This window comes from Schistocerca cancellata, chromosome 12, assembly GCF_023864275.1.
Source record: "Schistocerca cancellata isolate TAMUIC-IGC-003103 chromosome 12, iqSchCanc2.1, whole genome shotgun sequence".
In the NCBI taxonomy this organism is placed as follows: domain Eukaryota; kingdom Metazoa; phylum Arthropoda; class Insecta; order Orthoptera; family Acrididae; genus Schistocerca; species Schistocerca cancellata.
Window position 1 is genome coordinate 150,793,144 of NC_064637.1, and position 70,841 is coordinate 150,863,984.

At 41.4% G+C, this 70,841-nt stretch overlaps 1 long non-coding RNA gene across 1 annotated transcript; it reads right to left on the reverse strand.

The window, feature by feature from the left end:
• Positions 1 to 28,401: 28,401 nt before the first annotated feature.
• LOC126109665 (uncharacterized) lies at positions 28,402 to 59,387 on the reverse strand. Its single transcript, XR_007523709.1, has 5 exons — positions 58,302 to 59,387; positions 53,141 to 53,261; positions 47,824 to 47,948; positions 34,407 to 34,634; positions 28,402 to 29,713 (listed from the first exon to the last, which is right to left on the reverse strand). It is a non-coding gene; the product is annotated as an uncharacterized LOC126109665 (long non-coding RNA).
• Between the last annotated feature and the right edge of the window lie 11,454 nt (positions 59,388 to 70,841).

Genomic DNA, 70,841 nt, shown 5'->3' on the forward strand with positions numbered 1-70,841 from the left:
ACCGTGCTTACGAATGTAAACTTTGGGTTTTGGTGGCTGTCTGATAACCAATACAACAGATTGACTAAAAATAGCAAATTTATGTGGGCAGATACTGAAACATGGTATATTTTAAAGATAGATTTAGCGCACCCTATAAGTCTGTCTGAAAAGCACAGTGATTTACAACTGTGTCCAGAGCACATAGTTCTGGAAAATGGTTCCCACCTCAAACTGACAATGCCGGAGGGAAAAACAAGGTACATAATACATTATTGTAACCTCCATCAATGGTTCAAGTTGGGGTTGAAACAGTATAAAGTAATCTGCAGTATTTCCTTCAAGCAGCATCCCTGGTTGAAGGAATGCACCCATTTAAACACTCATGTCATGTACGTTGGAGGACGATTTATATATATATAAACTTATGAACAATGCAATTTTCAGCAAAATTATGCAAAATATCAAAGAACATTGTGGAAGAGAAACAGCACCAAAAATGGAACAGAAACATATGTAGAAAACCATTTACGCAACTTGTAAGTAGAATTTAAAATTTTACTACATCATAACAAAAACCAACCACCAGGCCTGTTTATAACCTATTGGTACACTGCCCCAAAATGTAAACTAAACAGTAAAATATGTACATATTTCAGACCACTGAAGATTCCTTGTAGAGAATAAAGGCAAAATGCATATGGCATGAAAATTGTGTTTCATTCAGTTGTAGTCAGGCGGTCAAAAAAGTAAAAATTATCAATATATTACAATAAAACATTGTGGAATTCATTTAGTTGCCAACTGGAAGGAGTATTATATGGAGCAGGTTATATCACCAGGTAGGATTTTAATTGGGCCACAATCTTCAACAACGATTTCGTTGCTCTGGTTATGGCTAAGGTTTCGGCAGAGTTCATGAAACCTGTTTATGTACATATTTGTGTACTGGACCTATCCAAACGCCACATGTACCAGTCCCGTTAAGAGTTTTCTCAAACTCATTTCGCAAATCCAAAATCACTTTATACAGAAACCGATGCCTTCATCTACTGGGTGAAGGGCTGTGAGGCATACGATAACGTGCCACCCTGACACATTCATTCAATGACTCAGCAGGCAGCCAACAATCCTTACGGCATAATACTTGGCAACCAAAAAGTTGTTGGTCTCATGAAAGACAATATGAATGAGATGCCTGTTGTGGAGTTTGTAAGTCTAAGCTCAAAAATGATGCATGCCATACAGATACAAATGCCAACTTTAACTGGCAGAGCTCCTTGTGTGTCTTCAACATTGTCAGCATGCCGCAACAGTGTGTACGTGAACCATTTGTGCAAATGACGGAGTTTGAGCAAGGGTGTATAGTGGGCCTGCGAGAAGCCAGATGAACATACCGCAAAACTGCGCAACACGTGCGGTGAGAGGTCTCCGCAGTGCATTGATATTGTCGCCAGTGGCCAGCAGAAGGTGCACATGACCATCGACACGGATCCGGACAGCGGCGACGCACACATGCACGCCAAGACTGTCACATCTTGCGAAGTGGCGTATAGGACTGCACCGTCACTTCACAACAAATTAGGGACACTGTTGCTCCAGGGGTATCATCGAGAATTATTCACAACCATCTATGTGAAGCAGGGCTACGATCCCGCGTGCCATTGGGCATCTTCCGCTCACGCACCAACATCGCTCAGCCCGCCTGGAGTGGTGTCACGACAGGCGTTTATAGAATGACGAATGGAGATGTGTTGTCTTCAGTGATGACAGTCGCTCCTGCCTTGTTGCCAATGATGGTCAAATGTGTGTGTGTGGCACAGTGCAGGGGAGCACCAAAATCCAGAGTGTGTACGGCAGAGGCACACAGGACCAACACCCAGAATCATGGTGTGGGGAGCCATATCCTCCACTGGTGATAGTAGAGGGAACACTGAACAGTGAACGGTACACTGAAACCATTAGTCAACTGGTCTTGCTACCGTTCATGCACCAACAAGGCGACATGCTTTTCCAGCAGAACAATGCACGTCCACGTCTTCCGTGGCAGCCAATGTGCTCTTCAAGGTGTACGCCAACTACCCTGGCCAGCACGATTCCCAGATCTGTTCCCCACTGAGCATGTTTGGGACCGGATGAAACGTCGTCTTGCGCCATCTGCACAACCGGCACAGAATCTGGCTCAGCTGAGGCACCAGGTGGACACTGCACGGCAAGCCGTTCCTCAAGGCTACATTCGGCACCTCTACGATAGTCTTCATGGGAGAATTGCAGCCTGCATTGCTGCAAAAGGAGGGTATACACATTGCGCACGCTCTGTTGACTTTACTCATGTGGGAATGGCTCCGTCTTTGTGATTGTGTGTTGTATACATCCCCAAGAGTGTGTCAATAAAATTTTCCTCTGCTGGGTTGGCAAATTCATGGTGATCTTTTCTCATTTTCCAGGAGTGTATTAACCGAAAGGACTTTCGCAGTATCAACATGCAGTCGACATGTGATTACACTGAAATGTTTACTAATGTTTATGCTTCATGGCCTGGGTCTTTACACGATCACAGGACACGAAGAAACTCTGATGTATGTCCGATACAAATAGAGAACTGGTGTAATACTTTAATTTTTTGAGACGAAGGGTATGGTATTGCACCATGTTTAACGACACCATTCCAGAATCCAGAAACACTTGAGAGGGCCCGCAACAGGCTTCAGCATGGCAGAGTGAATCTGTTTTGAACAATTCTGTGGAGGAGATGATTATTTCATTAAATAACTACAATGACAGTGAAACTTCAAGCATCTGTCATAGTGATGAGTGATGTCAGTGGTGTTTTTCCATTACCACCATAGAAATGAAGCACAGGCGGATTCCACTGAAAGTTTGTAGTGTGTAGTTTACCACTTAAGTAGCACTGTAACAAAATTATACCATCATAAGATTTGAAATTTTAATTAGGCCTTATCAGTTAAGTAATTCCAAATGAAGTTCCTCTGAAGAATTCAGTCCGTATCATACAAAAGAAATATTGTTGCAATACTGGGGTACAACTTTTTATCACCTTTGGTTCTTTCTCCGTACACTGTCTGGCCTATTTAAGATATGTTTTCTCACAGCATAAATCTTATTTTTCAGTAAGTTTGACGTTAATAGTCAGATCAGAAAAATTAATAACTGGTTAATTACAAACCTAGTGCTCTGTTTCTCGCGGCAGGAGACAGACGTGTTTATATCGGTAAGTGTGCAGGGCCAATGATCCCATACAATCAGCCAAAGCCAACAAGGCACTCAAGTTACACCACAGATAAGCTGAGAGTACCTTTTCTACATTGAAAAATGACATACTACCCAGCACATTAAGTTGCAGCCAACACTGCACTGTTGTTATGGATTTAGCAAATATTTTCTCTTCGCCTAAATTGACACAGTAATATGTATTACCTGCATAAGCTCTCTTACTATAGCTACAACATTCACATTATCAACACGAATGATGGCATAATGTGCGTGTGGCACAAGGGGGCACGGAGGCAGGGGAGGGAATGAGATGGCATCTCTAATCTCGCAGGCTCTAAAGTCAAGTTTACTTGTGAGCAGAAAAATGAATCTTGCTGTATGGAGTGACAATTGTTCAGACCAAATAAAAAGTTGAATGTTAATATTTTTGTTCATGTACGTATACTGAGGTGACAAAAGATATAGATGGCAATATGCACATATACAGATGATGGTGTTATTGCGTACACAAGATATGAAATGCGGTGCATTGGTGGAACTGTCATTTGTACTCGTGTGATTCATGTGAAACGGTTTCCAACGTGCTTACGGCTGTGCGACGGGAATTAACAGATTTTGAATACAGAATGGTAGATGGGGCTAGAAACACGGGACATTCCATTACAGAAATCGTTAGGGAATTCAAAATTCTTTGAGTCACTGCGTCAAAAGTGTGCCGATTTTAACTTGTAATAATATTGAGACAAACATCACTAGGTAACTGAAACAGGGCTAGATGTGATCGGCATGGTCTAGAGTTTCAGAAAAATCCGCTAGATGTCGCTACGAGCACTGACCTGGAGCGTGCAGCCAGTCTCGCGCAATATGGCGTCTGCGCAACAGAAGACATATTGTGTTATTGAATTTAGTCGTACTCAATCAGTGATCACAGTTCAGCGGGCATTTCATATTCGATTTTGTGCTAAACCAACATCACCAAAGAACATTCAACGGTGGTATAAACAGATTGAAGAAACAGGGTGTCTCTGTAAAGGCAAAAGCCATGGCTGGCCATGGTTCCTGAATAAACAGTGGAACAAATGCAACGAGCATTTGAGTGGAGCCCCTGCAAGTATATGCTTAGTGCTAGCCGAGAACTCGCGTTACCGCGTATGACAGTGTTACGTGCGTTACAGCATCATTTAGCCCTCAAACCATACCAATTACAACTGGTAGAAGCTCTTCGAGATACTGACAAAGTGAGGGGAGTGGACTTTAGGAATGCTATTCTTGAGGACCTGGAAGATGACACTTTTATGTCACGGTTGATATTCAGCGATGAGGCAACTTTCCATATTAGTGATAAGGTTCACCGTCATAATGGGCATATATGGGGGCTCGAAAATCCTCATGAAACAATTGAACACAAACGTGATTCACCAAAAGTGAATGTTTTTTGTGCTGTTTTGCAAAGCAAGGTTCATGGACTCTACTTTCTTGAGGAAGAAGCCGTAACAGGACACTCGTATCTTGCAATGGTACGGACTGGTTATTCCCACAACTTGACTCTGACAATTTCATCTATCAGCAAGATGGAGCACCACTGCACTGGCACAACAACATGTGCAGTTTCCTCAATGCCAACATACCTCAACATTGGATAGGGTGTACAGGACCGCAAGACCAGGCTTTATGCTCTTGGCCTCCTATGTCCCCTGACTTAACACCATGCGATTTCTTCCTGTGGGAATATGTTAAACAATGTGTTTACGTTCCTCCCTTACCTCGTGACACTGATGAACTAAAAACCAGAATATCAGCTACTGTAGCTTCAGTGACAGAAGACACCTTACACTCAGTTTGGGATGAATTCGGCTAACGGCTAGATGTCATCCGTGCATCCAATGGAGGACATATTGAACATTTATAATGGATTTTTATAAACTTGTCTTTTCTGAGTAATTTAGTATGCAATTTGTCAGTGTCAAGACCTTCATCCTAATGAATAATTCTATTTAAAATCAGGTCATTCTTTTTGGGACACCCTGTATATCTTCACACCAACTTTGGCACGCAGCACTTTACTCGTGCCAACGAGGGCACACGGTGAATCATAGGTTGTGAACTTTGTTCGAAATGGCACGGAGAGTACTATCTGATTGGGAAATAAGTGACTTACTCACGATGGAAGAGGTTTTAGATGATACAGAGTGTGCAGAAGAGGATGAGGAAGAGAATGGCATTTTTGAAGGTACACGAATTATTACTTATACATTACATGGTGTTACTATTTACGCAAAAAAACTTACACTGTGTTATGCATTTTGTTAGGCTTTGCTGCAACCACACCGTCACGAGCTTTATTATCCTTTTCAGTTGACGATCTGAACGAAAGTAGCTCGTCAGAAGGAGCTGGAAGCGATGATGAATTACAGTACGCATCGCTTGATGTTTCTGTTGCTGAAACTGACGTCTGGATTTTTTACCGTCTTTGCCTATCAACACAATGCTGAGGAAAATACTTTCAGACATCTATTCTACAAGTTCGGTATTCGACTGCGCTAAAGTATTTCTAACAGACGAAGATATCAAAGACCTGAAGGAACAAACAAATCTATATGCAGCACAAACGATTATAAAGACAAACAGTAAAAATGAACTGGAACCTCATTCATTATTGAGCTCGTGGAAGCCAGTTACGTTGGATGAAATAAGGTGTTTCTTGTGCATCGTTTTCCATATGTGCATTTCCAGACGGTCAAGAATGGCAGATCACTGGTGCTCTAATCCAGTTGTAAGCTACAATTTATGTCCACATATAATGAGTTGTTGGTGGTATAATCAGATACTGTCTTGCTTACATCTCACAGATAATCATAAGCAAAAAAAAAAAAAAAGCCAGGAGAAGAAGATTTTATCCACTCTTCAAAATCCTTCCTTACTCCATCAGAAAAACTTACAATAGATGAAGGTATATGCCCATTTCAAGGTTGTATAAGTTTTTGAGTGTACATGCAGACCTCACAAATACGGCTTGACTCTCTACACTGTTGCAGAGGTAAGCATTGGTTATGTCCTCAATTTTGAAGTGTATGCTGGGAAGCAGGCGCTCAACAACGCGTCATTAGCAGTTGGTTTGAGGCTCCTGTCTGAAGACAATCTGTTGCATAAAGGCCACACTGTGTACTTAAACAGATTTTACTAGGGTCCAGATCTGTTTCAGCAGTTGACTCAAGCAGGAACTGGTGCTGTAGGCACTGTGAGCAAGTCAAGGAGATCGATGCACCAAGATTTAGTAGCAACTAAACTACAGAAAAGAGAAATGACATACAGTCGTAGAGGTAATGTGTTGGCAATGAAATGGAAGAACAAGAGGGATGTGTATTCATTATCAACTAGACATACGGCATCATTTGGTACACACACAAAAAGGAATGGTACATTTGTACTGAAGTCACTTCAAGTTCTAGATTACAATTACAACAAGGCTGGGGTCGACCTTGCAGACTGACACTTACAGTACAATGTTTTTCGACACAGGACAGTAAAATGGTGGAGGAAATTGTATTTTCAACTGCTGCTTATGGGAGTGTCAAATTCATTCTTGTACAATTCGGTGCACCAGAAGAAAACGACAATCACTGACTTTTTTTTATAACACTTACAGCTGAGTTCACTCAGGAGGAAGCGCAACAAGTCACTGGTACACGTGCACAAAGTGGAATTTTGGGCAGATTATCACAAAGGCATTTTCTGCAGCACATACCATCAACATCCAAGAAGTATGCTGCACATGTGTGCCATGTTTGCAACTCCAGGAGCAAGAAAGGAATTGGAAAAGCTTTTCACAAAGAAATGCGGTACCAATGTGAGCAGCGTGGTGTTGCACTGTGTATGGAACCATGTTTCAAAATATACCACACAAAGAAACATTATGATTCCGTGTGAGAATTGAGTTGAGGAATATAAAGAGTGGATATAAACAAAACATTTTCCCTTTATAAAATTTTTGCTGTATTTTATTTGAGGGTTGGGTTGGGTCGTTTGGGGGAAGAGATCAAACTGTGAGGTCATCGGTCTCATGGGATTAGAGAAGGACGTCGGCCGTGCTCTTTCAAAGGAACCGTCCCGGCATTTGCCTGGAGCGATTTAGGGAAATCACGGAAAACCTAAATAAGGATGGCTGGACGCAGGATTGAACCGTCGTCCTCCCAAATGCGAGTCCAGTGTGCTAACCACTGCACCACCTCTCTCGGTATTTTATTTGAATTTATAAAAACATGGCAGTTAATTATGTGTTTACCTTCAAACTCTATTGAATACAACATAAACATCTTGCCATAATTTAAAAGTAGAAAGAAGTAGAATTTAAATGGTGGGATATTTGTCAAAATAATTTACAAATGCCACCACAGCAGGTCTCTAAATATTGATAAAATTGTCTGGTCTCTGGAGCCGGGTACACAGAACAGGGCTGACACAGAGTGTTAAGGCAAGATGTGGTCTAAGTTCATGAACCTCCTGTCGACCACTGTTCATTAGTTTGGGTATTCTAACATTGGCCTCTCAATATACAGTGGCGGTCGAAATAATAGAGCCACCTCTATTGACGAGATTAAGAACTAGGATATCTATTAGTTCGCGAAATCGCCACGAGTGCCGTGTTGTCAGTCCCTTGTAGACAACATCATCAGGGAAGACGTTGCTGCTATCTTTAGTCGTCCGAAAGGAAGCGTTTGAGCTAGACGTGTGAAAAGAGGCATAAAGGTAAGAATCTTATGGGTCAAAATAATAGAGCCGCTTTACACATGTGCCTTTAAATTGATTTTTATGCAGTTGTTTTGTATGTAAATTGACGTGTGGTTTTGTTTACATTCGTCTAGATGGGCAGAGCAAAGCATACCAGTGAAGATGAGCGTATAGTAATGTTCCGGATGTTCAAAAGTGGGATGTCCATGAATAAAATAGCCAATGTCTTGCACGTTTCGCGAAAACGAGTCCAGAACGCCATGAGACGGTCAAAACAAACAAAGCCGCAGGTGGAGAACAGGGGGCGACCTCGTGTAACTACTCCTTGCGTAGACAGACTCATCACTAGGGAAGTGAAGAAAGACCCATTTTTGTCAACACCACGACTGAAAGCCATTTTGTTTAGCGACGAACATGATGTTCAACCATCAACCTCAACGATTCAAAGACGACTGAGATCTGCAAAATTGAATGGGCGCATTGCAAGAAAGAAGCCACATGTTTCACAAGCTAATGTTCGGAAAAGGTTAGCCTTTGCCCGGAGAAATGAACAAAAACCTAATACTTGGTGGAGGAACATCCTTTGGTCCGATGAATCCAAGTTTAATAGGTTTGCCTCAGACGGAAAAGTCTATGTGCGCCGCCCACCAAACCAGGAATTTAATCCCAAGTACACTTTAAAAACTGTGAAATACGGTGGCGGAAGTGTTATGGTATGGGGATGTTTTTCGTGGTACGGCATTGGTCCAATACACCGTATCAACGGCATAATGAACGCAGAAATGTACAAAGACATCTTGGCAAATGTGATGCTGCCTTATGCTGAAGAGGAAATGCCGCTGAAATGGAAATTTCAGCACGATAACGATCCAAAGCATAATGCAAGGATCATAAGGCAGTTTGTTCAAGAGCACAATATCGAAGTATTAGAGTGGCCACCTCAGTCCCCTGACGCATCACCCATTGAGAACTTATGGGAGATCTTAGACAAGAGAATTGACCGCTCAAAAGCTACATCTTCAGAAAAACTGTGGGAAGAAATCCAGAGAGCCTGGTATGCGATCAGTAGTGACGAATGCAGGCGTTTAGTAGACTCTATGGGTAAGAGGTGCAGGGCAATCCTCAAAAATAAGGGTTACCCCACGAAGTACTAATGCAGTCCTATGCAAAAAAGACTGTTCCTGTACGTTTCATAAGACTGAGATCAAGTACAATATATTTGTTTCAATTGGCTCTATTTTTTTGACCCTGTGGTCTGGTATTCTTTTGAATATTATTGATTATTACTGATTATTTTGTGTTGTGTTATCGATATAACTGACTATAGTACAATGTGACTCGGTTGTAATGGTTTCCATCATAGTTCAAACATGTCTAGTAATAAATGTGCACTTTATTCCAAACCTTTGCCAGGTGGCTCTATTATTTTGACCGCCACTGTATATTCTTTAATGTCGTTTCTTGTTAACAATATCAGCTCATTCCTGAGAAATTGCACCTTTCACTCAGTTAATACTAAGCATAAATCCAATATGCATTTGGATCGCACCTCCTTGACTCTTGTGCAGAGAAGCGTGCAGTATACTGCTGCATTCATTTTCAATAATCCATCACAAAAATTCAAAAACCTTAGCAGTAATCCACATGCTTTCAAATCTAAACTGCAGGGTTTTCTCATGGGTCACTCCTATTATGCTGAGATGTTCCTTGAAAAATTAAGCTGATTCCTGTGTTACATTGTTGATTGTGTTTACATAAACCTATGGCTTGTTTTTTCGGATTCATAAACATTTTATTTTATCTGTTATTACTTTTATGTTGTAATTTCATGTACTGACACATTCCACGACCTTTCAGATTTGCTCCTCAGTTTGGTCCTATGAAGACGTTAAAATAAAATTTAAAAAATCAGTACCCCAGTCTGCCACCAAGAACACCAGCACAGTGCACAATTAAGATTACTACTTTCAGTGGTGTGAAGTGTGATTGCTGTGTCTTTTGGTTTCAGGAAATGAACTCTGGAACAACTGTTTGGCGTTAATTTCGCACTGAATATGTTACGAACCTCCTAGTAGGCCTAAAATTTACTCTTGGGTAAGGACTTTAATGAGACTGGTTGTTCACTGCAACATGATAGATCTCCAAATTGCACATATGTTGTTGATTATGTAGAACAGGTTAGGAAGAGTTTTGCCTGCAGTTTACTAAACTCCACACGACATGGATCCCGCAAGACTGTCACTCCACAAAAGACTGTTTGATGAGTACTGCGAAGATATTTACAGTTGAAACCATACAGATTCACAACGACACAGCACATTAGTGATGCAGATAAGGTTGCTCGTGGGGACTTCTGTGCGGAAATGATGCATCGGATAGAGGACGATGAGGCATTCCAGAACACAATAATCTTCAGCGATGAGTCAACATTTCTTATCAGTGGCATGGCAAACACCTACAACTGCAGAATATGGAGCAGCAAAAATCCACATGCAACCCTGGAATACATTCATGACAGCTCCAGAGTTAATGTGTTTTGGGCCCTTAGCGAGTTGAAAGTGTACAGACCTGTCTTCTTCAAGGAGAAAGTTGCCACTGGTATTGTGTATCTGGATGCTCTTTTTAATTATACAGATGGATGAAGATGACCGAGATAGCATGGTTTACTACTGGCAAGATGGTGCACCACCCATTTCCTCGATAATCGCTTCCCAGTTTGGTGGAGTGGCCACGAAGGGCCAATCAATGAGCACCTACCTCGCTTCCCAGAATTGACACCACTAGATTTCTTTCTCTGAGGGTTTCATTGAAGACCATGTGGATGTTCTTCCCCTACCAAATAGTTTAGCCAATCTGAAAAATCAAATCTATGCTGCCACTGTACAAGTTATGCCCAATTTGTTGCAACAAGTGTAGAAAGAAATTGATTACAGAACAGATTTTTGTGGCATCACAAACGGTAGTCACATTGAACCAAAATGACACTTGGCACTTTTAATGCGAAACTCGAGTTTGTTTTTTACAAAATGATACATCAACTGATTCTGTAAATTATCTCAATAAATTTCTATACCATTCCAAAATTGTACAGTTCTTTTTGACACGCCCTGTATTTTTGGAACCCTGAAGAAAGACATTCATAGCTGTCAATTTGTTTTGGGTGAAGAAGTGCACACCTGGGTACAATCATGCTTTCACAGGCAACCACAAACCTTTTTCCATGGAGTCATTCACCAGTTTGCTTCACAGTGAGAAAAATGTATTAACAGATTCTTAATTACTTCCAAAGCAGTAAACAGCTTACTTAATTTCTTCTTTCCACTAGCTACGTTCTCATTTGACTGCCCCTTACATTAATGGGAGGAAGAATATTCGTAAAGTGGACTAATTCAATGCCCACAAAAAGTTTACAGAGTTGGCAACAAGCCACTGTTTTTGGAGAACACGTCAAGTGTCGGAACAGGTCGGATGTACGACAAATGGCAGTTCCACCTCTCTAACTTAATAAGCTCGCTGTGTGTTCATGTCGAGTTAATGATGTCTTTTAAAGCACGTTGTAGTGTCTCGCGAAAGATTCCATTCCCGCAATCTGAGTACACAGCTGTACGGCACGCCACAGAAGTCACGAGATGATAGCATCGACAGAGGCTTCCATGCTCACACGCACATTCAGCGTCTCCTCCATACGCTCTATGGATGTGAGGATGGTTTGACAGTTGCTGACAGTTGTCCAAGGAGCACACATGCCCATGTGAAATAATCTTCACAAGACCAGTTGCAGTGCTGCTGTGTTTTATAACACAAAGGTTACTCGATTTAAACAGGCCTGAAGTCGAAACTGGTAGCCTACAAATAACACCCAAATAACAGCTATTGGTGTTCTATAAGGGACTCTATGGGCCGGGCAACGGCTTACAGAGTCGGCCCCGGCCAACCTCATTCTGAGTAACATGTGGACATTCAGCCTATGTGCCCCAACTAGTAGTACAGCCACTCTGTGCCAAGTGTCTTCCCTTACCAGTATTCTTGAAGTAATAATGTGTTTTGTTTGTTACTACCTTTGAGTTCTTGTAGCCATAACACAGTCACATAGGCAGTGAATTTGATTGTTGTTGATGAAGTAGATTTTGTTTTATGACAATCTACACACACTTACTTAGACAATGGCATATAATGAGGAAAGCCTATGCAGTGAGATATGCCATCACTTCATTTCAGTTCATTAACCCAAATCATCCCAACGTTGCCATATGTCAATGCAGTGCAAGCATCGTCGTTTCCGTGAATTGGCGCTACACACTTGCGCCACAGACAATTGCATCAGAATTTCATTGTTGGAAACTCGAGCACGCATCTGGTACAAGCTTGGGTCAGTTGTTGCTTTGCCATCAGTGAGAGAAGACTTGGAAAGTCAGCACGACGTCTGAGAAAGATGATCCCTCATATATGACAAGGTAAAAGTTACTTTTGAATTATTTACTTATTCAATGCAGTAATGATACCTATTGGAGATTCTTGTTGAAATACGTATCTTTATTTTAGTACTGACTTTTCCAAAAAAAAAAATTGTGTTTTAAAAGTAGTTTTATGGTATATCGTATTTTTGCTGCCATATGGCAATGCTAGGTCATACAGCACTTTTCCCTATTGTTGACATTTTTGGTACGCTAATAGTTTCATTTAGAACTGAAGCTTGATTACAATAGATGGATAACTTTCTCTCTGTTTTCACATTATTTTAGGCCCATTTCACTGAAAGAAGCCCTTGATTACTTAGCGGAAATTATGGATGAATATGACGAGCCAACAGCATTGTATTTACAACCCCCTGAAACCGAAGATGGAGCTGTTAGTGGAGAAGATGACGAGGAAGATGAAGAAGGTGGATTACCAGATAATGTGTGCCGTGTACAGTTAAAAGGTAATTGTGAAATAGTTGTGAAAAGTGGCAGCCATATTGAGACTATTGAGCAAATGAGATCACAACAAAACGTGGAATCAGCAACTGGAATAGATGACAAGGTTTTGACTGAAGTTTTAGAATGTTCTCAACAAACTGTGAGTACTAATAATTACTAATAATGAAGGTATTATAAACAAACAATCTTAAGCCTTCAGTGAAGTTACAACATGTTCAGTCAACAAGGTCTACGTGTAGAATTCCATCATTCAACAAGAACGCAGATTTCAAATGGGTGGAAGATGAATCTGAACCAACTACTGCAGTATTTCCTCCAGCCAATTACCAGGATTGTTTTGGAATGCCACTCAATGAACAATTTGAGAAATTTTTCGATGACACTATTACAACATATCTGTGATAAGTCAGGGAAGTATGCTATATTTCTTGGGAAGCCTAATCCAAACATTACCATGGAAGAGTTGAAAGTCTTTATTACTGGCATTTTACTTGTAACTGGATACAACTACCACCCATGTGTACGATCATTTTGGAGCAATGATGGTGATCTAAAGAATGAAATGGTCAGAGATGCTATGTGAAGAAACCGCTTTCAACAGATACTGCAGTTTCTTCACTTTGAGGACAGTCAGAAAAAAGGAAGTGAGGGGGATAAAATGTGGAAATTACATCCCATTACAGACCATCTGAAAGCAAATATGCTAAAACATTTCCATCCTGAGCAGAATCTTTCATACGAAGAAAGTACAATAGCGTACTTCGGACGTGGTGGCTGTAAGCAGTTTATAAAGGGAAAACCACTGCGATTTGGATACAAGGTTTGGCCTTTATGCAGGTTACCTAATAAATTTTGAAATATATCAGGGTAAAATTCCACAAACAGTTCAAGAGTATGAAGAAAGATTTGGAAAATCGACAGCTCCACCTGTTACTGTGATTGACGAGTTTGAAACAGATATCCAGCAGCTCCCTTTCTCATTTTATTTTGATAATTTATTTGCTGGATCTCCATTGTTAGCAGAACTGAAATCTCATGTGTTCTCTGGAATAGGACCTATCCGTGAGACCAGAATTCTGAAAAACTGCCCACTTGAAAGCAAAGCAGTTCTAAAGAAAAGGCCAAGAGGATATGTTACTTCTAACAAAATGGAGGATACTGGTATATCTGTCACCAAATGGTTAGATAATATTGTTGTAAATGTTGCATCGAAATCATATGAAAAGAATCCCATTTCATTGGTGCAGCGTTATTCCAGAGAACACAAAAAGAAAATCAATGTTAGCCAGCCCTGTGTTATCAAAAGAATACAGCACATCAATGGGAGGTGTGGACAGAATGGACCCGAATGTAAACCTTTATCAAACTGTGAATCGTGGTAAAAAATGGTTGGTTGATGTGTGCATGCATAATGCATGGCAGCTACATAGAATTATCCATCCTACCATATCTCACTTATAATTTCACCGCTACATTGTCATCTACTACTGCAATCACTGTGGAGAAAAACCCAAAGGCCCAGGACGCAAGCATGCATTACAAGATACACCTTATGAAAATCTACATTATAATGGACTTAACTATTGGCCAGTTCCAATTGAGAAGAAAAGTAGATGTGCTGGTGAAAACAGCTCCACAATTGGTCAAACTGTATGCTCAAAGTGTGAAACTGAACTTTGCATAAAATGTTTTCAAAATTACCATTTAAAAATTTAAAGAAGATACTAAACACATGTAAAATATTATTGTATGTTCATATTTCATGCAAATAATGAAATTTCTCATGTCATGTATGCAATAATAACTAGTATGGGATGAAAAATGTGTTGGAGTATTATTTTCCTCTGTATGACCCAGCACTGACATATGGCAATGCATTGTTGGGAGAAAGTGAGGAGTGTGAAAAGAAAAGTACTGATAGTTTTTAGTTACAGGCATATCTCTATTTATGGTTATGAACATTTTTGTCTTTTTTTTTAAATTAATTTGGGACATAATGGGTTAAGTGGTACCATGTGGCCTACCTATAGAGTGGGCCAGAAGGCAGAGAAGGATTTAATGTGTACATGACCAGTCAAAAGTTGCAATACACCCTGTTATGTCAAAAACCCTGCAGGAATATTCCAGTAAGGTATGGGTGAGGTGGTCCATCTTTTACAGTATGTACCAAACATGGGTGCCATCCTGAAATAGACCATCTTGAATCAAACATTTTTTAAATGAAAAGGGGTCATGTGATATATCAAATAAATATCATTTAATTGGATGGATAAAAAAATCTGCTCACCAAGCAGTGGCAGAACACACACATAAAAGACTGTTGTGATTGGCAAGCTTTCGGAGCCAGTGGCTCCCTCTTCAGGCAGAAGGGTTGAAAGGGAAGGAAGAAGGGTGAAGGGAAAGAACTGGAGATGCCTTGAGAAAGGGGTAAACTTTGGGAAAGTTACCCAGAACAGTGGGTCAGGGGAGACTTACAGTACGGGATGAGAAAGAAAGACTGACTATTGGGGCCTGCATCAGACGAGATTTGAAAACCTGAAAGCTTAAAGACGGAAGACAGGGTAACATGCAAGACAAAGATTACTACTAAAACATCGTGGACAAGTTAATGAGAGTGAGAAGCTAAGTGCCTCGTATCTTTAAGCTCTCAGGTTTTCAAATCTCGTCCGATGCAGTCCCCAATTAGTCTTTCCTTCTCATCCCGTACACTAAGTCTCCCCTGATCCATGGTTCTGGATGACTTTCCCAAAATCTACCCTTTCCCAAGACCTCTCCAGTCCTTTTCCTTCACCTTTCTTCCTTCCCTTTCAACCCTTCTGCCTGAAGAAGGAGCCACTGGCTCCGAATGCTTGCCAATCACAACAGTCTTTTACGTGTGTGTTCTGCTGCCGATTGGTGAGTAGATTTTTTACCTATCCATTTAAATAATTTTATCTATCCAATTAAATAATTTTATCAAAAATTGATTGTTTTCCTTGTTATATGAGATAACATTAGCATTTTCTGAGAAGTTCACTCCTGTAAAGAGATTCAAAGTAGCAGTTATGGTTCAAAAGTTACAACACTCTTTTTGTTGCAGGTAACTGAAGATGGCTTTGATCAAGGAGAAGAGAACTGATATCACTTTGATGTCTGGAGAACAGTGTTTCCATGTCGTGGCAGCAGATTTTAACAACCGGCAACCAGAAAGTCCTCCAGTTTCACACAAAATTGTCAGGTGCTAAATTCCAAATTCAGAGAAACTGTGACAGGTTGAAATGGCATGGAGTGGTTATCCACTACTGATAAGACAACTTCCTTCAAGCTTATCAATGGCATCCATTCAAGATTCAACTACTCCAGCACCTAGCAGAGACATACGCAGTTTTGCATGTGGACCCGAGAGTAAGTTCAACAAGATCCACCTTTCTGCACAAGGTATCTTGTTCAGTAATGAGGCAGACTATTTTGTCAGTGGTGATGTCAACCGTCACAACCACAGACACTGGAGTGACCACAATCCACACTGGATGGAACCTTCCAAGATAGTTGCTGACATGAAGGTTATTGTGTGGTGTGGAATATGGTGTACCCATGTAACTGGACCCATTTTCATTGATCAGAACCTAAATGCTCAACACCACCTGGAAATGCTGCAAGAATTGGTGTTTCCCTTAGTTCTGAATGAAGGTGGCAGCTTTCCTTCTTACTTTCAACAGGATGGGGCTCCACCACACAACAGAGCAGTTGTTCATTTGTGATTAGATGGTCAATTTACTGGTCACTGGATTGGCCAATGTGGTTCTGTGGAATTGCCACACAGATCACCTGATCTCACACCATTTCACTTATCTGTGAGGTCATTTGAAGCAACTCGTATCTATAGAGAAAATAAGAAACAGACAACATCTGTAACAAAACAGTGAAGAAGCATGTGCCAGCATTTCTGCAGAAATCATCCTGTGAGTGCACAATGATTGGATTCAGCACCTTCAAACTTGCATTGGTCGAGATGGACACTATGTTGAAAACATTAAATGACTGTCCTTGATGGAGAACAGTCCAGCCTGTAATTCAAAAGAAAATGTGTTTTAACTTTTGAACCCTAACTATCACTTGTAATCTGTTTACAGGAACGAACTTCTCAGAAAATGCAGACCCTCTTTCCATTTAAAAAATAAATAAATAAATAAATAAATAAATAAATGTCTTACATTCAAGATGTCCAAGTTCAAGATGTCACCCATGTTCAGTACACACTGTAAAAGAGAGACCACTTCACCCATACCGTACTGGAATATTCAGGTTTCCTCATTCCTGTAAGGTTCTTAACATAACAGGGTGTACTGCGACTTTTGACTCTGCCTGTATATATCTCGTTTCCTAATGGTTCTGTTTCTTTTCTTCAGTTGCGTGTCATAACTGATGATTTGGAGATAGTGCATGATGAATTACACTAAGGAAGAACAGCTAAAAATACTGGGATTTTATTTTCAAAATAACAGGTCTATTATTCTGATGCAAAGAGGTTATGGCAAACATTTGCAAATCAGACACAGAGCCTCGGCAACGATGATTCAAAAACTAATGTCATGCTCCATGGAAAAGGGTTTTGTGACGAACCTTCCATCTACTGGCAGACCACATTCGGCTCGCAAGGAAGGGAACACTGAAAGAGTTAGGACCAGTGTCAAAGAAGAACGAGAAACTTCAATGAGAAGACGTTCTAGGGAATTAGAGATGTCCCAAACATCCTTAAGGAGAATTCTAAAACATGATTTAAAGATGTTTCCACACAAAATACAGTTAGTGCAGGAACTGAAACCCATGGACCACAAACTGAGCCGAAATTTGGTGATTCACATCCGAGAATTAGCCAAAGAAAACAGTGAACTTTTTGAACTTATTATGTCAGACAAAGCTCATTTCCATCTGAATGGCTTCGTCAATAAATAGAACTGTCAGTTCTGGGGTACAGCAAATCCAAAGGTAATTCATCAGTGCCAACTGCACCCTATAAAGTGCACGGTTTGGTGTGGGATGACCTCACAGGAAGTTGTTATCAGGCCTTAGTTCTTCAAAACTGATAATGCTGACGTTCTGTCAATTACTGATGAGAGAGATCGGGATTGATTGATGATTTTTTTTATGTTCTCCAGTTGAAAATCAGTCTATGGATGGAGTGATAAGCTTTCATCGATTTCATGAAAGCTTACGACTCCATCCATAGACAAAGTTTGTGGAATATAATGACTGAATTTGGTTTCCCAATGAAATTGATAACTCTCTGTAAAGTATGCATGGATGATAATACAAGCAGGGTTTTACTTAATGGATTAAAATCTGACCATTTTAAAAATAAAACTGGATTAAGACAAGGAGATGCTCTGTCTCCCCCCCCTCCCCTTTTCTCTTCAACATAGCTTTAGAAAAAGAGTTGTGAGGAAACTCAAACTGGTACTTGCTGGGATCCTACAAAAAAGTAAAATTAACATGTTAGCATATGCAGATAACATAGTGCTCATTGGAAACAGTGAAATAGAGATTAGGCAATTATTTGTGGAGCTTGCAAAAGAAGCATCACGACTTGGCCTGAAAGTAAATGATGAGAAAACAAAATACATGATAGTTCAAAGATGTAGAGATCAATGGGATAACCAATCACATCTAGTAGTTGGTGAAAACAAATTCGAGCGTGTTGAACAGTTCATATTTCTGGGATCAGTGACAGATGAACAAAATCAGAGACAGGTAGAAATAAAAGCGAGACTGCAAAATGCTAATCGAGCCTATTATGCAATACAAAATCTCGTAAGTGTCCAAACTGCTGACTAGGAAAACTAAAATAAAGTTATATAATACAATCATCATACCAGTTCTCATCTATGGGGCAGAAACATGGAGCCTAACGAAAACAGAACACCACCATTTACAAATGTTAGAGAATAAAGTTTGCAGAAAAATCTTGGGTCCATTTTACGACAATGAATCACAATGCTGGAAGAGAAGACGCACATAGAAATCCATTAGAGCTATCACAACAACCAACTATAGTAAACATAATAAATGCTAGAAGATTGCAATGGGCTGGACATCTGATGAGAATGAAAGAAGACCAAATATTCAGGGAGAAATCATGTGACAAAAGGCCAAGGGGGAGACCCAGGAGTACATGGCGTGATGAAATTGATTGCATGTGCGAAAGATTGGGAATAAATAACTGGCAAGAGACAGCACAAGACAGGAGCATCTGGAGGAACTATGTGAGATTAGCACGGTAGCTTCGACCCCATTCCAAAACAGTTTCAGGATGGGGAACCGCCCCCTCCATACAGCCAGATCCACAATAAATAAGGCAACTGCTCGGTGAGTGGATAACTTCAACAAATTCCTATATTAATTGGTCATCATGTTCCCCACACATCACCCCCCAATTACTTCCTGTGGGGATATCTTAAGGAACATGTGTACATGAATAATCTCCGCATATTTTAGCACCTCAAGGAAGATATCCATGCAGGAATTTGAGCATTAACCCCAGAGACCTTTACTATTGTTATGAACAATGTAATCTAAAGAGGATGACTTTGTGAGGCTGCATATGGAGGTCATCTGAAGGATGCTCTCTTGCATACATAATCTCCATATGTTAAACATTGAGTGTATGGAATATCAATACAATTGGTTCACAACTAACAAGTTATTTACATGTTTGATCCTACTCTGCCTTCTGGCCTACCCTGTATGACAGAGAGGAACTGAAACATGAAGTGGAGTCAGCAATTAGTGGCAGTGAAGGAGAAAGGAATCTACAGCCCATGAAATGACAGAGGCAGGCACACCATGCACTGAAATAGACATCAAAAAAGAACCAATAAATAGAAGTCATCAGATTATAAACACCCTCTTCACCTGCAATGCAATTCTATGACAAAGAGGAGATGAAATATGATGTGGAGTCAGTAATTTGAGGCAGTGCAGGTGAAACTAATCTTCAGCCCAAGAATTGGCAGAAGCAGACAAACTGTATGGTGAAATACACATCAAAGAAAAACCAATAAATAGGAGTCATCAGATTGTAAACACCCTCATAACCTTTAATGCAATTCTACGACAGACAGGAACTGAGATATGAAGTGGTGTAAGCAATTAGAGACAGTGAAGAAGAATGGAATCTACAGCACAGGAATTAGCAGACGTAGCCACATGGTGTGATAGAATAAACATAAAATAAGAAGCAATAAATACAAACCGTCAGATTGTAAACACCCACTTTACCTGCAATGCCTAACAGACAAGGTAACAAAGACAAGATATTACCAACTAGAAGTTTTTATAATTCCACTCAGTGGCTAAGAAACATCACTGACAAGAGATAAAGCTCTACCTATTGTTAAAGCAGAGGCCCAAAAGAACCTACCATTCTACCATTTAGTAAACATTATGATGCCTGGGGGCACCAGAAGCAACACGAATGATGGCTATAAACCCCAAGTCACTGAAAGCAACACCCACAAGGTCTGTAACACCCGCATGAGAATTTGAAGTACAGCCTGAGACAACCAGGAGGCACACTGAGAGCTACGGACCACCAGGTACCTCACAAGGCAACAACAAGAGGTCGGTGGCTGCATCGCAGAACCATGCCTACATCCAGTCACGATTTACTGAAGGGAGGTGGGGGTGGGGGGTGGGCAACACGTCTATTCCTGGAAAACAGCTATATTTAAGGAAACCCAGTGATCTCTGTCGATAGTTCCTGTTGATGAGGGCTGATCAATTAGTGTGCTGACTGATTGCAGTCCCTGACTTAAGCTCTCATCAACATGCCATCCAGACTGACAATATAATGCCAAGAAGTTAGTTCGAACCATAGAGGACGTGGAGTTAATTTGTAATTATAAACTGTGATGAACAATTATTTGGTTTTCAGAAAGACAGTAAAAAAGCTGTTGTACACCTGCTGGGACACTCTCTCAATTAGTTATAATAGACAGATTTTCCAGTAACCTCACATGAAATTACCAAACGAAAGCACTGGCACGTCGATAGACACACAAACAAACACAAACATACACACAAAATTCTAGCTTTCGCAACCAACGGTTGCTTCGTCAGGAAAGAGGGAAGGAGAGGGAAACACGAAATGATTTGGGTTTTAAGGGAGAGGGTAAGGAGTCATTCCAATCCCGGGAGCGGAAAGACTTACCTTACGGGGCTCTGCGCAAACTCTTTGCCTCTGTATATGTCTGCTTGTGTCTGTATATGTATGTGTGTGTGTGTGTGTGTGTGTGTGTGTGTGTGTGTGTGTGTGTGCGCGCGCGCTCTCTCTAGTGTATACCTGTCCTTTTTCCCCCCTAAGGTAAGTCTTTCCGCTCCCGGGATTGGAATGACTCCTTACCCTCTCCCTTAAAACCCACATCCTTTCGTCTTTCCCTCTCCTTCCCTCTTTCCTGACGAAGCAACCGTTGGTTGCGAAAGCTTGAATTTTGTGTGTATGTTTGTGTTTGTTTGTGTGTCTATCAACCTTACATACCCAAGAAAGTCAAATGTTTGAAATTTATATTAAATATTGCTTGTCAAATGCATTTGAATCACTTATTTGAGAAGGGCGCTAAGTCCACTTTTATGACACTTTGAGCTATGAACATTTCTTTAGGGGTCAAATCATCACTGAGTGTGGAAAGGACCTCTGTGTTTTATTGAATAGCCGAAATAAACAGCAGAGAAATTCTCATTGATTTCAAATGAACCCAATGTCCAGAACACAGGGCACTTTTGCTCTCAACGATTCTGAACCATAACCACATACTTTATTGAACTGCTGTGATTGTCAGAAAAGGTGGAAGAATGACAAAAATAATGCATCTCTGGTTTGTATAAAAGTCTTTGTTGTAGAGCAAGCAGTAGGATGTGATGATGTGTCCTCCTCATAGTATCTTATATGATATCAATACAAGTGAATCAATTGTGAATTTGAACCCATCCATACAAAAAGGAAGAGGATAGGTTATGTCATCCTGAGCAGTACGAACAAAATATAATTAAAATCGCTAAACTAAACGGATTGGTACATATCAATTACCAAGATAGCCTTTTATCAGAAAAATCTGTCGGACACACACGTACATGCAGTTCTAAGTGTTTTGAATCCATTAGTCAAGATGATCAGTTATCAATTCTCACACATTTTCTAGATCTTAATAGTAAAGATGAATCCTAGAATCCTGTAATACCTTTTGTCACAGGCCAACTGCTGCAGGAGCACTGGACACACAAGATGTGTGCTTTGCCATTTGATAAACAGTTTGTTTTCACGAACAGATACTGCAAATTCTTTAAATATTGTCTCCAACATTTATGAGGGGGTTTGAAAAGTTCTCAGAATCACAATGAGAGGTCGACACTAGTTCATGTGATATTCATGTAAACACATTCCATGTCAATACTCTTGGAAGAGAGCTGCGGTGGTGACATGGCTCTGTTGTTGTTCCTGTGTACTGATTTGCGAAAATGGAGGATAAAAATTGAGATTCAAGCAGTGATTAAGTACTTCGTAATAAAAGGTATGAAAGCAAAGGACATTCAGCCCAGTTCCAGAATATACTGGGGGGACTCTGCTCCTTCATATTCAACTGTTGGCAAGTGGACAAATGAATTTAAATGTGGTCGGGAGAGCTTAGATGATGATCCACGCAGTGGTTGGCAAAGATGTGTCACCCCTCCAGAAATCATTGCGAAATTGCACAAAATGTTCATGGAGAAGCACCAATTGAAAGGGTGTGAAATTGCTCACACCTGCCAGATGTCATCTGAAAGGGTATATCACATTTTAACTGAATAATTAGAAATGAAAAAAATATCTGCATGATAGGTGCCACAACTCTCAATGCTGAATCAGAAACGCATGAGAATGGACATATCAGAACAATGTTTGGCCTGTTTTAGGTGAAACGAACAAGACTTTTTGCGCCAGTTTGTGACTACAGATGAAACTTGGATGCACTACTATACCCCAGAGACAAAACAACAATCAAAGCTGATTTTCTGCCATTGAAGAAAGCAAAGACAATTCCTTCGGCAGGAAAGGTCATGGCATCAGTGTTCTGCGATGTGAAGGGGATTCTGTTTGTAAATTACCTCCCCACTGGGCAAACAATTACTAGAGAATAACCACCTGGACAAATTTCAACTTGATACGTGAAAAAAGGCCAGGTTTAGCAAGGAAGGAAGTCATCTTCCATCAAGACAATGCGCAACCGCACATGTGCCATCACCATGGCAAAATTACACGAACTAAGGCATAAATTGTTGCCACACCCCCCTTATCCACCTGATACAGCTCCATCACACTTCCGTCTTCACGAAACTGGATATTTTTCTTGGTGGATGAAGATTCACTCCAAATGAAGAATTGATAGCCGGAGTTGACAACTATTTTGCAGGCCTGGAGGAAACTCATTTTTGAGATGGGATCAAGGCACTGGAACATCACAGGACCAAGAGCATTAATCTACAAGGAGACTAAATTGAAAAATAAAACAAGTTTCAGTGATGCAAGTACTTTTTTTCTATTCCGTTCTGAGAACTTTTCATACCCCCCTTGCACTTAACGTGTTCATTAAACAGTTTGCTTGAGTGATGTAAAGGTTTTAAGATTTTTATTTCTCACTATTTCAGAAAAAGTACTATGTCCAAGAGAAATATTCAGCTCCAGTCAATAAATAGAACCAATATTTGAGTATATAGTATGCCAGAATAATTGTTTATAGTGGTATCTCTCACATGGTCACTACAAACAATTAAGGAAATGCCCCGTAAAATATTAAAACAGTTTTTTTCCACTTTTCCCAGAATTATGTCAGATACACATAGGGGCATCCTGAAATAAGCAAATCACCTGAAGTTGGGGCTGGTTGACAATCAGCAATTTGTGGCAGTGCAGGAGAAACAAATCTACAGCTGAAGAAAATGGCATGGGTAGATACCAAAGAGAAACCAATAAATACAAGTCGTCAGACAGTAACGCCCTTTTAACCTGCAATGCAGTTCTACAACAGCCAACTGCTTTAAAACTGTCTCTGATTCCTTTGGTCACACACACACACACACACACACACACACACACACACACACACACACAGTGTCCCACCTAAACTTTTCTCCACCAATATCTCTGGAACCACAATAGATACTGAAAACAGTTTTCACAGGTACGAATGTATGGCGGGGACTCACAAAAGTAAATACTGTGAGACATTTCTAACTGTGTGCAAATATTAGTTTCAACACAAACTTATGTTTTTTAATGGACACCTCGTATTATTTGATAGGCAATTGACATGAGAAATCACAATAATAATGGCACTGATTGCATCGCAATACATCAATTACATACTAAGAAATTGGAATGCGAAATTGATACACGAAATGAATGAAATGAGCTGTTATTGCACTTCCAGCGATGCAAGCGTGACCCACATGTTGCTCGTAATCGCGATGTGGTTGATGTATGTGTTCTTACTTTCACTGTCATCATGAGGGCTGAAAGTAATAATAAGGATACCTGACACACCAACACTGATATGTACATAATAGTGACCCTCTTGCGTGCTGTATTTATCTACATGGAGACTACGGATCAGTACAGGCCAGTGCACACAACTTCAACCCTTCATCTCTGCAGCTGAGTACAGGAACGAGTCACAATCAGTGCTGTGTGTGGGAACGGCTCGCTATGAAGCAGGTTCTTTTGTGTGGAAGTACGTACAGGTACATGGCACCGGTGTATTGTACACCGTATATGGTGTCATTATTGTGATGTTCTAGGCATTCGACATGGTATTCACAAATGAGGAAATAGTTGAGATGTTCTTACTGTACAGAGAATGTCACTAAACTATCACATGTGCGGCACAGGTCTACGGCCAGCAGTAACCTAGTAGACATCGCCCGACCCACCCTACTTTGTATTGTTAAAAGGCTTCACACGAGAGGGCAGTTGTCTCCGAGAACGTGGATCTGGAGCAGAGGCTTTAAACACGAAGCAGTAGAGGTAGCTGTTCTGGCAGCTGCTATAATAAACCCTCATACAGGTATTCGTGAAATGGAGAGACAGATTAGAATCCCTCGAACAAACGTCATGCTATCCTGCACAGGCAGATACTGCCCTTATCTTGTGGCACTACATCAAGACTTCTGCGGCAACGACATTCACAGTCAACTGGAATACTGTCAGTGGGTTCTGCAGCAAGGCCACGACTGTATGCGTGAGGTACTGTTTACCGATGAGGCCACATTTACAAACCATCGGAATGTTAACTTAAATAATATGCAGTAGTGGTTACAAGAAAACCCACATTGGATTCCCCAGTTTGAACATCAACATCAGTGGAGTGTCAATGTGTCGTGCGGTATTGTAGGACGCCACGTCAGTGGCCCATATTTCATTGACAGACTCTTAACAGGTGACAGTACGAGCAGTTCCTGAGGTGCACCTTACCTGGACTGATGAAAGACCTACCCCTTCATTTGTGTCAAATATTGTGGTACCAACACGATGGATGCCCTGCACGTAATGCCACGGTGGCACGACAGGCATTAAACCGACAATTCGCACACTGATGGATTTGATGGGGCAGTCCCATTCAGAGATTTCCAGCACAGTTGCAGGACCTCACTCCCACGGACTTTTTTTCTGAGGACACATGGAAGATGTGTATCAGCAGTTCGCAACAAAAATGAGTGACACAAAAGTCCATATTACTGCTGCATGTGCTGCAATAACCCTACAAACACTGACAGCCATACGTGGATCCATGATGGAGTGCGCACAGCAGTGTTCCCAAGCTAATGGCAACCTCTTCAAACATACGTTGGGGCGTTTCGGCTGTGAGACTCGATTGCACACCGTCTTACATTTTGTGTATTACTGAGAACCTCCGTAACATCCTTGTCAAACCCTACAATATTCCCACACCACCTTCTCTACCCAGCGGTTCCTAGCCCTGTAACCGACCCCACTGCAAAACCTGCCACATCCATCCCCCCCCCCCCCCCCCCCCCCCCACAGCCACCTACTCCAGCCCCGCTACTGGTAAAACACACACAATTCACAATTCAAGGCAGGGCCACATGTGAAACAACACATCATTTATCATCTGACATGCCTGCACTGCACAGCCTTTTACATTGGGATGACGACAACTAAACTGGCTGAGCACATGAACAGGCACAGACGAACTGTCCACCTAGGAGATGTCCAATGCCCAGTAGCAGAGCATGCCCTCTAGCATAATTCTAGGGACCTAGGAACCTGCTACACTCTACGTGCCATCTGACTTCTCCCACCCAACACCAGTCCCTCGGAACTGCGGAGATGGGAACTTGCACTCCAACAGATCCTTTCATCCCGCCATCCCCCTGGACTGAACCTACGTTAACCAACCTCACTCCCATTTACTCTTCAGTCTTCTCTTTGCCTTTCCTCTTTAGCCATTCACGCATCTTTTCATCCTACATAGTTGTGTTTATCTTTATACTATATACCTCTTTACTTCTGTATGCATCTTGTTTACCTTTCCCCTGTTGCTTCATAACCTGGGCTGTGAGTAACTGAATCCACTTTCCCTTCTTCCCCTTTTTTACCCCTCTCTCCTCCCTGATGAAGGAACAAAGTTCCGAAATCTAGGATACGTGAATTTTCTGTTCTGTTTTGTGTATCTATCGGCTGTACAGAGCTGAGGGAAGTGAGATTTTCCATTAATCATTTAAATTCTATTGTTAGTGGACTGTTACCCTGCGCATCCCAGAAATATAAGTCTGCGTAATGTGCAATTAAGAGTTTCTGCCACCACACTGCACAAGCAAATTACAGCCTTCAGATTTGGGTACTATCCATGTCTTCAAAACACACTATAGGAAGACGATTGTGCAGAAGGCATTAACTTTGATGGAGATTGGGAAAGACCCAGCCTCCTTTAAAGTGTCAATTTTAGATGGTTTGCATTATATTGCGTGCCACCCTCTCCAATTGCTTCCGAAAAGCGGGATTCCTTGAAGCCGACAACAGAAATGGATGTAATGCACCAGACCCGAGTGTTAGTGACAATGGTGAAAAACTGCTTGTTTCACCATGGAAAAAGCTGCAGCTGCAGCATCCCACTCATAATTTCATACACATCGATAATGATGTTGTCGCTCTGGAAAGTGTTTCTGGTGATAATGTGATCGACTTTCACACACAAGAAAACGCAGAAAGTAACACTGACAGTGATAGTGAAGAGGACAATGAGAATCCCTCATTTGCAGTTGTTAATGTAGCAGTGGAAAGAATTAAAAAATATATTTCAGCTGCACATATTGACGACAAAGTTTTACATTGTCTTTACGAGCTCAAAAACCTCACTGAAAAAATTCATCAGAAAAAATTAAAACAACTCACAATTTTGGATTTTTTTTGCTCAAAAGTAGTAACTACCATATCCATTTTCTCATGATTTATAGACCATCGAAATTGAAGGTCAGTATAATAAATAAAAATGGCTTATCAATGCTTTGTAAATGTGTGCTTGTAACGCTAAAATGTAGTATGGTTCCCTTCCCTGTAATCTTGATTCTGGATACAGACCGATCTCTATCGTAACCCTGATGTTTACGTTGATTTGAAAGTGATAATTTGGCTATGAACTGACAAAGCCAGTAAATGTGAAATAAAGGCTACAGCGACAGAGTGATCTGTAGTGTACTGCCACATTTAACACACTTTACAGTATTTCACGCACCTATAGTTAAAAAATCACAAACAGCTAGATAATTGGCTGGTACTGTATACATCTGCTGATGTCACTTTCGGAGGAAAGTTACACTAAGAATAATGCAGTTTAGAGAGAGCTTTAATGCAGTACACACTTGACCTGCACTTTTCGTAGGCATCCAGTACAGAAACTAAAACTGCCAATTGCATCACTTTAGCTTTGCAAACACACAAATCAACAAGGCAACTGCTTGGTTTGTGTTATTTTTAATGCGATTTGTTGTGCTAAAGTGTCGGTGAATGTCATGTCACCTACTAAACACAGCACTAAATTCAGATAACCTTCAGTAAATAATAAACATTCCCTGATGAGTATTTTGTTGCCTGTTATCTACATATATAAAACTACGAAAATGGAAAGGGGGCCCTATACATAACCAGTAAAACTTGAAGTCATTTCCCACATTTTACATTTTCCTGCAATTTATGCCATTTTTTCAAGTCCCTCGAAAAGTGTAGAAGCGGGATTTTACTGTAGCGGATCACGTAACTTCTGCGCTTTTATGTAACCACAGCAATTACTTTTGATGAAAGTACAGTTCACATGCAGAGACATAAAAATTATGTAGTTATTTTGTACTCAACAAAGTGTTCTTCATCATGCTCAAATGCAAGTGTTTTCTGTTATGGATAAATGTGATAGTCATTTCTGAAAATAATGGAAACATGTTACATTCAAGTTCAATGAAGTGCTGGAACAAAGTCCGATAATTTTTGTTTTGCATTTTTTCGTTTTTTAACTTTTTGTTATGGAAATTGTGTTTTCTAGGACTATATGGTAAATCTGTACTGTTTTCTTTAGTTTTACTACAGTATCCCTCTGCTTTTACGTTACAGATCTACAATTTTCAAATAACATTTGAATTAAACGCTGACAATATCAGCCTTTTTATCTTTTTGTTGAGGAAATTGTGTTTTCTAGTTCTATATGATAAATTTCTAGTGCTATATGATAAATCTCTATGGTTTTCTTCAGTTTTACTCCAACATCCCTCTATTTTATGTTACAAATCAACTATTTTCAGATAAAATCCGAATTATACATCGATGTCAGTTATTTTGTCAATACTGTTTATTCTTATATAGCAGACAGGAGGATAACCACGTAGAAAAAAAATGTTCCGTATGTTACCTATCCATTAACATATCCTCAGTCAATTTCTAGATGGAAAACCGCTTCCAGTTTATGGGGCAGCAAGACACCGTTCGCATATGTAAAGAAGTGACTGTTATGAGGTAACACTCAATAGGTATGTAACACACCTGATGTACAGATAATGTGGGTACAACCTAAACTGACCAAAGCTAGGAAAACTGCCATACAGACTATGCGTGCCGCTGGTAGCCTATGGTAGTTTCACAGCTACAGTCACCAATCATGAAAACAATATGCTCTGGGCTTATTGTCTAACTCATTATTATAAGAGTGAAGCTTGTTATAAACATACCACAACACAAAGCAAGTCATGTTAGATAAATATTACTGTCATTACAGAAACAATTCAAATCCTCATTTTTACACCTAATATAAATACAAAATTTTAAAATGGATAATACCTGCAACAACATTAACTTATTAACAGTAACAGCCAATTTCCTTCCATGTGTCACTGCAGGTGATGGTAACAATATACGGAAAAACAATCTGTACTGTAGTCCATTTTACATAATATATGGGAGGCACAACAGCAAATGTCAGGTGCTAAATTTCAGTACCTCCAAAACAGTGGTTTCTCACATACTGGTCACTCAAGGCAGTACGGCCTACCGCATAGGAACCTCCCTTCGAACTGGTCGAGCTGCTCTTTGGAGATGACGACCTCGACGTAGACTTACCGTTCCTACTGCGGGACGGTGTTCACACCGACGACAGCCACCTCCTCGTACAGCTGGTGGGATTCCTACCCTCCGGAGGACACACTGACGGCCATCGAGGTCCTAGCCACTGCGCGCATAACTGCCCCTCTATCTTCTTTTAGAGAGCATCCAACCCAGCTGTGTGTGTGGCGGAGACCGGCAGATAGACACTCCCGCACTCACTGGCCATTTCTGTGGGCAACTGGTGACAGAAGACAGATCCAGGTACTAATCATATACAAGCGAGGCGTATAATGCAAATGACAGATGACAGATGACCGAAGGAGGTTTTGATGTACCGTCCTCTGGGAAGAAGGATAGGAGGAACACTGAAGGTTGCCTGGTTACACGGGGTAAAGGATACCAAGAGAAAAAGAGAAATACAGTATAAACCCACTTTTACATTCCCGGAATTAATGTTTTTCCCACCGTTTAAATTTTTCTTTTCTCTCCCGTCAAATTTCCTACGTTCGCAATGTTAATTTGCTCCCTATTTTGTGTGAACGTATGTATAATTTTCCCCCAATTTATGAAACAATGTTCATGTAGAGAAAACCGATTTAATTGGCTAAAATGACACTGGCCTTCAAGTAATATTTTCAAATGTTAAGCAATTAAGTTTCTTGACACCAGAGTGTTCTACTCAACAGATCTGAACTGGTAAATGCCGGAAAATTCGTGGTTTATCTCCTGTTGCCACCACGCTCTCCTTTACGTCGTAGCTGATGGGAATAACTAATAACTTATAGGTTCGTTCGAATAATGACCGATCACAACAGTTTACAAACTGTCTCTAATGCACATTCACAACTTCATGATCGGAATGATACCTCTGGTACAGATTTGTTGCCTAGCAGGCAACAGCATATTTCATATGTTTCATTGTCTGGCCACGTGTAGCACTAGTTCATACCTTTTTGTGCTGCTCAAATGTTTCTTGTTTAAACAATGAAACACTGCACCTGTTACCAATTTTTTCATGGTTAGTAAAACACATTTCGTGGATTTGTTCTCGTTGTCAAGGGCAAATACTTCTGGAAGTATTTTTTGTGAGGTATCACACACAAACAATGTAAGTGATGGTTTACATGTGTATGTGGTTTTCTGCGTAATGAAGGAGGAACAATACCTTATAACCTTAAAAAACAACTAAAGTGCAAGAGACACAAAACACCAAATATGCAAACCTCACACAAAATACTTGCAATTAACAATGAGAATAAATTCTTGAAAAGTGTCGAGCTAAGCATGAAAAACTACATAAATGGTAGAGTGTTTCATTCTTAAGTAATGAATGACACAATTGCAGACTTTCAAAAATAACATCGATTGTGATTATAAGTCAAATGTTTCTACTTCCCAGACAGTTACCTATTCCACTTACATCAGCGGCAAAAGAGAGTACTGGATAATAAACAGGTTCATGATGAGTATTTTGATGCCTAATATGTACCTATATCACACAAACTATGAAAATGCGAAGCGCATATCATATTTGTAACTTTCACCACTTAAAACATTATTTCCCACATTTTACACTGCTTTTTAAAGTTCTGTGAAAAGTGTAAAAGCAGAGTTTCACTGTACAAGAAGAGAAGAAAGCATGGTTACGAGGGTTGCCCAGTAAATAATGCCCCATATTTTTTTTTCTCCGAAATAAAAAATATTAGAAATGTGACACTTTAGGTGCGAGTTATTTGAAGTTTCCCGCGTGTGTACGCAAAGTTTCAATTTCCTCCGACAGAGAGCGGTGGTGTAGGAAAGTTCTAAAATGGCGTCTGCAGGTGACATCCGTCATAAACAACGTGCAGTGATTGAATTTCTCGTAGCAGAGGAAGAAACCGTGGGCAATATTCATAAACGCTTGTGCAAAGTCTACGGAACATCTGCAGTCGATAGGAGTACTGTTGGTCGCTGGGCACAGAGGGTGAAAGCATCAGAGGGCGGTGCTGCGGAGCTCCGAGATTTGCCGCGGTCGGGAAGGCCTCCCACGGCTGTCACGCCTGACATGTTGCAGCGGGCTGATGTTCTCATTCGACGGGATCGACGCATTACGACTCGACAATTGGCACTGGAGTTGTCAGTAAGCAAAGGAAGTGTGGATGTGATTATCAATCAGCTTGGATACTCAAAAGTGTGTGCATGATAACGCTCGTCCTCACACAAGTTTGAGGACTTGTGAACACATCGCGAAACTGGGTTGGATAGTGTTACCCCATCCACCCTACAGCCCCGATTTGGCTCCTTCAGACTTTCACTTGTTTGGGCCAATGAAGAATTTCATTCGTGGAAGACGTTTTGCCGATGACGAAAAAGTGATTCACGAAGTGACAACCTGGCTCCGTAGGCAGAGTACAGATTTTTACCGGCAGGGAATACACGCTCTTGTGTCTCGCTGGAAAAAGGCCGTCGAGCTTGAAGGAGATTATGTGGAAAAATAAAGCAAGTAGACAAAACATCAGTCTTTCACATATGTAAATTTGATTGTTGTGGAATAAATACTTCTGGAGAAAAAAAATATGGGGCATTATTTACTGGGCAACCCTAGTACATGTAAACTTATGGTGACAGATATGTGGATGCAACGTCAGCTGTTGGAACCCCACATATGAGACAGAGTCTCCTTTCAGCTCAAGTTTAAAATTTTATGTAATGCACAACATACTGCTAGAGTATTCAGTATGATCTCTTATTACTACATGTCAGTGTTGTGTTATTCTGAATGCTGGTCTGGTTAAATCTACTTTGACCCTGTGTCACGAAATAATGCAAATTACTGATGTCTTAAACAAGAGTTTGGTAAGGATTCATACAGCTTAACCACAGCAACAAACAAAAGAGCTTCTGACCAAGTCAATCTTATTTGTCACTACGATGATGTTTTGGAGCAACTCGGAGCTGAGACCAACAGATTTGAGTGTCCTGACCACACTGACAGCCTGTCTTCCTAGCCATGACAGCTGACGTCCTGCATATGGAAGACAGTGTAGCAATGCAAGGGGTACCAAATTTGTCATAAAAGTCCGTAAATTACTTAACTGATAGTATTTTTCAGTGCAGGTTGCAAGTTGCAAACTGTTACAACTGTTCACAACAAATACCAAAAAATTGTAAATTTGTAATAATGTGTATTCTAAATAATTTTAATCATTGTCATACATGGTACTTACAAACCATAAAATGTGATTTTTACGTTAAAGAACAGTTTTAGAGAACAAAATGTCAAAAGACCCGTTTGACAATTCCAAAGACAACACTACAACTAAAGATCGTATGTAAGTGTGTTGTATCTTAGTCCAGAATGTTTGGTTCGTAAGAACACAAGCTCCTTGTAAACAATAGCCAGTAGTTATCTGAAGATGGCCTAATAACCGAAAACTAGTTCATACAAATAAAAATCAGTAGAACAAAAAACTGCCTAAGTGTTATTCAACCCCCAATATGGAATTGTTCTATCAAGAAGCTACGGAAGAATCCATAAATAAGAACAACAGATATACATAACAGAGACTTTAGTCATGAATAATATATTCTCCTTCAATATTTACAACAGTCTTCCAATGGTGGGGTGACTTAAAATCCACGTCTATAGAAATCGTGGGTTTGAGGTGAGAAACTCACTGAGCCACGTTTGCAGCGCATTTTCATCCAGAAAGGAAGTTCCTTGAAAATTGTTCAATAGATAGCAGAAAACATGAAAATCTCAGGGCACAAGATTAGGTGAATAAGGTAGTTGCAGAATGATTTCCAACCCATTTCCTAACCCAATTCCTTTATAGTGTTTTTGTCAGTATAGCAGAATTCAGGCAGGCATTATTGTGAAGCAGTATCACTTCGCGCCGTCTTCCTGGTTGTTGTTCTTGGATTGAATCAGTGACGTTTCAGCTGTCGACGATAAATGTCAGCAGATATCATTGCATCTTGGGAAAGGAATTTGTACTACACAATACTGTCGTCGGTCTACCAGATTCATAACGTTATCATTTGTGGATGCATGCAGATCTTTGTACGGGGAGTTGCTGCTTTGTTTGGGCTCAACCATTCTTTTCTTTTTCTTACATTAGCACAAATACACCATTTCTCCTCACCAGTGACAATATAGGACAGGAATGGTCAGTGCCATTCAAGAGCCAACTGATGACAGCAAGCAGAGATGCATATATGGCCACCCACAAATTTTTGTGATTTTGGCTTAGAGCACGCAGTACCCACTCACCCAATTTTTGAACCTTGCCCACTGCATGTTGCACAATGGTGGAATGACCACAGTTCATCACATTTGCCAGTTCTCGAGTACACTGATGTGAATCATTTTGGGTTAATGTGTTTAAACGATATTCATCAAATCTTAACGTCTTACTGGATGTGGACAGTCACTAACATCAAAACATTCCTCCTTAAAACGAGAAAACCATTTTCCTGCTGTTCCCTGTCCAATGGCAATACCCCATACACAGGGCATATGTTTCTGGCTGCCTCCGCTGCTGGCACCCTCTACTGAACTCAAACAGAAGAATATGTCTGTAATGTTCCTACGTCACTGTTTGGCATTCCATTTTCTAGCATCCACATCTCCACTTGCTATCTCCAAATGATGAAATAACAACACACCAACTCAAATAGAGACAATGAACTACAAATAAAAAAATGGCAATTGATAAATAAACCCACAGCAACCACAATTCCACCACATGAAACAAAAACATTACGAATTTACGCACCACCTTAACATTACAAGAGAATTACATGACAATGTTGCGTTACTGTGAATGCTGTTCTGATTCAATCTACTTTGATCCTAATGTCACGAAATAACAAAAATTACTGATGCGTTAGACAAACAGCTATGCAAGAATTCATACAACTTAACCTTAGGAGGAAAAAACAGTTCTTACCAAGTGAATCTCATTCTTCACTACTGTGACATTTTTGAGCAGCTCTGGACTGAGATTAAGAGACTTAAGTGTCTTGTCCAAAGTGGCAGTCTGCCCTCCGAGTCACAACAGTTGACGTATCAGACATGGAAGATATCTGCCAACATTGCATCCTCCAGTGTAGTGTGAAATAGCTATAGCAGCTGCTTTGGCATATCCAAAGAAATGTACCGTACCAATGTCCAGCACCTGCAACATGATATTCAACACATACTTTGTAACACATGCACAAAACCCAACACTTTAACATTATTTATAACGAACAAGAAAAGTCAAATACAGGAACTGACAAAGAAAAGTGGACTACCTCAGTCACGTAGCAGCACGAGGAACGAGAGAGAGAGAGAGAGAGAGAGAGAGAGAGAGAGAGAGACGTAGTAATAAGGATCCCCGGCATAGAGAAATAACTGAAAGAGTTGAAAACAAACAAGTTGTCAGGATCAGAGAGAATCCCAATTCAGTTTTACAGATAATACTCTACAGCACTGGCCCCTCACTTTGCTTACATTTATTGTGAATTGCTCAAACAGTAGCAAGTCCCACTCGACTGAAAATATTGCAGGTGACAGCTGTATTTAAGAAGAGTAAAAGAATGGACCAGTAAAATTAAAGACCAATATCATTGACATAAGTTTGCTGTATGATTCTAGAACATATTCTGAGTTCAAATGCAATAAATTTCTTATTGACTGAAACACTGATGTCCACAAACCACCACAGTTTTAGAAAGCATCGCTCATGTGAAACTTTCCCTATTCTCACACGGTATACAGCAAATTATGGACAAAGGGCAATAGGTAGATTCCATATTTCCAGATTTCCGAAAAGCAGTGACACAATGCCCCTCTGCAGACAGTTAATGAACGCGCGAACATACGGAATAGGTTCCCAGATGAGTGGTTCAAAGAATTCTTAATTAATAGAACCCGGAATGTTGTGCTCGATAGAGAGTTTTCATCAGAGATAACGATATCGTTAGCAGTGTCTGTGGGCAGTGTAACAGGACCACTATTATTAACTATATGCTTAAATGATCTGGTGGACAGGAAGGCAGCAATCTGCAGTTGTTAGCTGACAATGCTGTGGTTTATGGAAAGATGTTGCTGATGAGTGACTGTAGGACTTAAGACAAAATTCCTAGTTGGTGTGATGAATGCCAACCGGTTCTAAATGTATAAAAATGAAAGTTAATATATTGAAAAACAAAGATGCTGTGACTTACCAAACGAGAAAGCACAGGTAGAAAGACACAATAAAACACGCGCACACACACACACACACACACACACACACACACACACACACACACACACACACATTTCAAGCTTTCCCAGACCACAGTTGCTTCATCAGGAAAGAGGGAAGGAGAGGGAAAGACGAAAGGATGTGGGTTTTAAGGGAGAGGGTAAGGAGTCATTCCAATCCCGGGAGCAGAAAGACTTACCTTAGGGGGAAAAAAGGGACAGGTACACACTCGCGCGCACACACACACATATCCATCCGCACATATACAGACACAAGCAGACATATGTAAAGGCAAAGAGTTTGGGCAGAGATGTCAGTCGAGGCGGAAGTACAGAAACAAAGATGTTATTGAGTGACAAGTGATGTACGAGGGGCGGCAACTTGAAATTAGCGGAGGTTGAGGCCTGGTGGGTAACGGGAAGAGAGGACATATTGAAGGGCAAGTTCCCATCTCCGGAGTTCTGATAGGTTGGTGTCAGTGGGAAGTATCCAGATAACCCGGATGGTGTAACACTGTGCCAAGATGTGCTGGCCGTGCACCGAGGCATGTTTAGCCACAGGGTGATCCTCATTACCAACAAACACTGTCTGCCTGTGTCTGTTCATGCGAATGGACAGTTTGTTGCTGGTCATTCCCACATAGAAGACTTCACAGTGTAAGCAGGTCAGTTGGTAAATCACATGGGTGCTTTCACACGTGGCTCTGCCTTTGATCGTGTACACCTTCTGGGTTACAGGACTGGAGTAGGTGGTGGTGGGAGGGTGCATGGGACAGTTACAAGGGTAGGAGCCAGAGGGTAGGGAAGGTGGTTTGGGGATTTCATAAGGATGTACCAAGAGGTTACGAAGGTTAGGTGGACGGTGGAAAGACACTCTTGGTGGAGTGGGGAGGATTTCATGAAAGATGGATCTCATTTCAGGGCAGGATTTGAGGAAGTCGTATCCCTGCTGGAGAGCCACATTCAGAGTCTGATCCGGTCCCGGAAAGTATCCTGTCACAAGAGGGGGCACTTTTGGGGTTCTTCTGTGGGAGGTTCTGGGTTTGAGGGGATGAGGAAGTGGCTCTGGTTATTTGCTTCTGTACCAGGTCGGGAGGGTAATTGCGGGATGCGAAAGCTGTTTTCAGGTCGTTGGTGTAATGGCTCAGGGATTCAGGACTGAAGCAGATTCGTTTGCCACAACGACCTAAGGTGTAGGGAAGGGACCGTTTGATATGGAATGGGTGGCAGCTGCCATAATGGAGGTACTGTTGCTTGTTGGTGGGTTTGATGTAGACGAATGTGTGAAGCTGGCCATTTCACAGATGGAGGTCAATGTCGAGGAAAGTGGCATGGGATTTGGAGTAGGACCAGGTGAATCTGATGGAACCAAAGGAGTTGAGGTTGGAGAGGAAATTCTGGAGTTCTTCTTCGCTGTCAGTCCAGATCATGAAGATGTCATCAATAAATCTGTATCAAACTTTGGGTTGGCAGGCCTGGGTAACCAAGAAGGCTTCCTCTAAGCGACTCATAAGTAGGTTGGCATACGAGGGGGCCATCCTGGTACCCATAGCTGTTCCCTTTAATTGTTAGTATGTCTTACCTTCTAAGTGAAGAAGTTGTGAATTAGGATGAAGCTAGCTCAGGTAATGAGGAAAGAGGTTTTAGGTAGGGTGGCAGATGATCGGTGTGAAAGGAAGTGCTCCATCGCAGTGAGGCCCTGGACGTGTGGGATATTTGTGTATAGGGAAGTGGCATCAATGGTTACAAAGATGGTTTCTGGGGATAACAGATTGGGTAACTGTCCCATGCACTCTCCCACCACCACCTACTCCAGTCCTGTAACCCAGAAGGTGTACACGATCAAAGGCAGAGCCACGTGTGAAAGCACCCATGTGATTTACCAACTGACCTGCCTACACTGTGAAGTCTTCTATGCGGGAATGACCAGCACCAAACTGTCCATTCGCATGAACGGACACATGCAGACAGTGTTTGTTGGTAATGAGGATCACCCTGTGGCTAAACATGCCTCGGTGCATGGCCAGCACATCTTGGCACAGTGTTACACCATCCGGGTTATCTGGATACTTCCCACTGACACCAACCTATCAGAACTCCGGAGATGGGAACTTGCCCTTCAATATGTCCTCTCTTCCCGTTACCCACCAGACCTCAAACTCCGCTAATTTCAAGTTGCCGCCCCTCGTACATCACTTGTCACTCACAGGGTGTATACGGAGACAAGGAAAAAAAATTCCCGGATTATTCCCGGATATCCCGTTTAAAAAATACGCTTTTTCCTGGGCGAAAATACACTTTTTCTGTGCTAAGTGACAGTAGGTTTTCCGTAGATTTTCCCTCAGAACTGTAAAACTTATCAATTCTTTGAATGGTTAACGTTTTATACAATCGCGTAGAACTTCCCGGAAAAAAAAAAAAGAAAAGACGGGCAGAGAAGTTTTGGAGAGACTTCTAATTTAAAAAGAAGGAGAGAAGTGTTGGAAAGATTTGAAGCAACATATACGTTCCATATTTTCATATTACGGAAGTATAAATTCGAATTACACCAAACATAGCACGTTAGTTTGCGGAGCGTTGAAACCGAGATTGCTATGTCCTTTTGTAAGCGAGTCATATCTCAAGCCACGAGATCTCGTCAGCCGATGGCAGCAGCTATTCAGAGCATAGGACACGTGTTATAGTCAGCCAATAGCAAGATCACTGGTTAGATGGCGTGAACACGCAAGAGGAAAAGTTAACGGTTTACATTAATGTACACAGTACCGTATATCTACAAGAAAAGCTAAGCTTTCACATATAATATTAGTCTCTAGGATTAATACGCTACAACAGAAGCTAAGCTTTCACATGTAATATTGATCTTTTTTGCGTGTGTTATATTTTAAGATACATCACACAAATGTGCCAGTAAATTTAAAACTATGACATAAATGTCTCGGGTCGAAATTCTTGTAAGTGGCTAGTCCTCAAACTGTTCATTTTCGAACGCTCTGTGATTTAGATATCCATCCCACTTTCTCACACGTAACATAATTCATCTTGCGTAAAAAGAAATTTACTTTGAAAGTAACGCTTTTCTAACCACCATTCGCAATACTATCCGAAGACTGTTAGAAATAGGTTCGATTTATGTTTCCAGAGAGCGCCAGAAAACAGGCATTATTGTGCATGTGCAACTGCAGTGGTGTAGGAAGCCCGTATGTTCGTTTGTATTAAGCACTAAAGTAGCTTACATTACACCATAAAAGAAACAGGGCATCAGAGGGTGCTCCAAAGAGCATCGGAATTTCGTAAACCATACTAAAATGCATAATTTGGCTTGAAGTGTGAATAGGCTTTTTCCAGATTCACAATGAAGTAGGTCCCATCTGATATTAAGCTTTTCAGTGTGCTTTTTGGGATGTAAATTTTCTTGGAGTACCAGTACTCTACGATCTCATTTTTGGTTCTTTATTACGGCATAATGCCATATATGGCAGAAGATAGCGTGCACTTGAAATTCAGTGAAAAGTTGGAACTAGCCAATACTGTAGAATGAAACACTTCGTTTCAAATAAAATGATTGCCTCAGCAGAAAGATTAATAAAGCTAAATTCCTTAGCAAACTTGCAAAAATAACTTCACTGTTCTGCAAGGCGATTAATGCTTGACTGCTACTAACTTGGAAATAAAATAAAATCAGAAAACTGAAATTAATAATATATTTCTGCCCTCCGTAATTATGTGAATATTTTAATTCACTTGATAGCTCCCGCCCACGGAAATCCGTTTGGTTTTCATTTGACTTGGGAGCTGTACACAAAGAGAAGCAGCGAAATCACTTAACGTAAACACGTGTCACGTGGAGGTTAACCCCCTCCCCACTACAACTCTGTGCAAGTGTGAATCTGGCAGCTAGGGCGCGCGAGAAAAAAGTTTCTCGTTTGCATCTGGCTGCTTGCTGCTGCTACCGATACCGCTAACAGCCAAACTTCAAGTAGCGGGAGAAGGTACTGCTTAGACGCGAGTCAAATGAGCCTTCGCAACAGACTGCTGGCAATTGGTCAAACGAACCTAATGTGAACAGTTGTGATGTCATGCTCATAGCATGCAGTTTATTGTTACGAAGAATTACAGTCTGCGCCCTACGGCCTTTGACATATTTTTGCTATTTGCAAACGCTTGTGGGTGCACGGTTTTTTGTTGTTGTAAATTGCACATTTCCTTTGTCACTGAAGTTTTATTTTTTTCCTCCTCTCGTTTATATTTTATTGCTGCAGTATCATTCTCCAGCAGCAGGATACAAACATTCTTTGCTAGAGAATCAATTCTGCAGCCAAAATTTAAAAAAATTAACTGAAAGCTAAAATAATGAAAAATTCCCGGAATTCTGAAAAATTTCCGGGTTTTTCCCGGTTTTCTCCCGGATGAAAAAATTCCCGGGTTTTTCCCGGTTGTACACCCTGCACTCAATAACATCTTTGCTTCTGTACTTCCGCCTCAACTGACACCTCTGCCCAAACTCTTTGCCTTTACATATGTCTGCTTGTTGTCTATATATATATATATATATATATATATATATATATATATATGTGTGTGTGTGTGTGTGTGTGTGTGTGTGTGTGTGTGTGTGTGTGTGTGCGCGCGCGCGTATACCTGTCCCTTTTTTCCCCGTAAGGTAAGTCTTTCTCCTCCCGGGATTGGAATGACTCCTTACCCTCTCCCTTAAAACCCACATCCTTTTGTCTTTCCCTCTCCTTCCCTGTTTCCTGATGAAGCAACCGTGGGTTGCGAAAGCTTGAAATTTGTGTGTGTGTGTGTTGTGTGTTTTTTATTGTGTCTTTCTACCTGCGCTTTCTCGTTTGGTATGTCACAGCATCTTTGTTTTTCAATATATTTTTCCCATGTGGAATGTTTCTTTCTATTATATTCATATCACTAAAATGAAAGTTAATGTGGATGAGTAGGAGAAACAAACCAGTAATGTTCGGATATAACATTTGTCATATCCTACTTGACACAGTGCCGTTGTTTAAATATCTGGGCATAACTTGGCAAACCAACATAAAATGGAACAAACATGTGATATGTAATTGTCGAACATTACGATAGTCGATATACAAATGACAAAGAAGTAATTTTTCATAATATTTAACTACAAATCAACACTTTTTGGCGTTTTGTCGTAAACACTGCTGCTAATTGTCGTCTCTTGCCAAATGTTACACTTCTAGTGTGAAGTGCCCACAATGACCTATAAGTGAGTTGTCGATTACAAAATATCTAAAAGAAATTGTTGTAATTGTCGATTGCAATGACTTAGAAGCTTCTAGTTTGTACAGAATGAAGGGGCCAGACACCTTCGTACGTGACAAATTTCCACTTGATAGCACCACCCAGTTCTCAGAGAAGACGTGATATGTAATGGTCGAACATTATGATAGATGATATACAAATGACAAAGAAGGAATTTTTTCATATGATTTAACTACAAATAAACACTATTCGAGTTTTGTCGTAAATATTGCTGCTAATCCTCATCTCTTGCCAAATATTACGCTCCTAGACCAAGTGGGAAGCACCTACAATGACCAATAAGTGAGTTATCAGTTACCAAAATATCTAACAGAAATCGCTGTACTTGTCGATTGTAATGATTTAGAACCTTCTATTTTGAACTCAACAAAGGGACTAGACACCTTAGCACGTGACATAAATTTCCACTCTATAGCATGTGAAGATTGTGGTAGACAAGGTGAATGGTTAATTTCTGCTTATTGGACGAATTTTTAAGGAAAGTGTGATTCATCTGTAAAGGAGACCACAAAGAGGACCATAGTGTGACCCATTCTTGAATATTGTTCGAGTGTTTGGGATTCACACCGAGTCAGATTAAAGGAAGACATCAAAGCAATTCGGAGGTGGGCTGTTAGATTTGTTACTGGTAGGATCGAACAACTTGCAAGTGTTACGGAGTTGCTTCGGAAACTCAAATGGGAATCACTGGATGGAAAGTGTCATTCTTTTTGAGGAATACTTTTGAGAAAATTTAAAGAATCAGCATTTGAGACTGACTGCAGAATGATTCTCCTGTCGCCATGCATGTAACAACCATGAAGATAAGATTACAGAAATTAGAACTCGTATGGATGCATATAGACAGTTGTTTTTCCCTCACTCTGTCTGCAAGTGGAACAGGAAAGTAAATGACTTGTAGTGGTACAGGTTACCCTCCACCACGCACCATACGGTGGCTTGCAGAGTACGTATGTAGATGCAGAGATAGAGAATTCTAGCTCTGCAGGAGGAAATTTTGTCTTTGCCTGCTAGCTAATGAATTTTCTGTGTATCAGCACTTCTCCATTTTATTACAATGTTCAATCTAGATACCTCATATTTTTAGTTTCTACACTTCACAAAATATTTGTGATTTAAGACTGTCAAATAATGATTGCTAGATCTTACACAGAGATAGATATGTAATTATATTTGAGGACACACTCTTGCAAGTAAAAGATGCTTTTTAGTGTTTTAAAGAAGTACTAGGACCATTGTAAATACACAAATACATCTGCAAAGAAACTCATACAAGTTGCTGTTTTTTTTTTTTAAAAAAAAAAAAAAAAAAAAAAAACCTCCTAGTACTGCCTTACTTATGTCTTGAAGATCACATCATTTTTAATCAAGTCCAGCTTGTTCATAGAGACCAGGATGTTCATCCACAGAATACCAGACAAAAATCTGCTACTGTGAAGAGAGTATGCACACACAAAAACAAACAAAAATCAGTCATGATAAGCAGGGATAAAGCTTTCCAAGAAATAACCTGACCAATTTAAAGCAATACAAAAAATTATGCACTTTAAAATTACTCTTACTAGGCACCTTCTCAATAGGTCCTATTACAGAGTACTTTAATTTTTAATGGCGTAAAGTATTGTGTGTCTGTGACCTTCCAGTTGCTATAGATGAGGATATTTTGTAAATATTTGTCTTAGTGGAAGAACATAAGAGCTAGTAGTAAGATTGTTAAGATAATGTACTGTATTAGCAAACCCAACAATGCTTCGCAACTGCTAAATACGTTTTGGAATTGGATATACATCATAAATTCCCCCCCCCCCCCTTTGTCTGTCCATCTCTTCCTCCTCCCTTCCCTCAGCTCCTCCCACTTCTGCATATACATTCCCCCTCCCCCCACATCTTATTCCTCTTACTGACCTTGAGCCTTGTTTTTGTTATTGCGAAGGAAATCATGATTGGGAACTGAAAGAGACTTTGCTCATCACTAATACATTCTCCTTCACTATTCACAACGGCCTGCGAATGCTGGAATAACTTCTCGATTCTGCAAGTGCAGAAATCACATGGTTTTGAAGTGAAGAATTCATTGAGGAATATTCAGGGTGCATTTTCACCTGGAAAGGAAGTTCTTTGAAGGTTATTCAATAGAGTGGAAAAGGTGCAAATCTGAGAGCACAAAATCATGTGAATAAGGTAGGTGCAGAATAACTTCCCTACCCAACTCCTGTATAGTGTTTTTGTCAGTTTAGCAGAATGCGGGTAGGCATTACAGTGGAGTAGTATTGTTGACAATACACGTCACTAGTGATTGTTACAGTGGGGAAGCTATCTGTAGTGCGCCACACCATCACGGTTCCACCAGAGGCATGACATTATCTTTTGTGGACGCGTGCAGGCCTTCGTTGCTGCTTGTGTAACACAACAACTAACAGATTGAACATGTCTTCATTGACATGACCTACAAAAGATTTAATGAAGCTTGCAAACCTTCTCAATGAAACCTCTGGGCAGCATCTTGAACAACAAACCAATAATTATCAGCATAGTCTTTGGAACATATATTAAGAAACCAATTACAGGCTTGGGAAACTGGCATGTATTGTGTGACCCCTATGGTGATGGGGTTGCCGGTTCGTATCCTTGAACAGATAGTGACAAAGTCAACATAGATCAACACAATATAGTGAGATATTACTTGTCAATCGAAAAATAAAAACCACATGCACAGAACATGGACAACAGGTTGCTTCAATGTAGTCAATTGTCATGATTGTACATTCCCTTGTACTTGTCTATCATTTTCAGGTACTGTTAGTGCACACTGGAAAATCGAATGTGATTTTCTGGATTCTTGAAAATGTGTACTTTCCAACTGTGACTAGTTTGAAATCAATTGTGGAAAACAAATTTTCTAAGATCAAACTGAATGTGATCTATTCTTGTAATTTTTATGAAAATTGAGTTTGAACTCATTTTGTAGAAATTTGGAAAGCAGTACTTGAATGATATTTTATCCTGGAAAACCTTATGTTGCTAAGTTATTGTGTACAAGTTTCACATTTATCGCCTATTTAATCAACGAGATATAAGAAGTCGAAGTTAAAACTTTGTTTACAGTACTATTTTTGCAGCTACTTACGTCAATTTATGAGGCATTCTTACATATATTGGAAATTACACCCATTTTTTCTGGGAGGGGGGTTAAACCTGTTGTTTAGAATGAGACTGGTTTTGAAGCTTTAATAGAAAACAATATTTGTAAAAAAGGTGTTCAATATACACTATCAACATGACTTTGACAAATTAGCAGATTATTGGAAAATACTAGATGAATGAATTTTTGTATTCCACATCCTTGCACTACTGAGCTATGCTTATTAAGTTTCATATTCAGCAGGCATTCAACATTTTCTTCATGCTGCAATTTTCAAGCACAATTTTCATTCAGATTATGTAGTCCTGATAGTCTGTGTTGGATAATCAAATATACTCTGTTTTATTATTCAAACCACGGCCTTTCCAATGAGCCAAGTTTGGAGTTTTTTAATATAGTTTTTTTGCAACAAAGTTGACAGTACCATACTTTTGGCCTTTTCCTACCATCTTCAAATTTGCACTTAATTTATTCAGTATTGGAAAGTGGTACATAAATGAAACTTTAAATTTGAGAACCTTTTGCTGTTAGGTTACTACATGCCAAGTGTCACGTTCTTCATACTTTTAGGCCCTGAGATGTAAGAATCCAGAATTTGAAGTTTTTTCTGGTACCTTTTTTTTGTACCAGTTTTTTCAAGCAATTTTGCCCAAAACTTTTTGGTTGAGTATCATTCATAAAATTCTTTTCATTGTCATGCTTAAGAGAATGCATAAAATGTACAAGATAGCTAAATTTCATTTGTTTTAACAAAATATTGCCCGAAATATAACAGCTCAAAGGCAACAGAAATTCACACTCACTCTGCACAAAGTCGCACTGAGAGTCAAACAAGTGACTAATCTTGGCCAGTATTGCTCTGACGAACGTTTAACTTTACCAATGTTCATTCAGGACATGTGCGTATGTTCACATAAAATTTCAACAAAATCTGAGATGGTCAAGCAGGGAGGCCAAGGTGAGGTGACATGGAATGACTAACAACACACCTGAACACATCCTTGATAGACCGAAGCTTAATGCTGGACACTGCCTAATGCACTATACGGTCATCCGAGCATTTATGTTTGCAGAGAAAACCATAACATGAAATGTTTACCTGGGTATGCTCTAACAGTTCTTGCTACCACAGATCAAAGAGATGCAGCAGCCTTCTTCCATCATCTTGCAGCACGATGGCGCACCCCTCCCTCCCCCCTTTGAAGTCTGAACGTGCTGAATGACGCACTTCTTGATAAGTAGATGAGTCGTGATGGCCCCAAGCCCTCCACACTCTCCTAATATCAAGTCATTAGATTTCTTTTTTGGGGTTATATCAAGGATCTCATGCACATGACAGTGGTCAATAACACTGCTACCCTTATTAATTTTTTTTAATTACACCTGTACTCTGCAAACCACTGTGGGGTGCATGGCAAAGGGTATGTCCCATTGTACTAGTTATTAGGGTTTCTTCATGTTCCATTCATGTATGGAACATGAGACGAATGATAGTTTGGATGCTTCTGTGCATACAGTAATTATTCTAATCTCGTCCTCACGATCCCCATGTGAGTGATACATACGGGGTCGTAGTATATTCTTAGAGCAATCATTTGAAGCCAGTTCTTGAAACTTTGTTAATAGATTTTTTTTTTGATAGTTTAAGCCTGCTTTCAAGAGTCCTTCAGTATGACTGTAACACTCTCCCACAGATTCAACAAACCTGTCACCATTTGTGCTGCCATTCTCTGTATACATTCAATGTGCCCTGTTAGTCTTATTTGGTATGGATCCCACACACTTGAGCAATATTCTAGAAAAGGTCACGTGAGTGACTTGTAAGTAATCTCCTTTGTAGTCTGATTGCACTTCCCCAGTATTCTACCAGTAAACCAAAGCCTACCACCTGCTTTACCCACAACTGAACCTATGTGACCATTCCATTTCATTTTCCTACAAAGTGTTACATCAGGATTTTTGTACGAGTGGCTCAATTCAAACGACTCATTGAAATTATAGTCATAGGATACTATGTTTTTTCTTCCATTTTGTGAAGTGCAAAAGCTTACATTTCTGAACATTCAGAGCAAGCTGCCAATCTCTGCACCTCGTTGAAGTGTTACCAAGATCTGACTGAATATTTATTCACCTTCTTTACTTCTTTCAGATAGTACTCCATTAGATAACTGTATCACCTGCAAAATGCCTGATTTTACTATTAATATTATCTGCAAGGTTATTAATGTACAATATGAACAGCAAGGGCCCCAACACATTTCTCTGGGGCACAACCGAAGTTACTTCTAGATCCAACAATGACTCTCCATCGTAGATAACATGCTGTGTCCTCCCTACCTTGTTAAAGTCCTCAATCCAGACACAAATTTCACTTGACACCCCATATGATCATACTTTTGACAATAAGTGTAGGTGAGGTATTGAGTCAAATGCACCAACCCATGATGCCATCAGAACTGTTGATGCTGAAATACTAATCTGCACATGGGGGGGGAACTCTAATATCACCTTAAATGTTTAACATGTGATGAGTGGGGGGGGGGGGGGGCGGACAATGAAATTTTTTCTGAGGGGGGACAAAAAAAAAAAAAAAGAAAAAAGAACCACCACTGAGAGCTGCTAAACATTTTACAACAAACCACAATGCTCTGTCTCTAACAGTTTCACGTTACAATTTTTTAAAATGACAGTGCACTTTACAGACATCTCATATATGTATGATAATGATGTAGGCTGAAGCAATGAATTAAAATTTGTACCAGTGACAGGATACGAGCCCAGGTCTTCTGCTTACTAGGCAGATGCACTAATCACTACACTGCACTGGCACTGCGCTGCCACACCTGCACGGATTACCCTAGTGCGTCTCCCTGATACAAATTCCAATTTGTGCCTCAGTCCATTGCTATGCCTCCTCCTAAACTCACATCAGTATTGCCACGACTCTCCAATACTGGAATAGCACCTTATCAATGAGCAATATGAGGTTAATCCTGCCTATAACTCAGGTGCAGGTGATATATTGAACATATATGTCTCAGGAACATCAACTGTTTACGATTAACCAGCATAATAACTTTGACACTTTAATAAACAATCACGCTTTTCACACTTCATAGACTCAGTGACTTTGATGTCGGATAATGTGACCTAAGTCACATACAGGTGCAAAGGGATGTCTGAGTCACTAAATGCATCATGAAACAAAGTATGACCTGTGTCATCAGACACAGACAATAAAAACAGACCAAAAAGAAAAATCTAGGACTTTCTCAAGGTAGAAGATTGATAAATAATCGTGATCAACAATCATCATCAGCAGATATTCAACTTAAGTATACAAAAATAATGTTACATTTAGTAATCTCATTTTATTATTTGAGAAGAGTAAGATGTATAATTAAAAATTTTGAGCTAATTTTCACAATTTTTTTCTATACTGAGAGCTGGAGTGTTACACACACACACACACACACACACACACACACACACACACACACACACAGAGAGAGAGAGAGAGAGAGAGAGAGAGAGAGAGAGAGAGAGAGAGAGGGGGGGGGGGGGGGGGAGGGGGGGATCAGTTTTGTATTCCTCCCCCCCTGAAAATGTTGGAGTTATTTAGACTGCAGCCTGCACAACTTGCATGAGAAAAATTGTACTGTCTGAAAAGTACAGCAAACAGACATCCTACCTTTACGAGAGAAGTTTCACCCGCATTTTTGTAGCCCCTGGCCACAACCGCTGGCACAGTCAGTGAAGACCCTCCAGGGCATGCCAAATCTTCTGCTCCCACCCAGATAAGATCGTCTGTCTCACCTGCAACAACCGGTACATGGCATTCACTTATTTTTCACACACATTACAAAGTTTTTACCCATCTGCAGCAACACTTGTCACATATATATAGTATAAAATGGAAGACTGGAGACAGGATTCTATCATTCCTGAAAAACAGGAGCCAATATACAGAAACTGAAGAAATGTCAGGAGAGAGAACAAGACCTGAAGCAAGAATTCTACACTTTCTATCCCACAAGGATCCACACTTGGCTACAGCTTTTCATTTTATACATAAATCACATACAAGACATGGGTATTATGAAAATAGCATATTACAAACTAATTAATTTTACATTAAGTTACGGCATAATTTTTATGGGGAGGTCCCTCCAAAACCAACACGAGTGGAAAGTCCTGGTTAGCATATCAACAATTTTAAGAAAAGGGTACATTGCTACTCATCGTACAGACAACCAGTTGAGCTGCAGAGAAGCACAGCAAAAAGACTTTCACAACTTATAGCTTTTGGCCAATGCCTTCTTCAGCAAAGAAAACGCACACATATTCACACTGCAAGCACACCTCATCCTCAAACGCATATGACCGCTACCACCAGCAGCTATGACTGGAATGCAACTGTCACATGAATAGCAATCTGGAGTGAGGCAGGGAAGAGAGGGGGGGGGGAGGGGGGGGGGGATAGCAAGGTACGAGTGTCAGGACAGAAGAATGCTGTCTGGATGGGTGTGCATGGACTACAGACTGCCAGGCACAGGGAGCGGAAAAGGAGAGGAGCGGAGAAGGGGAGAGGATGGGTGGGTACAATGGCAGAGGGTGGCACACAAACAAGGTGAGGGAATGCAAAATGGGAGGAGGTGACAGGATGAGGGGTCGGAAACTGTTGGTGGACGGTACGGGACAGTAGGTTGAAGCAGGGATAATTTCAGGAGCAGTTCAGAAATGCTGATGGTAGACGGGTAGGTTCAAAAGGCCATCGAAATTGAGCATGTTATGTTCAACTGCATGTCATGCCACAGGTTGGTCTACCTTGCTCTTAGCCACAGACTGCCAGTGGCTGTTCATCCTGGTGACAGCTAGTTTATTCATACCATTATAAAAAGCTGTGCACTGATTGCAGCAGAGCTGCTATACAATATGGCTGCTTTCACTGGTGACCCGGCCTTTGCTGGGATAAGATGGATGACAGGACTAGAATAGGAAGTGCTGGGTGACTGGATTGGGCAGGTCTTGAACTTTGGTCTTACACAGGGATAAGATCCATGTAGCAAGGGGTTGGGATTGGGAGTGCCATACAGTTGGGTTAAGATGTTGTGGAGGTTGGGTGGACAATGGAAGACCTCTTTAGAAAGGGTGGTAAGTATGAAGGTTGGAACTTAAATAGTGGCAACTATTTAGTCACAACCGATACAAAAGAGTTACATGTTTGCACCTGTAACTGTCCTTCAAAGTAATCATCAGCATTATGTAGAACCCGTGGCCAGTGATGTGGAAGGCGTAGTATACTGTTAGCAGAGCCCATCCTGTTGATGGTGCGAATGGAGCGGTCTACTGCCTGTCAAATCTCTGGAACAGTTCTGAAGCGAATGCCACAAAGTGGTTCCTTCATCTTCAGAATCAAATCAAAGCCACAAGGACTTAAGTCTGGTGAGTATGGTGAATGGTACAATACTTCCCAGTCTCATCAACCAAACAGGGCAGCCAGTGAGTATGTGGGTGAAGAACAGGGGCCATATCATTTTTTGGCAAGAACTGCCATACAGACTGGTGTGTTGCGAAAGCCGTCAAGTGCCCATGCCAAATGGCAAAACACGACCATAAGGTTAGTTGCCAGCTCAGTCCCTGCAACTACAGGACGTTCCGACTGTCATTTGCAGTGCAACCTACAGAGGGTCTCTATGTACACCGGACCACAGTACAGAGAGCATGTAAATCGGGAAGGGAGGCCGCTCATACCACTAACCTTTTGCTGCATCTACCAATGTCATGGCTGTGCGGGTGTTTAGGACTGTGTTTGCGACAATCACAGCAGTTACGACACATCCAGCACCACTGACCGCACACTGCCAAGGGACCTCGGAACTTGCTCGTGATCCTGTTGATATTCAGTCAGACTCACTTGGCAAGACTGTAGAAACTGTGAACTAGTGCAGACTGCAACTTCAGTGTTCATCTGTTCCAATGTGCTCTGCCCAAGAAGAGCAAGTTTGGTAGTCTACAAGCAGAAAACGTACTCTGACTGTGAAAGTCTTCCTTTTGTTGTTTCAACTACTTGCCTTTATTCTTCCAGTAATTTTCGGGTTTGCAGCTGGATCCCATCAACATTCTGCCATGATATTTCGGCCCAGAGATGTCCGGCCATCCTCAGGTGAGTAAACGAAGCATTCTCAAGTGAGTAGACGAAGTACTTCATCTACTCACCTGAGGACGGCCGGACGTCTCTGGGCCGAAATATCGTGGCAGAATGCTGACGGGATCCAGCTCCAAACCCGAAAATTACTGGAAAATTTCAGAAGTACTTGCCTTTGTTGTGAACTTATTTCACTGTTAGGAAAGAGATACAAAGCTGTTTGTGTGTTTCTTTCGAATGTCAACAGAGACCATTTGTGTTGAATTCATTGTGTTCTTAGATATGGGGATAAACTACTGTATATCCTCATATGTTTCTTGTAAAAGTGTTCAAAGTTCAGGATCCTTTACGGACAGAGCTGTGCGAGCAGGGGCTTTGTCATGATGGAAAAATCAGTCATCCAATTCCAATAAATAAGGTCACTTGCACTGCACAGTGTTGCACAATCTTTTCATAACTTCCAAGAGAAAGCCTGGTTAACTGTCTGATCCTGCAGAACAAACACTTGAGTGGACAACTCCTCTCACATACAACAAACAAACCAGCATTGTCTTAATGTTTGATTTCAGTTGAAAAACTTCCTTGGGCTGAGACAAACTAAGTCTTCCACTAGCTTATCTCGTATAAAGATGTGAAACAAATACTAACAAAGAGATAGAGGGGCTGGCCAGTACTTACCTCAGCTCAGTACAGCCGATAGATACACATAAAACAGAACCGAAAATTTACATTCCTAGCTTTCGGAACAAATGTTCCTTCATCAGGGAGGAGAGAGGGGAAAGAAATGGAAGAAGGGAAAGGAGATTCAGTTACTCACAACCCAGGCTATGAAGCAACAGGGAAAGGAAAATAGGGAGGGTAGCAAGGATGGAGGCTCCTTGCTACCCTCCCTATTTTCCTTTCCCTGTTGCTTCATAGCCTGGGTTGTGAGTAACTGAATCTCCTTTCCCTTCTTCCATTTCTTTCCCCTCTCTCCTCCCTGATGAAGGAACATTTGTTCCGAAAGCTAGGAATGTAAATTTTCGGTTCTGTTTTATGTGTATCTATCGGCTGTACTGAGCTGAGGTAAGTACTGGCCAGCCCCTCTATCTCTTTGTTAGTATTTCTTCCACTAGCTTGACTATTACTTTGATTCAGGATCATGAGCATATCACCCAGGTTCATCACCTGTGATAATTTTTGAAAACAAGTTTGGAACATATCAGGGGGGTTCTTTCAAAGCAGAGCATGCTTCCACATGACCTCGTTTTTGTTCATCAGTCACGGCACAAACTTGGCAGCCACCCTTTTATTTCAAGGGCTTCTGTTGCACTTTTTCCTAGCAAAAAGCAAAAGTTCACCACTGACTGCACGCTGCTCACAAAAATCAGCCACTCCAAAAACAACAATCACACTAAACAGTTATCACTATAAATTCTGCCAAAACTAGTCTTGACCTCCTTCAGAAGCGGCACACAACTTACTGACACAGGAATGTTCACTCTACGCACTCCCAGTGACAAAACATGGCACTAAAACCTCTGTGCAATGAAAAATGTTGGTTTTCTTTTGGGTAACCCCTTGTATAAGCTCCACAGTGCTACCAGCAGTCGAACTATAAAATCGTGTGTAGTGAGTTAAAAAGAATGGGGTGCAATGGCAAAGCAACTCCTCATAAGCCAAACAACGCTCGAGGTAACATATGTCACTAGACGGTGGATGACTGGAAATGAGCGATTTGCAGTGATTAACTATGCTGTATTCTGTGTCAGTCCGATGACAGAATTGGAGTCCGATACCAACACTGAAGTATGGCGGTGGCTGTGTTTTTCATGGTTAGGGGATGGTGCCCTTATCATGCTTAAGAAAACACTAAATGCATACAGATATGAACATATTTTACAACATTTTGCACTACATACATTACAAGAAGAGTTCAGAGAAAATAATTGTATAAGCCTTTCATAAAGTGGAATGTGTGAAGCAATGGCTTGTGGACAACATACCTAAACAGTAACGTAACCCATGATGGATGGATCCAACTTATAGTTAATTATACTAACCCTACGCATAACATCTGTTTAAATGGGTTAGTTGTTAGTTAACACTTCGTGTCCCCCTCTCACATGCGCGTGTGCACGCACGCACACAGATTTTATGGGAATAAAGGTACTGTGAATCAGTTGCTTGTATGGTGGGTTGCTTAAACAGTAAGCTAAAAAATGTAATGTAACTTCCCCGACATCTTGATCACCAAAAAGAATATGCTTTACTTTCTGATGCTTCAAGTATCTGATTTATGTAACTTAAGCATTCCATGATCGTAATATTCTAGCTATGAGGTCTCTCATCACTGTTTCTTAAACAAAAGGAATATAATTTTAAAGCAATGTAAACTCTCAAACATTTAACATGGAACCACATATTTGGAACAACACCAAAATATGCTGAACATAGTAACAACTAGTCAATATCAAAAAATTAAAAAATACAAAACAATTTCTTATGCCTTTGTTTTTATTAGAAAGAAGTCTTATTTTAACACTAAATTATAGTAAATATTCCGAGTCATGACAAATTTTTCATTCGCATATCTTTAAATTGCTTACATCCTACAACTGACCTAAGGTTATGGAACAGTTTTTCAACACACGATACACAATTAACTCACACATTTGATTATTAGAGAATATCTCAACTAGAATACACATATAATAGAATGGCAAAATTTCAAGATAACACAGGCAACAAGTGCTAGACTAAATAGTTGTTTATTATTCACTTAGGAAGCATCCATGTAACAGTGTTCATAAGAAAGCAATTACGTAAAGATACTTCTTGACCTGCTTTTTTTAAAAAAAACTGGCAGGAAATACATTACCTGATCGAAAGTATCCAGACACCCAATGCTATGTAAAATAGAACTGTCCCCTAGATGTCACAAAATGCAGACTCGCCAGTATAAGCGAAAGTATGGGGGTACTGTGTTGTCAGCGGAGAAGCTGTAACAGAAGAATAAGTCGATCAAGAGCAATCAGTTACTTCAAATGTTGACTAGTATTGGATGTCATCTGAGTGACAAATCCACCAGGACTTCTAAAATTGCCTAAGCCAACTACTGGTGATACAACCACGAAATGGAAATCCAACAGAATGGCCACAGCTAAACCGAGACCAGGAGGACCTTATGTACAGACAAGCATGGATCATCAATTATTGTGGAGAATGGGTGTTAAAAATGAAGTCAAATCAGCAGAAGTCATCACTCATTAGCTCCACAGCTCCTCATAAGCCACATATACCTGTAGTCAATGATATGCGGCACTTGAGACAATGTTCGCCATTGGATAGTGGATGACTAGAATTGAGCGATTTGCAGTGATTAACTATGGTATACCCAATGACAATCTGATGGTAACGAATAAGGAAGGATGATTGGGTTTACTGTCTCATTGACAGCAACTTCATTAGAGGTGGAGCCCAAGCTTGGATTGGGTCAAGGATGAAGAAAAAATGGTTCAAATGGCTCTGAGCACTATGGGACTTAACAGGTGTGGTCATCAGTCCCCTAGAACTTAGAACTACTTAAACCTAACTAACCTAAGGACATCACACACATCCATGCCCGAGGCAGGATTCGAACCTGCGACCGTAGCAGTCACACGGAAGGATGGTGAAGGAAATAGGCTGTGCCCTTTCAAAGGAACCATCCTGCCATTTGCCTGGAGAAATCGTGAAAATCTAAATCTGGATTGCAGGATGTGGGTCTAAACTGTCACCCTCCCGAATGCGAGTCCAGTGTTCTAACTACTTCACCAATCCGATGGTTGGACTAAGGTCTGATGCCAACAGTGTAATACGAAGGAGATGGTGTTTTTTCATGGTTAGGATATGTCACCCTTAGTGTGCATTAGACAACACTAAATGAATAAGGATATGAACACATTTCACAGCACTGTGCACTGCACACAGTACAAGAAGAGCTTGAAGATGGGTTCGGTCGTTTGGGGGAAGAGACCAAACAGCGAGGAAGGACAGGGAAGGAAGTCGGCCGTGCCCTTTCAAAGGAACTGTCCCAACATTTGCCTGGAGCGATTTAGGGATATCACGGAAAACCTAAATCAGGATGGTTGGACGCGGGAGGAGCTCAGAGAAAATGAATGTAACAGCATGAAATTGTACCCTGTCATAAAGCAGTTTATATGAGGCAATGGTTTGTGGACATTAACATATTTCTGAAATGGACTGGCCTGCCCAGAGTCCCAATCTCAACCCAATGATATAGGTTGATACCGCCAATAGTTGATCAATTAACAATTTGAGTTTACGTTTATATTTTTTATAGAACATCTACTTGAAGGAGTAAGTTGATAACAACACATATTACAGAGAAAAGTTTCCTGTAAAGAATGACATACATACAATTAACCTTGAAATGCTTATTCCCTACATTTTCCGCATTTCAGTTACAGTGGTCAGAAATTACCAATAGTTGATCATACAGTTCCACAAAATGATCGCCCATAGTCCAGTAGTTGATCAATATACAAAAATAAAATCATCTGACATTAAATTGATAATTACATCTGGGAACTTAATTTTAACACACTTACATGAATGATTAACATATTGAACATTTTTTTCAATGAAATAAAACAATATAACATAGTAGCCTACACACAACAATAGACTATACACAAGTCTGCTCAGTTTCATTCCAGTTTTCCAGTATCAACAGGATGTTGAAACTTGTAACGCAGCCTACCTCCTGTAGAGATAATAGAGGGTTCTGGAAGTATTGCTAAAATCTGTGAAGAGTGAACAGTGCTTATATCATCTTCATCAGTCTTAAACAGTGTATTTCTTTCATCGCAGCTTTTCAAACCCATTACCTCAATGTCCTCTTCTGTGGTAACTCTTTGAACAGTGCACAGAAATTTATACTTATTATTCTTTTGGCCTGGAAACAAGATCCAAGCAAAATCTCCTTCTTTGAATGCAGGCCTTCCAATGTCATGCCTCTTCTCAGTGGTAGCAAGGTTTTTATTACAGTCAGACTCATTTTCTGATGTTTCATCACTGGTGGATTCTGACTCTGAACTGTCTTTTCTTACAGGTTTCTTTTTTGGTGGTTTTTCCTTCTCAGCCTCTGGAAACAGTTTCCTTCCTTTTCTTTTTTTCTCATTCGTCTGTTTTGCCATTTTACATTGTTCTATTGTAGCTCGTTTGGCAGCTTCTGTGTTGGCTTTTAGTTCTTCCTTTGATTTGTTCCAGTCTAGCCACTGTTTGGATGTTGTTGCATATGGTGTGTACTCTCTTTTCCTTCCAGCCTTTATAGGGGATTCAGTAGGCCAAGTAACATGATTAGCAAAATGTGGACTGATTATGTTTTTCTGAGATGATTGGGATGAATGGCATTTTGGAGTGTCTGCTTCAGGGTTGACTGGATGTGAAGAGGGCTGAGGAGGACCTGAACTGTCATTATCTTGTACTGAGTCTTGATCTCCTGACTTTTCATTATGACATGTGGATGATTCATCTTCTGAGTCACGAGATATTTTGCTGTTAGTACACACTTGAGGATCTCCTGCTGGATTTTCTGATGGGGGGATGGATTGTTCTGTACTACACAAATGCAGAGATAGCATGTTAGCATCTGCAGTTTTATTTGTTGAAGGTGATTTACAAGTAGCACGAATTTTACGCCAAACCTGAAACAGTTCTTCTGCTCCTGGATCACCTTCCCATCCATTTTTCTCTGCTGCATGGAATTCTTCTTCTCTACCTCTCTTCATTAAAGATTCAAAATGCAAAAGATGTTCAACACCAAATGATGATGGTTTTATTGCATTACCACACGTTATAGCAGGTGCACAATGTCTAGATTTGCTGGACATACATCTAGCATAGTCCATTGCATCAGGATCATAAGGGAAAGAACCACACTTCCTGAAACCATTTTTCACTGTTTCAGGAGTAGCCATTTCATTGAAAACGGTCTCAAGTAATGGGCCAAATACAGTTTTTGTTACAACTTTGTTACCAGTTTTGTGTTTCCAATTATATACAGCATCTCTCCATCCAGATTTCAGGGGACGAAATATTGCCACATCACTGGTTGAAGCACATGAGTCGCATTTGGATACAATGCAAATTGTATTATCCTATTGTCGGCACAAAACTTAGCAACTTTATATGATGTATGAGATTTGTGCCCATCTACCAATAAAATAACAGGAAATTTGACTCTCTCTTTCTTCAGCCATGGAAGGAAAATGTTGGCAATGTATTCAAAGTAGAGGGCTCCTGTCATCCAGCCTTTTTTTGACTGCCCAATGCCCCATTCACTGTTCAAATTCTCGGATATGTCCCCTGAAATTTTCTGAAGTGGAAATACGACCATTGGGGGTACAGTGTCTCCAGCAGCATTGAAATTTGCCATTACAGTAATGGCCTCCTTTTCATTGCCACTTTTGACTTCATACAGATTGTCAAAAGAAATTGGACCCAGAACTTTCCCAGTTTTAGGACATGTTTCAAATCCTGTTTCATCTGCATTATCAATTCTTTTTGGTTCATTTAAAATGTCCAAATTATTACCCAGCTGAAGATGCTGATGAAGTTCATTGAACCACTGCCTGATATTTTCCTCAGTAACAGCTGCTCTGACAGTATTTATGCTCTCAGCATGCCGTTCTGATACATCAGGGTGACGTCTCATGAATGACTTAAACCATTTTTCACCAGGCCTTCCATCTTTGAATGGTGTAGGTCTTCCATCTGCCACAGTTTCATACAGTGTCCTTTGCTTTATTGGAAAGCCTTTTTTAGCGTTGGCATGGATCCAGCTAACCAATAAATTCTCTTCAGCCTCTGTCAAAACTGAACTTGGTCCCATCTTACGCTGCATAGGTACTTTTCCTTTAATTTTGTTATTTAGCATACTAAATGGGATACCAAAATGTTTTGCAGCTTTCCTCATACTACTGCCATCCGCCTGAACTGCTTCTACTGCACATTGTAAGTCTTCCTCAGAATACTTAAAAAATTCTTTTTTCGACTTATCTTCTTTTGGAGCCATTTATTAATTCAGTCTGCAGATTTCAATCCTGTAAATAGAGGGATGAAACTAATGACTGATAAAAATTTTATCTGTATGCCTCAATACTTGTTGGTTGATCATATGTAAACCAGTAGATGATCACCCCGATCAACTACTGGAAGCCATATAAATTTCACATTTCCATCAGTATGGGACAGAAGAAAGGAAGGCCTACTTGGTCTATAGTTAAAAGCAACTCTTTGAGAGAACATTCTAAAAATTACCAATAATTGATCATTATGACCAACTACTGGAAAATATGCTTTCATGCACTCCAGTAGTTGATATCCCCCCCTTAAAGAAGACTGAAGCAATAATTTACACTTCCTTTATGGTAAATGATAAAATCAATCATTCATAATGAGTTATCTGTTAACACAGTTCATCATATTTCAGTATTTAGTACTTGTGTCAATAAATATCTGTATCACTGTAACCTACCTTACAATTAGTCTAGACGCCCTGACACTCCACTTCTCAGCACAGCACAAAAGGAAAGATTTTCTCAAAGCTATCAATTCCCTCCAATTGTTGTAACAATAGAAGAAATAAGTTTGCCAACATATGTTCTTTATATGCTCTTACATTTTTAAAAGTGTCAGTGCTGCCAACTCTTATAATTTAAAGATTAGAGTGAAACTGACCAACTACTGGGTGGTGATCAACTACTGGCTGGGGCACCCTATATGGGGATGAGTCAGAATATTACCTTCATTCCCTATCCAGCATCAAACACCTATGTCTTCTCTGGTTTTCTCTCCTGAGGTAGAATGGACTACCAGTCCTCCAATGATATTCAGACACAGCAATGAAAGTAACCCCAATAGAGTTAAGCCATCATAACAATCGAAGGGTGGACACACACAAAATTAACATCTACTACAATGCCTGATTACATCTTCTCATATAGTGCTATATCTAAGTGTTTAGTCATACGTACCTGGTTAACAACCGTGTATTTGTCCAAAACAATAACTCTGAACTGATCAAGTTCATTGTGTTGAATGCGTGTCAGTATGTTAGTGCTGCTTTTCTTATCCTTCTGAAGCCTTTGTTGCAGTCCCTCCAAAGATTTTCTAATAACAATTTCTCAAACAAATATTCTCTGTGTCCACAATGTCTATCTACTCATTGTTATGACAAGTGCTACAGCTTCCTTGAACTGTAGTTATGAAGTCGAAATTGACCACTTCGACGGCCCCCATTTACATACAAGGTTCATTAACAGGTAGCTGGTGTCTTATTTTGGCCGTGCACATACAACAGTTGCATAATTCCTTATGTTCTCGTTCGCCGGCTTCACTGTCAGGATCAGAATTGAACGCGTTTCTGTCATCCTATCTATTCTTGGAACAAAAATGTACACACGACGGTAATGGGACAATCACTGTTCAAAACTATGTGTTCAATATGTCGTTCAGCTTTACGTTTGCTAAAATACCGTAGTCCATGAGCTGTCTGAAAAATACTTGTGGTGGGCCGTGCCAAAGGGACTGCCATTTTCCGACCTTTCATCTTCATCCGATAATTTAGCAACGAATTCCGATTCAACAGCGGTCAGATAAGCGTGTGTATTTCAGCGGCAATCCAAGTTGACAAGCGTTCGTTAATGACTTTATACAAAACGCCGGTAAATAGTATGCTGGACAGAAGAATGACGGCATTTCTGCTACTGAGTATAATGTCTGAAGAAGCGTCTGGCCGATGTAGGAAGCAGAGACTATCAATGCCAATCCAACTCATCGTCTTTAAAATGATCGCGACATGCAGTCCAGGTGCGACTAGAACCGGGATGTTTTTCTTTCTGTTGCTCTTCCGAACTTATTGATCTCCCTCATTATGGCGGTATACCAACACTTCGCAGACGCACGTACAAAATATAAATATGGGTAAAGCTCGTACCTCACTTACAATGCCGTACACAACATTTAAATGTACATAATTACTTTTATTACACAATGCAAAAGTACTCGCTTTATAAACTTCATTTTACGCTGTACCCGAGAGCAAGACACTAAGAGTAACTTCAGAGTTAAACTTTGTACCAACGATACCACTCACTACAGTCGGCTACTGGATCAATTCTTACGACACAGATTCCATTCCGTTCTTACCAATCCCGAAGATTCTAAGATTTACTATTTTTCACAGTAGTACAGAAAGCAACACCAGAAACAGAAATCTTACAACGAAGAACTGCACGCATCTGCTACGAGAACTCTGAAAACAGCGAATTCTAGAATCGGTCTGCACTAGAACTGCACTATATACTTCACGTTTAGTTACCGATTCAAGATTATGGTTTTTACGTGAGTTTTCGATACTTGTGTAGCGCCTTTTCTTTTAGTATTTCCATGTTGCTTTCTCTGTACTTCCCTTAAAAGTCCTTTTTAAGTTTCCTATAGGTTACTATTTACTTAATTTTGTGGTTGTTGAATTAGATTTTGGTTTGTCCCCACTCAAAGCTCCAACATTCCCGCAGTAGTCCCTTTGCATTCGATATTTATTACTATGAATTACTGTTGTTCAAAAAGCCGGGTTCACACACGCAACAGAAGTGCCGCCACAGCCACTGGCATACTGCAGTTTGCATGTGTGAACTCCCAGTTTTTAGTGGCGCAACTTAAGAGACGTAACTTTTGTCACGCCACAAAAAGTTCAGCTTGGTTGTACTTCCTTGAGGCACTTCCCAACCACCACTGCTCCCTAGTGGCAGTATTTAGAAACACGAGCGTTCTACCGCAGTTATCGTGGTGTAATTGCTACTGCATTCCATTCGATTACAGTGTTGTTTTTTTTTATTTTACTTACGAAAAAAGTGAAAACAGTGGTCGGCAGGTACACTTTCGCAGCTTCAAAAACTACAAGAACAGCAACCCATCCCCACAGATTTACTTCCGCCACTACCATCTCCAAACTTCCGAACTTCACAGAAGCTCCCCTGTGAAACTTGCAAGACTAGAACTCCTGGAAGAAAAAATAATGTAGAGACGTGGCTTAGCCTGGGGGGATGTTTCCAGAATGAAATTTTCCCTCTGCAGTGGAATGTCTGCTGATTTGAAATTTCCTGGAACATTAAAACTGTGTACCAGAGTGAGACTTTGACTCAGGATCTTTGCCTCTTGTAGGTGGGTGCTCTACCTAATGAGCTACCCAAGCACAACTCATGACCTATCCACCCAGTTTTACATCCTCCAATGCCTCGTCTCATACCTTCCAAGGCAAAGGTCCCGAGATTAACTATCAGTCCAGAACAGATTTTTAATCTGCTAGGAAGTTTCAGATCGCTGAGTTGTCTACTGCATTGAGGCACAAATGTTCATCTGCTTTATAGGTAGTGCACACCAGGCTGGGAGCATACCGACACATGAGACAGTGTCAACAAGTAAGGTCAAGCCTGTAAGTATGGATGGTACATTCAAATCTTGTTGCAAAGGAAGACGTTCTGTCGGCAGTAGTCTTTGTGGAGACAGTGTCTAAGTCGTACTGCTGCAACTGACATAAAAGCTGTGGCAGTGCTGTTTGTTTATTGCTGCATAATGGTGTTCTGTCTAGTAATTATCTTACATCTACATATATACTCCGCGAGCCACCAAGCGGTATGTGGCGGAAGGCACAATTCGCGACAAAGTCATACTTCCCCAGCCCCCCCCCCCCCCCCTCTGCCTGTTCCACTCGCGGATCGTGCGAGGGAAAACCGACTGTCTGAACACCTCTGATTTCCCTTATCTTTGAGTGGTGATCATTGCGCGACTTGAAAGTAGGTGGTAATAATATATGCTCTACATCCTCGGAATTTAGTGAGCAGCCCCTTCCGTTTAGCGCATTGTCTATCTGCAAGTGTGTAGCACTTCAAACTTTCTATGAGATTTGTGACACTCTTGCCGTGGCTAAATCTTGCCACTCTTCTTTCGACCTTCTCAATCTCTTGAATCAGACTCAACTGGTAAGGGTCCCATACACACGAACAATACTCTAAGACTGGACGAAATAATATATTGTAAGCTATTTCCTTTGTTGAAGGACTGCGTCGCTTCAGGATTCTACCAATAAACCACAATCTAGAGTTCGCCTTACCTGTTACTTGTGTAATCTGATAATTCCATTTGAGATCATTTCGAATAGTCACACCCAGATACTTGACAGATCTTACCGCTGCCAAAGACTGGGCATTTATTTTGTACTCATACATTAATGGGGATTTTCACCTTGTTATATGCAGTAAGTTACACTTACTAATATTGTGATATAACTGCCAGTCATTACACCACACATTTATTTTCTGCAAATCCTCATTGATTTGTTCACAATTTTCGAGTGATACTACTTTCCTGTAGACTACAGCATCATCAGCAAACAGTTTAATGCCGCTGTCAATATCATCAACCAGATCGTTTATGCAAATCGTAAAAAGCAGAGGACCTATTACGCTGCCCTGGGGCACACCTGAAGTTACGCTTCTTTCTGTTGAAGTCACCCCGTTCAGGATGACATACTGATCCCTGTCTGTTAGAAAACTTTCTATCCAACCACATATGTCATCGGATAGACCGTAAGTGTTCACTTTTTGGAGCAAGTGACAGTGCGGAACTGAGTCGAACGCCTTTTGAAAGTCGAGAAACATGGCATCAACCTGGGAGCCGGTATCTAGAGCCTGTTGTATATCATGCACACAGAGGGCCAGCTGTGTCTCGCATGACCGCTGTTTCCTAAAGCCATGCTGGTTTTGACAGATGAGCTTCTCAGAATCTAGAAAGGTCATTATGTCTGAACACAAAATATGTTCCATCATTCTACAACAAAGCGATGTCAGTGAAATTGGCCGGTAATTATGTTCATCCGATTTTCTCCCTTTTTTATAGATTGCTATGATCTGGGCCTTCTTCCAGTCCCATGGAACTTTCCACTGTTCAAATAATCTCTGATAGATGATGGATAAGAATGGTGCTATATTTGTAGCATAGTCAACATATAATCTTACGGGGTACTGTCTGGGCCAGATGCCTTCCTGGCGTCTAAGGATCTTAACTGTTTTACAATCCCAGATACACTAAACACTATGTCAGCATCCTTGTGTTTCTTCGATACCTGAAAGGGGAAATGGTGCTGCAGTCCTCTACCGAAACCGAGTTTTTGAAAGCTAGTTTTTGAATTTCGGCCTTCTGTTTATCATCATCAGTTACATTACCCATACTGTCAGCAAGAGAAGGTATTGAATTATTTGTAGTGTTCATAGATTTTAAGTACGATCAAAATTTTTTGGGGTTATTTTTAGAATCTGAAGATAAAATATTGCTTTCAAATTCGTTTGTGGCTATTCCTGATACGCGGAGCGGCGGCGACCATTAAATAACACAATAAAATACATGAAGACAACTTTGTTATGCGTGAATATTTACAAAGTCATACACAGTCGCGGCACAAAACAGCACGGGAAGCAATATGGAGGCGCACAGCAGGTCCGCATGGGTCAGAGAGCCTGCTATGGCAAAGATATATCACTCGTAGAGTCGATAGTCGCCACAGAGCCCTTGCAGTGTGGAGAACGGTGGTGCGTCAAGTCCTGTGCCAGCCTGGTGGGGGTGGCACACTTGATGATCACAATAGCACTTGTCCATGGTGAAATCACACACATAACACTTGGCAATAGGTGTAGCAAGCTCGACTGAAGCTAGGACATAATCACTGTGCCAACGGGGTGGAACCACCGGTCGTACAGCCCATGATGTAGGATACAAGGGGGGAGGGGTAGTGGGCCTGTCCAAATCATGATAGGATTCCTGGGAAGGAGAGCAGGTGTCGTGTATGTCAGGGTCACTTGCAGAGTGCTCCTTCAAGGTCCACGCAGGTTTCACCCGGTGGAGTGAAACAGTTACTGGTTTGCCGTTGTTATGTATCGACAATGTGGAAGGGCCTCAGGACAGGACTTTAAACGGACCAGTGTAGGGAGGCTGCAGGGTTGTCTGTACTGTGTCGTCACATAACATGATAAATTCGCATATGGCCAGTTCCTTATGCACGAACACACAAGGTCTACAGTGGGCAGAGGGCAGGGGAGGTCTGATCTGCACAATGTGCCCTCGGACGCTCTCGACGAGTGCTGGGAGCTCAGAAGAGCTTGGTAGCGGCGTATCCTCGACAAATTCGGCTGGTAAAACCAGGGGCTCCCCGTAAAGGATCTCGGCGAGGGAGTCTTGCAAGTCCTCTATGTATGTGGTGTGGAGGCCTAGCAAAACCCAGGGGAGAGTGTCAGACCACTGGCCACCAAGCCACATAAGTGTGGCTTTAAGCGTGCGGTGCCAGTGCTCCGCAAGTCCATTGGCCTGGGACTGATAAGCGGTTGTGTGAAACTTCGTGATACCACAGTATGAACAGAGGGACGTGAACAGCTGTGATTCAGACTGCCTACCTTGGTCGGTGGTCAGTGAGGTAGGGCTTCTGAATCAGGAAATCTAAGTGGCAACGAAGGCCCGAGCCACAGACTCAGCCGAAATATCTTCCAAAGGGATTGCCTCGCCCCTTCTATTGACCCTATCAATAATGGACAGGATATATCGAAAGCCCGTGGAGGGAGGGAGGGGACCTACAATATCGATATGGGCATGTCGTAGACGTCCTTTAGGTATGTCGAAAGTGCCTGGCAGAGGACGTGCATGGCGGCCCACTTTAGCTCTCTGACACGGTACGCAGGCGTGAGCCCACATCCTACAATCATGTTTAACACTGGGCCAGACGTACCTTTCCGTGACCAATCTGGTGGAGGCTTTGATGCCTGGGTGAGCTAGGTTGTGGAGTGCATCAAAAACAGAGCGGCGGAGAGCTGCGGGTACGAGAGGGCGGGGGCTACCAGTGGAAACATCGTACCACACTGGTTCTGTGGTGCCGGGGAATGCACGTTGTTCCAGTTGAAGGGAAGAGGTTGAGTCTTGTTGCAAGGCACGAATATCGGGGTCTTCGGTTTGCCGGCGAGCCAGGTCAGTAAGGTTAAGTGGGGTAGTGATGATGGTGACGCGACACAGGTAGTCAGCGACTACAGTGTCAGCGCCTGGGATATATCGTCCATCAGTGATACATTGGGATATGAAATCCATAGGGCAGAAGCGTCATGGGGGGAGATTGTGTGAGGGGTTACGGATTGCGTCTGCCAGGGGTTTGTGATCTGTATAAATCGTGAATGGGCGACCCTCGACATCGGTTGTGAAATATTTGACCGCCTCGTACAGGGCGAGGAGTTCACGGTCGAAGGCGGACCATTTGGACTGGGATTTGGTTAATTTCTTGGAGAAGAAATGGAGGGGTTGGGGGGTATCCAATACATGTTGCTGAAGGACCGCGCCAATTGCAGTGTCGCTTGCATCAGCTGTAATAGAAATGGGTGCGTCAGGAGCAGGGTGAGCGAGTGTGATAGTTTTAGAGAGGGCGGTTTTGAGGTTTTTGAATTAATCGGCCACCTCCAGTGTCCAAACGAATTTGTGTTTGCCTTTAGTATCCTTACCTGCGAGAGCGTCGGTCAGGGGGATCTGGATAGATGCAGTATGGGGCAGATGGCGCCTGTAGAAGTTCACCATGCCTAGAAAATGGCGAAGTTCAGCGAAGTCCTCTGGAGGAGGGGCGGAGGGAGGAGGGGCAGAGGCCGGCCGAACCGTTAATGGGGTCACAGCTGCAGAACAATGTCCAGGCTAAGGAGGCGTGTGCACGATTGCAAGAGTGGGTGTGCAGAGTTGCAGCAGCTGCTGTTGTGTCTGCAACAGTTGTGCATAGACTTCGTCAATGGGAACATGCAGGTCGACATTCTGAGTGCGCAATGCATCGACGTCTGAACGCTGGCGCAAGAAAGCTGAGAGAGCAGAGGAAAGGTTTGCAGCAAGTGACATACACTCTGAAAGGGCAGAGAGTGAACAGTCAGTAGAAACTTCGAGTGGAGGGGGGGTATGGTGTGACGCACCAGGAACACTCGAACTGGAGACATGAGTCAGACAGCTGGCTTGCAGATTAGGGGAGAGAGTATTGAGGACCAATACAGGTGCCTCAACTTCCGCGACGGAAAATGTCCAGGGGAAAACCTGATCCGGGGCAAATTTGAGCAGGAGATGTGAAGAACCTAGCACCGGAATCGGGTAATTGTTAGCAACTATCAGTGACAGTGCAGATAAGGGATCTATGTTAGGGGCGAGGGAGGGTGGGATAACACTAACGTCAGCTCCAGTGTCCACTAGAAAACGAAGTTCGGTGTTGATGTCCTCGACGAAGAGGTGCGAAGCAGATGACAGTGCAGCAGGCATCAGATGAGATGCCGGTAGGTGCCGTGAGGCAGCGCAGCGGGACGTGGAGCCTAGGCGTGCCCGCCATAAGCGTTTGGGAAAGTGCACGGGGGTTTGCAGTTGCGAGCCGCGTCACCAAAGTTAGCGTGGAACCAGCAATAAAGAGAGCCAGCTTGCGGTGCAGGAGCATGGCTGGGCAGTGAGGCGGCCAAATGCACGGCCAGAGTGTACTCAGGTGCTCGCTAGGCCATCTCCGGTGACCTTTGGGGCGGCAACGTAAAAGTAGGTAGTGCAGTCGGGCGACAACAGGGTGGCGGGGCCGTTGCTTGCGCTGACAGCGAGGCGCGTATCTTGCCGCAGTCGCAGGTAGGCGTGGCTTCTGTTACTGCATAATGCGTGGGGGCGGCGGATGCCGGACTCGAATGCTGGAGGTACCAGTGTTGAACGATGCTATAAGCATGGTCGGCGATGCACAGGCGTGCTTCGAGGGGCTCAGAGACATGGGACTGTAGCTGCAGTTGTAGCTCAGAAGGAAGTTTAAATAGCCAAATTGTCCAAAGTGCAACGTCTGGTAGAAAGTCTGTGTCCACAAGGGCGCATAAGTGGCGCCACAGCTGTGACGGGGTATGGTCATCAATGTGTTCCTCGTGGATAATGCGTTGGATCGACTCAGCAGGAGGACGGGATAGGCATTCAACGATACAAGCTTTAGCAAATTCGTACTTATTCTGAATAGGAGGCGAAAGCAGCAGGTCACTAATAAGATCCGTGTGATCGTGCAGGTGACTAACAAGGCACACGAAGGCTCCATCGTCTAGGACGCAGTGAATGTCCAACATTTTATCCACTAATGCAAACCATGTCTTAGGGTTCTCGATTTGTAGGGCTGGCAGTTTTGGGAATCTGCTAAGCGCGAGGTACTGAGGAACGGTCGGTGCAGCGAACACGCTTCTCAGAGGTGCGGGCGGTGTAGCAGTGTAAAGTGGTGCCAAATCAGGATTGTAGGCACCAGGAGACTGGCACACAGTAGCTGTCATGATCTGATTAATAGGGACAAAACCACACAATTTACAAGCAGCAGAAGTGCAAGAAGAGAGTTCAGTCTTGACATGTGAGTTCAGTTGCATAATGTAGGCAGGTGCAGTTGCTTGTGGCCCTGGCTGGTGGGGGCACGGTTGGGTGCGGAAGACTCTCCATTACCGTGGAAACAGGTGCAGTTCGGACTGGTGAGCACATGACCGGTGTTTGCCAAGCGAAAGAACCCGGCGCAGAAGTCGCTGAAATGTTGTGGACCATCGCGGGTGGGGTGGAGGCACGTGGAGCTGATAACAACGGGTGCGGGAGTGAAGCGGGCGCGCTTGAAACCGACGCAGCAGAGATGGACGAAACCATCGGGAAAACGTGCAGAAGACAAACAGGAGCCGGGATTGGGCGCGGCACGGGAGGCGCAGCTACATCATACCTGACGGGTTGTAAAATGTTGGTGGAGAGTTGTGTAGTCTGTGGCTGTAGAGCAGGTGTCATGTGTGGGTGCGGCAGATGAGCAGGAACCGCAGGAGCTGGCAGTGCTGGGGCGTCGATAAGCAGAATGCAGTCCGACGTTCGCGAGGCAGCCGTAGGCGCGGGAACGTGCTGCGGCGACCAAGCGGGAACCGTTGAGGTTATCTCGGGGCCGCATAGGTTAGAATCCGGTCGACAGCGATGTTCACTTTGGCACTGAAACTGCGCCTTGATTTCCACTTTTTGATTTTCCACTTTGAAAAACTGCGGCGGTAAAGTCGGATCACAGGGACTGAACGGTTATTGAAACATTGTTCGTAGCACAATACAAATCATTGTTAATAGCACTCGCGAATTGAACGAAAACAGATACGCGGAGCGGCGGCGATCATTAAATAATACACCAAAATACATGAAGACAACTTTATTACGCGTGAATATTTACAAAGTCATATACACCCGGTGGCACAAAACCAGGCCCCCACAACCGCACAAGTGGTCGACTGTGAAGAGCGGACAAATTGAATAGCTGGGCGGCGGCCATTAGAGTGGTAAACTGACGCGCGGAGTTCGAATGTTTATACATCGCTTTTGGTTATAAAATGCCTTCCCTAGAGTTAGGTCACAAACATAATGCCTCATTTAAATACGTTACTACAATATACTTCTTAATTTATGAACAAACAGCAACTAGTCACTGTTTAAGAATTTATCTTACGTACTACATGGAATCTGCTGTAGCTAAAAGTTATGTACTGGACCCCTAGCAGTTCTCGTAGTTCATTTACGATAGATGTACGCAAAATGCATCGAAATACTCGAAGATTTGCCCACTATATTAATAGATATTTTATGACTCTACCTTGCTTTAGATTTTATGAGGAGAAGTGCGTTTTATATGGCATAGTGCTTTGGCAACTCACGACCAAATTATCAAGTTTCAACCTAACCTAGACCATGAAAACACTACCGATCAGCCAACTTTCCTCAAAATGATCAGAACATATAAAATGGTATTCTGTCGGTCGGAAATCTTGCCTTCTGACAGCGTGTAACCATTTTTGTAACAGCTGTGGTTTTGAGAAAGGAAACCTGCAAATAGATGCACAGACATTATGCTAATACCGTGTTACAAAATCATTTATTAAGTAAGTGCACTGACATACAAAACAACTTAAAATATTCACATATCTGTGAAATGTAATATTCGTTCCTTTCTCGAATGTATTTGTACAATTAATCACTGCACAACTCTTCACCATTGTACTTCTTTTGATTGGAACGTACAGACAGTAGAATTACGAGTAACAAATACTGTATGTACGCCCCAACAAATATACAACGTTGAATCAGGGTCTTCATGAACAGTCGCCGGCCGGAGTAGCCGAGCGGTTCTAGGCGCTACAGTTTGGAACCGCGCGACCACTACGGTCGCAGGTTCGAATCCTGCCTCGGGCATGGATGTGTGTGATGTCCTTAGGTTAGTTAGGTTTAAGTAGTTCTAAGTTCTAGGGGACTGATGACCACAGCAGTTGAGTCCCATAGTGCTCAGAGCCATTTGAACCATCTTCATGAACAACAATACTACACAACACATCAGACTATAACCACTATAATGGCGTCCAGCCTAAGGTTCAAATTATCGCGCGACTGCAGCGCCATCAGTGAGTCTAGTTATTTTTTACAAGGTCTTTGCACAAAACAGAATGGGAAGCAATATGGCGGCGCACAACAGGTCCGCATGGGTCAGAGAGCCTGCTATGGCAAGGATATATCGCTCGTAGAGTCGATAGTCGCCACACGTTAAAAGAATCTCTCATTGTCTTTCTGACAGCTGCTTTTATTTCGCATAATTTCTTTCTGTCAGCGGGGCAGTGACTACGTTTAAAACGACTGTGCAATATTCTCTGCTTTCTCAGCAACTTCCTAATATGTTTGTTGTAGCAAGGTGGATCCTTTCCCTCCCCTATATTTTTGCTAGGCACAAACTTGTCTAGCACATGGTGGACAATATCTTTAAATTCCGACCAAAGATGCTCAATATCTTTGGGTCCCATGACGAAAGCTTGTAGTTGACTGTGAAGATATTCATCACTTTTATTTGCTTTCCCAAACAAGAAAACTCTACACTGTTTCTTTGGTTTTTTTGGAACTTTCACTGACATAGAAGCCACAACGATATTATGGTCGCTAATACCTTCTTGTAGATTAACTTCCTCAAAAAGATCAGGTCTGTTTGTATCTAAGATATCTAATATGTCCCCATCTCGTCTTGGTTTCCTAACCAATTGCTCAAGGTTGTACGTTGAGAGCGCTCCTAGAGTAACTTCACACGAATCTTTGCTTCTGCCCCTGTGATAAACGTGTAATTTTCCCAGTCAGTAGATGCCAGATAAAAGTCTCCACCTATAACTAATGGATAATTTGGTTTTGTACTTCCTATGTACTCAAGACTTTCCCTGAAACGTTCTATGACGGATGTTGCGGATGTTGGTGGTCTATAAAAACATCCTAATACAATGGTCAACCCTTGTCTGATTGACAGCTTTAGCCAGAGTATTTCACAGTCCAACCCAGTATCGATCTCAACTGTGTTTAAACAGCTTTTAACTCCAATGAACACACCACCTGCCATAGCATCAGTCCTATCCTTCCTAAACATTGTCCAATCCGAGTTCAAAATTTCACTGTTTTTTATGTCTAGTTTCAACCAGCTTTCGGTACCTAATACAATATTAGCATTGCTACTGTTTATTTCGGAGAGTAACTCAGGGATCTTGCTACAGACACTTCGACAATTTACCAACGTGAGATTAAGCAATTTTAAATCCTTTGGAATGACCTGTTTAGGCGAACCAACAATTTTTACACTTGGCACACCCACATCAGTGACATGAGCTGGTAATTTTTCAGGCCAATGGCTTGTTTCCTGTGGGGAGGAACCTAATCTAAAAAAAAACCCATATGCATACCACAAGTACTGTGCTACCCATGTAGCTGCTTCCTGTGTGTAGTGCACCCTGATCTATCGAGGGGCATCCTAAAACCTTCCACCCCATTGCATAGCTCGAGGAATCCACAACCATTTTCGTCACAGAGTCGATGTAGCCTCTGATTTGGATTCTCCACTCAACTACATTTGAAGATGGCGTTATTATGACTGCTAGCACAAGTGAGCTAGTTCCGCCATCTCGGATGTTTTCAATATTTTTTTAATTTGCCACTAGCACAACATGGTTAGTTTAGCCATCTTGCAATTCTGAATTTCCCACCACTGCCATCTTGAAAATGTCATTGATGACATCATTGTTGTCCCTGGCATCTGCCCACCTGCAACAGCATCTGCACTTTGCAAGGTCATATAAATGCAAAGTGAATCAGGTCCCATAAAGTTGTACTACATATACATCCCAGTTGAGACGCTGGGCATGCGAGTTCGGTGCAGCACCAGCAACAGGGCAGACTTAGTAAACAGCTATGTTACTGCACTATGTCAATGTCAAAAGGACATAAGCTGCACCTGAACTTTGTATAAACTGACATCATGTTCAAAAGTACGCGATTATTCATAAAAAATGCTTAAAGATATTGGCAATACCAATGTAGCTTGGCACTCGTTATCTAATTTATTGGTTAAGCAACATCTGTGAATGTCCATACTTCGATCTATACAACATGCCTAGTGTAAGGCACAGCAGAGCAATAGTTAAATTGTTCTA